Source organism: Somniosus microcephalus, chromosome 3, assembly GCF_052327205.1.
Source record: "Somniosus microcephalus isolate GS21.2 chromosome 3, FLI_Smic_1.0, whole genome shotgun sequence".
Classification (NCBI taxonomy): Eukaryota; Metazoa; Chordata; class Chondrichthyes; order Squaliformes; family Somniosidae; genus Somniosus; species Somniosus microcephalus.
Window position 1 is genome coordinate 300,577,063 of NC_140989.1, and position 72,089 is coordinate 300,649,151.

The following is a 72,089-nucleotide window of genomic DNA, read 5'->3' on the forward strand; positions in this document are numbered from 1 at the left end:
CTATCTCTGCAGCCAGGTCTTATAAAACCCTAAGATGTAGGCCATCAGGTATAGGGGATTTGTTGGCTTTTAGTCCCACTAATTTCTCCAGTACTACTTCTTTACTAATACTAATTTCTTTAAGTTCCTCTTTTTCACTAGACCCTTGGTTCCCTACTATTTCCAAAATGTTTTTGTGTCTTCTTCTGTGAAGGCAGATACAATGGGCTGGATTTTCCTAAGCCCCTGGAGTCGGGTTGGAGGCGTGCGGGCGATAAAAATCGGAGATCCGGGGGTCCCGACCCCATCCCGCCTCCAACCCGCCTCCATGTCAATTTCATAGGAGTCGGGTTCCCGACAAGTGCTGGAACCCGACTCCCAGAGGCGGGAAGGGATTAAAGGCAATTAAACTGCCTGTTAACAGGTAGTTAACAGGTAGTTTTTTGCCTATTCGCGATTTTTATTGCAGGTTTGTGGGCTTCCCGACAGCTCCAAACCACGAAAAGTTTTCGAGGCGGGACGTGGGTCTGAGGTCTTGGAGGGGTCGAGATGCCCAGTGTTCAGGTGAGTGAGGGGTGCAGGAGTGCAAAGGTAAGTGTTTTGCAAGTGTTTAAATAAGTTTAACTTACTTTTACTTACCTTTACAGGAGTCCTGCATTCCGGTGTCGGGAGTCGGCTGCAAGAACCACAGAAGCTCCGATTTTTAAAAAAAAATCAGCTTCTTTGTTTCTACAGCAAAATGATTTTAAAGTAATCCTGAGAAAGGACTGAGGCTGAATTAGCAGTTTTTCAGTGCTTGACAGCTTCAAACAGCTGTTAAACACTGATATTTCATCTGCCAAAAGCTTTTGACAGATGAAATGTCAATCTCTGATGTCACCTGTTGCCGGGTGGCCCTTAATTGGCCTGCTGAGCCCACAGGGCGGGCTCAACAAGGTCAATCAGAGGAAAATCCAGTGGGTTGGCCACATCTCCATGGAGGCGGGACAACAAGCCCGAATGTGGGTTTCCCACCTCCAACCCGCCCCTGTAGCAAAATCCAGCCCAATGTATTTGTTTATTGTCTCTGTCATTTCCTTATTCCCATTATAATTTCTCCTGTCTCTGCCTGTAAGGGACCCATGTTTACTTTCGCTTTTACAGTCTGTTTTTATGTCTCTTGCTAGTTTACTCTCATTCTATTTTCTCTCTCTTTATCAATTTCTTGGTCATCCTTTGCTGTATTCTAAAATTCTCCCAATCGTCAGTCTTACTATTCTTTTTGGCAACAAAGTCTCTTCCTTTAATCTAATACTATCTTTAACTTCTCTTGTTAGTCATAGTTGGACCAATTTTCCTGTGGGGTTTTTATTCCTTAAGGGAATGTTTATTTGTTGCGAATTATGAATTGTTTCTTTAAATATTTGCCATTGCTTATGTACCATTATATCTTTTAATCTCGTTTCCCAATCTACCTCAGCCAACTCACCCATCATACCTATGTAGTTTGCTTTGTTCAGATTTAAGACCCTAGTTTTGGCCTTAACTAAATCACTCTCAAACTTCCCCAGAGGCTCCTTTACTACAAGGTTATTGATTAACCCTGTCTCATTGCACAATACTAGATCTAAAATAGCCTGTTCCCTAGTTATTACTGCAAATTTGATAATAGATAAATGGATCATAGGATTTGTGTGCCATTGTGCAGTTTGGACTGCCAGGAGACTTTCCCAGCTTGCAGATCACTTCTCTGAGATCTTTTGCCTTACCCTCAATAAGTTCTATCTACTTATCATGGGTGCTATTATCACCAATTTAATTTGGCTGGAGGAAGAGGAGCAACAGCCCAGGAATCAGCACCAACGGAGCTGGGCCTATTAGAAGACAGCAGGTGATGGTAGGGGAGTGGGGGAGCTGCTCATAGGAGGCCATACCCAGCACACACGGGGTTACTGGCCAAGAGTGTCTTTCTTGGATCTATTCAAAGAGCAGTGCATTAGGAGGCTCTGCGGTTCCAACAGGACTTGCTGCCTGCTGGACCGGGGACCATGCTTTTCCAGTGGCTGTCAAAGTCACCGCAGCTCTTCACTTCTTGGCCACTAGTTCCTTCCAGTCTGCTACAGAGGACATCAGCTACACGGCTGCATTAAGCAGGTCACCAGTGCCATGGTCGCCAGGGCAAACTAATACATCACTTTCCCGATTGACCTTAATAGTCAACACGAGAAAACTCAGAGATCTGCAGCAGTGGTTGGCTTCCCTCATGTCCAGGGCATCATTGACTACACACGTGTTGCCATTCGGGCACCAGAACATCAGCCAGCAGCATTTGTGAATACAAAGGTCTACCACTCCATTAATGCTCAGCTAATCTCCGATCACAGCTGACTTGCTGACACCATGGAGGGTTGTGGTTGAGGGGATGGCAAGGAAGCAGACATGCTGTCATCCTGAGCGACGGCAGCACGTGCTGCTCCCATCGCGCTACTGCCACTCCCGCTGCGCTGGGCCCATCGCTTCCATTCATTTGCGGGAGAGCACAGAAGATGAGTGACTCCTTGAAAGCCCCTAGCTATTCAGTCCACCAAATGGCCAGAGTGTCACCTGTCTTTCCAATGTGGAGCCTCGAGCCTGTGTGGCAGCTGTTTAAGCTTCCACCAAAGCTGAAAAGGCTGGTGACACTGACTTCCTTTGCTGCAGGATCCTTGGAGGTGGCCACACTCTCCAGGGTAGACTCCAGAGTGCTGATACCATGCAAGATGACACCACACAGGCTGCAAGCAGACTCCTCCATATTTTCTGCCATAGTGCTGATAACCTTGGCATGCTTTCCAATACCTGATATGATACCAGATACCTGCTTGTGAGAGGCTGGACTCCCTCATCCCTGTCTTGCTTAGCAGAGCTGGGAGAAACCTTACCCACCAGCGAATTGTCTCCTGGGCTGTCCCTGCTACGAGTACCTGCTGCTGCTCACTCATGTTGGGTGGTTCACCATATGCAGACCCCTCTGGCTCACTATCTAACCCACACAGAGTCCCAATGCCACAAGCTCAATAAAAGTTAATCCAAGCAAGTTGTTCACTCTGGCAAAGTGTTGAAATGCCAGGGGGTTCTAGATAAAAATGGCTAAGTTAGAGTAAAAAGGAAAGTCAGTCATTGTTTTTTACACGGGACAATAGGCTTGTGGAATATGTTACGAGGGAAAGGGACTGAGGCAGACAATAGAGATCAAGAGGGAATTTGATGTGTTTCTATAGAGAGAATTGAGAGATACGGCAAGTAGTTGGAGAGATAGATTTGATGATAAAAAAGGGATGAGCTTGTTGGGCCTATGCCCATTCCTGTTCCTAAAAATTGTGATGTTTTTATGTTACAAATTTCAATATAAAACTACTCAGGTGTTGCATTCTTACATGTCGTGGGGACCTACTCCTTACAATTTCCTCTCTATGGAAGACTAGAAATTATCAGAAAAAAATAGAATAATTTTTTTAAAGTTTAGTTCCATAAACTGCCACATTACTGAAATTAACAGTCGGTATTACCTCCACCACAGTGCAAATCTTCTAGCAGTCGATAGAACGGCTGTAGAATGGCTTTTTGGAGCAAGTAGGTCCCAGCTGTTTCAGGAACTAAGTCTATCTGAAAACTCCTTGAAAGGGAAATAATGAGCTCCTCTGAAGGCCTAGTGCGTAAGTGAGCCATTCAGATGAAGAAAGCCAGGTTTCAGTCCCTGGTCTGTGCTGATTTAGTCAATCCCAGTAGAGGCACAGTCCCATAATCTCGGCTGGAAATAACCATCTATGGATGGCAGGTGAGGATTAGCTAGGGCCTGGCTGTGATGCTGCCTCTCAGATGAATAGCCTGTCAGCAATCATTGCCCAGGCTCACATGTGAGGAGTGAGCAGCTGGGCAAGGCACTGCAGAGGAGCTAGAATGATATCCCAGCATGACTCAGGGTCTTCAGGAGAGAAGGTTAGAAGACTGGAGAGAAAAATTAATTAGCTGCTTAGGAACTGAACTAAACACTGTATCATAACATCAATGACAACTATCTCCTCTCTGCCAAAAATCACATCTGACATTCGCCCTGGAAAGGAGAAAAAGCAAACTGCAGAAAAGCAAGAGGAACACCCTGAACCGGGAAAATACTGGCCCATATATTGATAAAAATGAAACTCAATTGATCAAGCAATATGAATTAGCTCACGATAATATATCTTTATGTGGAAATATCAGCAATCTTCATTATTTCCACTGGGAATTTTCAGTTGTGTTGGATTGAGGAAAGGTTAGGAAATTCCACATGTGTGGCTGTGACAGCACTGATAGCAATGCAATGAGAAAACCAACACCACCAAAGAATATCCTATGAACTAACAAGGTGACAACTGTTTGATCCTCCACAATATCCAGTGACCAAAGACAACGACCACCAGCTGCAAAAAAATGTATACAACATGGCGTCACACTGGGATTCAAGTCTGATCTTCAGGACTGTGGCAATAATACCTAACTTATGCTGAAACCTTCAACAGGCGCTTCACAGGCCCACCCCCTTGTTTGCCAAAGAGTGTCATTTACACCGTAGGGTGATTTTGTTGACAAGACGAATAAAGAAAGAATGGTTGTGGCTACCTTGTTTGCTTCCCTTGAGCTGTTTTTCTCTCGCTTACCTAGGCTGCAATGTCTGCTTAAATTATCTCAAATTTAAGATAAAATGGGAGAGCAGAGTTCCCATTATCTTCCTTCTCCTAATGGCATGGACTCATGTTGTCAAACTTCACAAGTCATTTGCAACTCTAGTACCTCACTTAAGAGACCATTCTTCTTGTATGAGTCTAAATAGCAATGTTCATTGGCTAGTCGACCATGAAGGGCTTTACCGCTGAACCTAATTCTATCCGTACCTAACATTTGCACACATGGCACTTTATAGCGGGGAATCACTAGGTAGCAGTCAGGAACTGAAAGCTAGCTAATATTCCCCTCTCATAGCCCAGTAACAATGTGATGAATTGTAGTGTTGTCAGTGTTGTGACCAGAGATTGAGTCCAGGATCTTCCTGATTTATATGGCTCAATACCTCACTAGGCATTTCATTTATCCACTGAATCATTGGTGGAGCAAAGTGGATTCAGCGCATGGACCTGCACATTGTGTGCAATGCAGCACATGGCACAGCATTTAAACTGGAGGTGCTCAAATACTCAACCTGGGGAAACGTGCCTTGGGAGTGATCCCTGCTGTCGGAGGTTTGAATTATGAGGAAAGACGACAGAGACCTGGGCTCTTCAACTTTGAAGTAAATCCAGAAACCTTGACAGTAGAATGGATTCTAACTGAAGAAGAGCAAATTTAGGACTGATGTCAGAAAGGTCTTCTTCACTTAAAGATTTATCAGTGTTAGAATCGACTTCCAGGAAGTAAAAACCTGGTTAGTTAACCAGACAGTTGGAAGCTGTGATGGGGGAAGAGTAGGATTTCCGAGATTGATGAGCTAAGATGGGCCGAATGATATCCCTCATTCATATTTATCTTGTGATCCGGAGAAGTATGAGGCAAGCTATCTTTCACAGGCTACATTATCTACAATAATTTATAGCATCTACAATCATTTAAAACTGACACAAAGCTTGACTTTTATTTATTCTGGTTTTTCTTTTTGCTCTTTGGACCTGGGTAACACTGGCACAGCAATAGTAATCACCCTTCATTACATACCCCGAGAGCATTAAGAGTCAACCACACGGTGTGGGACTGGAGTCACATCTAGGCCAGACCAGGTAGGGAGGCAGGTTCCTTTCCCTGAAGGACATTAGTGAACCAGTTGCGTTGCCCAATTTGCTATAGTGGGATTTAAACTCAGAGAGGTAGAAAGTGGTGCTGCACGAGCAGCGGGAGCCCAAACCAGGAGGCCCGAGGATCAGTAGAAATTGGTTGTCGGGCCTCATCTACATATTCAGGGCGAGCTGCCAACGCTGGTAATTTAGATTGTGCAATGGGTGGGGCCGATTGCTAGGACTGCGGAGTCGGAGGTGGGGGGAGCACTCCTGCTCCGCCTGACTCTACAGAAAGATTTAAAAAAATAATAACTTACCTGTAGTCGGCTGCCACAGGGGACACTGAAGAATCCTGAGCAAAGCAGACCTGGCACTTGCCCCGCTCATCAGTACAGTAAACTCTTGTTTAAATGGCACTTCATCATCCGGAATTCTTTAATAACCGGCAAAATAGATAACCGGTAATCTTGCCGAATCCATCCATTTTTCGTTTTTCCGAGTCCGAGTTTCCCGCGGTGGCCGAGTTAGTCACTGGTTCTTATTTTTTTGTGTTAAAAATTGCCTACCTCTCTGTTACCCGGAATTTTTCATCAACCGGCATCATCCCGGTCCCGTAGGTGCCGGATACAAAAGAGTTTACTGTAACTAATTCTTTTAAAGGTGTCTTTCAACAGCCATTAGGCCCCCCATTCAAGAGGCCTAACACTTGCTTTATGCTTAAAAACTGGGCCCCAGGAATTTAGCAGTGGGACCAATGCCTACGCAGAGTGGGCGCAGGCCGTCCCACTACTAAATTGGTATGTTTTGCACCTGTTTTGTGTCTGAAAAAACGGGTGCAACGCACATTAATATTTATAGCACAACCTATGGGTTGATAATTCCGTACCCTAACCACAAGTTACATTACTTTATATTCAATTCATTATAGGGACGATATTAACTATCGGATGGACGGATGGCAGAGCGCATGGGCCGGCCGGCCGATCTCCCCCAATGGCTCTGTCCATTTTGAGGGCTGGACCTCATTAACATGCCATCTCACTGCAGCTCACCAGCTCCAGGCCAACACAATATCCAGCGGCCTGGAGGCTGATCGGGGTGGGGGGTGGGAAACGACTGATTGTGGGGGGAGGGGGAACTGATCGTGGGGGTTGGGGGAGGGGTGTGACTGATCATGGGTGGGGGAGGGGAGCCCAAGGCTGCAGCAGCCCACATTATTCTTGTGAACCTCAGAGAAGCATTCCTGCTCCTCCTGGCCCCAAAAAACCATTTCACACTTACCATTTTGGAGCTTCTTCAGCTTGATGGCCAGGTTTTACTGAGCAGAGCACCCATGAAACCATCGGACCTTTATTTGCATAAAGTAATGAGGCCCCCTGCCTGATTCAGGTGGGCGACCGGGATGCCCAGCCGAAGGCCTGGAAAAATGGTCGTGGAGCATGAACGGACTGGTAAGTTGACCACCTCGATTTTAATTCCGGTACCGCTCTGTTTCCGCTGGGCAGAGGGGGTTAAAATTGCCCCTTATGTTTTGAGTTTTAAACAAGAGTCAAATTTACTGGAAACAAAAATCTGCAGATGCTGAAAATCTGAAACAGAAGCAGAAAATTCTGGAACTCCTCAGCAGGTCAGGCAGGTGCTGTGACGAAGGATCCACACCCAAAATGTTAACTCCTCTATCCTGTCTACAGGTGCTGTTTTTTGTCAAATTAACTGGTCTTTGCACTGAGTCAGTTCCATTTAACTTTCCAAATGAAGTACAGTTAGCTCTGTTTATAAATTGGCCCCTGTAGCAGTTCCTGTTCAGTCTGACTCAGTTACCAACTGGGTCGCCCAATAATCCAATAATCCTGCAGCTTTAATGCACAATGGCCCAGTAATTCGGGTCCCAACGTGTGAGTACGGACGGGGTACTCACGCATGGGCCCGTTGGAAGTGCCGGATTTCAGCATGCACAGCGCATGCGCGGAAAACCGGCATTTCCTCTCCTCTGAACCAAGGGGTTAAGAGGCAGTTCCCGTGCGACGTTTCAGGCAGCGCGTACGCGTTGAACTTCGGTTTTTTTGGACAGGTTTGTCCGTGTGTGAAGGCCTCCACTTTTTACAAATGAAAAAAGCAGATGTAAGGACTTAGTTTTAAAAGGTAAGTGGTCTAATAATTAAAGTTAGAAATTTTTTTCCACAGGTTTATTATTTTTAAAGAATTTACAGTAAGGTAAGTGTATTTTTGGACCCGAATTCTTGAAAAAAAAAATTTGGCAGAAATTTGAATAATTGTTTAAAATAGTTTTTTTTACAGTTATTAATAGTTAATTTAATTAGTGTGATTGTTTTTTTAACTTTTATTTAAAGTTTAAGTACTGTTTTGGGCCCCCGGATTTTCCATGAGTTTGACAGGTCTTATGTCTAACTCATGAATGGACTTTTGCAAACTCCCATTGGTTGCCCAGTGCTCACGTGATCCCAGCCGGCTCATCGCACTAAGTACGCCGCTGGATCACGCACACACAGCGCGCCGGGAGCTGAACCGGGCCACAGACCGGAAATCCACGCAGGCCCAGTCTTCAAATGTCAGCGCGATATGTAAGTGTAGGTCGGGGGCTTGCACCCGCGGAAGCCCCCGACCCGAATTTCTGGGCCAATAGCTATTTGTTTCAAATTACCATTTCCTCAGTAACAACTCATCTGCGTTACTAGGATACTGAGAATAATATATTTTTAAAAATAATAATCTAATGGCAGGCAAGAGACTTCAAGCATTGTTTTAGGGTTACATCCAGGCCTCTATTCATAACTACAACATCTAAAAGTATGTTTTAAATGTTTATACTCGAGGGGTGGGGGGTCAGCAGCAGGAGAGTCCTGGATCTTTCGCAATAAACAGTGGCAGTGACAATCCGAGGCAAAGTTGCTGAAGAATTGGCAAAAGCAACGGCCCAAACCTCCTACTCTTTAAAAAACAATCTAGTACCTCTTCATGAAAAAAACACTTTAACCATTGGGCAAGAATAAGATCAAAGAGGGAGAAGTAGACATAACAGCAGAGAGAGTAAGCAGAGAGCGCGAGGATGGACCAAAATAATAATAAAAGTGACATTTTTATAGCCTTTACTTTCCTGTCTGTTTGGTGGTAGTATTTATCTTGGTTTGTTCTGTTATAGTCTGTGGAGCATTGAATTGGCCACTGCATCTATCTTTTTCTCCCTCCTGTTAGTGAAACTTCACATAATTTAACATAAATTGGGGGGATCATGAACTGGAGGTCCCCAGGGCCTCAGAATTGCTATCCAATGTGGCATAAATGAGATATCAGAGGATTACAATACAATAGTGAGGTTACAACGGCGAATACTGTGGGGTGAATATTGTGTGGTGAATACTGTGGGGTGAATATTGTGGGGCGAATATTGTGGGGTGAATACTGTGGGGTGAATATTCTGGGGTGAATACTGTGGGGTGAATATTCTGGGGTGAATATTCTGGGGTGAATATTGTGAAGTGAATATTGTGTGGTGAATATTGTGGGGTGAATACTGTGGGGTGAATTTTGCGGGGTGAATACAGTGGGGTGAATATCAAGGGGTGAATACTGTGGGTGAATAGTGTGGGGTGAATATTGTGGGATGAATATTGTGGGATGAATATTGTGGGGTGAATGCTGTGAGGGGAATATTGTGCGGTGAATATTGTTGGGTGAATATTTTGGGGTGAACACTGGGGTGAATATTGTCGAGTGAATAATGTGGGGTGAATATTGTGGGGTGAATACTGTGGGGTGAATATTGTGGGGTGAATATTGTGGGGTAAATATTGTCGGGTGAATATTGTCGAGTGAATATTGTGGGGTAAATATTGTGAGGTGAATACTGTGGGTGAATATTGTGGGGTGAATATTGTCGGGTAAATATTGTCGAGTGAATATTGTGGGGTGAATATTGTGGGGTGAATACTGTGGGGTGAATAATGTGGGGTGAATATTGTGGGGTGAATATTGTCGGGTGAATATTGTCGAGTGAATATTGTGGGGTGAATATTGTGGGGTGAATACTGTGGGGTGAATATTGTGGGGTGAATACTGTGGGGTGAATACTGTGGGGTGAATACTGTGGGGTGAATATTGTGGGGTGAATATTGTGAGATGAATATTGTGGGGTGAATATGCTGGGGTGAATACTGTGGGGTGAATACTGTGGGGTGAATATTGTGAGGTGAATATTGTGGGGTGAATATTGTGGGGTGAATATTGTGGGGTGAATACTGTGGGGTGAATATTGTGGGGTGAATATTGTGGGGTAAATAATGTGGAGTGAATACTGTGGGGTGAATATTGTCGGGTGAATATTGTCGAATGAATATTGTGGGTTGAATATTGTGGGGTGAATATTGTGTGGTGAATACTGTCGGGTGAATATTGTGGGGTGAATATTGTGGGTGAATATTGTGGGGTGAATATTGTGGGGTGAATATTGTGGGGTGAATATTGTGGAGTGAATATTGTGGGGTGAATATTGTGGGGTGAATACTGTGGGGTGAATATTGTGGGGTGAATAATTTAGGGTGAATATTGTGGGGTGATTACTGTGGGGTGAATATTGTGGGGTGAATAATTTAGGGTGAATATTGTGGGGTGAATATTGTGGGGTGAATACTGTGGGTGAATATTGTGAGGTGAATATTGTGGGGTGAATATTGTGAGGTGAATATTGTGGGGCGAATATTGTGGGGTGAATATTGTGGGTTGAATACTGTGGGGTGAATATTGTGGGGTGAATACTGTGGGGTGAATATTGTGGGGTGAATATTGTGGGGTGAATACTGTGGGGCGATTATTGTGGGGTGAATACTGTGGGGTGAAATTTGTGGGGTGAATATTGTGGAGTGAATATTGTGGGGTGAATATTGTGGGGTGAATACTGTGGGGCGATTATTGTGGGGTGAATACTGTGGGGTGAATATTGTGGGGTGAATATTGTGGGGTGAATACTGTGGGGTGAATATTGTGGGGTGAATACTGTGGGGTGAATATTGTGGGGTGAATATTGTGGGGTGAATATTGTGAGGTAAATATTGTGGGGTGAATATTGTGAGGTGAATATTGTGGGGTGAATACTGTGGCGTGAATATTGTGGGGTGAATATTGTGGGGTGAATACTGTGGGGTGAATATTGTGGGGTGAATACTGTGGGGTGAATATTGTGGGGTGAATATTGTGGGGTGAATATTGTGAGGTGAATATTGTGAGGTGAATATTGTGGGGTGAATATTGTGGGGTGAATATTGTGGGCTGAATACTGTGGGGTGAATATTGTGGGGTGAATACTGTGGGGTGAATATTGTGGGGTGAATATTGTGGGGTGAATACGGTGGGGCGATGATTGTGGGGTGAATACTGTGGGGTGAATATTGTGGGGTGAATATTGTGGGGTGAATACTGTGGGGTGAATATTCTGGGGTGAATATTGTGAAGTGAATATTGTGTGGTGAATATTATGGGGTGAATACTGTTGGGTGAATATTCTGGGGTGAATGATGTAAGCCCCCAAAGTGTGGACTAAGTGATATACAAAGTCGACTACACTGGCTTGTTGTAAGAAAGACAGACCCAATAATTGAAGTAAAAACGGTTTATTCAGGCCTGGGGAGCTATGGCTCTTGCGTCCCAACACAAGGCTCCAACTCCACCGAATCTCTTGAGGTTTACACAGTTATACACATATTCCGAGACCTCCTACTCCAGAGGTCCAATCGATTTAAAAGTCTATACATTAATCACTAACTAGGTGTGTCTAACTTCTACAAGGTAACCAATAACATAAGTTTCACTTTTCACTGTATGGGCCTGTGGCCCCTCTGATTTCTTGGAAATGAGTCATCAGGTCATGTGATTTCTGAGAAACGAGACCCTCTCTCTCTTGACCACTACTAAGTTTCGTTTTTCCAGAAAAGGGTTATGCCATTGTCTCTTTTTGTAAGTTTCATCTCTCTAAACTGGTATGGTCATTTCTGCAATTAAACATACGAGTAATTAGTACATTTCATCTTTAAACATTTTGCTGCGCAATTGCGTTCTACTAAACGTGCCCTGTTACGCTCATTTTTAAATCTTACTTCAGTCCCTCCTTTTGACCTTTTGGACAATTGTTCCAAAACAGGTCAACATGTATGTCCACTGCCTGGTGTCTGCCAGAGCGTGCACTCCCTGGCCTTCTACCAGTCTAGGTTATACATGTATATATCCTATCAATTTGGAGGCCGACTTCCCCCCTCTGTGGTATGGTGGTCTTTCCTCTACGGTGGGCTTTCCTTTAGGGTGGTCTTTCCTTTATGCACTCCTTCTGGTGTAACCATTCCCGGGGCCCCTTAGACCCTGCACTAATGGTTGAGGCTTTTCTGCTCAAGCCTGTCCCTCATTCCCACGTGGGGTGTGTGACGTGCCAATTCGAGACTGTCATCACACACCAGTCCTCATTCACCACCCTCCTTCTGCCACCCTCCTTCTGCCACCTCCATCTTACGGTTGGCCGGCCCGGTCTTTAATTACCATGCCCAATTAATCCCATATAATTTCAGGGCTTCCCATCGCGTCTTACACCATTTGCCTTGGAGAGGCGGGGGAGTTGTCCATTCTTAACATCACTACCTGCCCCTCCTCAGGCTCTACTTCTTTCACCGCACCACTTTCGGCCTTACTCATTCTGGCACAAAGGCACTGGAGAAATAAAAATACACAATATATCAGAATGACAATCAAGAGGAATATCATTATGCCTTGTACCACCGAGGCGCCCACAGTCCCCGACCATCCTGGTCCCCAATTATCAAAATATGAGGAAGTGGGTGAGTTTCCTCTAATGTTGTACTAATGTCTTTTTGTTGTTTCTTTAAGCCTTCTTCTATTTTATGATAGTACTTTAAAATTTCCTTCGTTTCCTGCCGTAACTTCTGCCAAGCTTCCTCTAACTTAGGAATTGCCTTGGGCTCTGGTATGACATAAGTTTCAACCCTTTTTAGTAAGTCCCATATTATCAAATGACCAGGTTTTCCTATCTGTGTAGGTATCTTTAGACCAAAACAACGGTTTGGTTGGGGAATGGTATAAGCCATATCTTGATATTCACATTTCTGTTCAATTGTGGTGACACAACAGGTCCCATTGTTCCTTGATGCTACCCAGGTCCAGTGTATCCCCTTGGGTGAACCTCGAGGGTGCAATTGGTAATTTTCATAAATCCGTACTCGGATGTGTCTCCCTCAGTGGGGGGATGTGTGCACACCCATGTCCTTCCCTTGTGGTGGCACCCGTCCACTACCACCCCCCTGTAGGTTTCATTCTTCTGTTTATTATCTTCATCCCTTTCCCAAAGCACCTTGGTAGGGACATCATGATATTTAACCCACCTTCCCTTTGTACTTCTCCTATATTAATCACATCGTATCGGGGTTGTCCCGTGTATCCTGTTCTCGATCCCGTATAATCTGTTGGTCTTTGGCCTCATGTCTCTAACTATCTGTCCAGATTTATCTTTGGGTAACCGGACAGCCTCCCCAGCAGTCTCCCGGCCGTTTGAGACGGTGCTGCAATTAGTTTATAAGATAACTTCCATTTATCAAATCCTAATTTTCCTTCTATCACTGTGGGGAAATATCAGCTTAACATTATCCTTCTATCACTGTGGGGAAATATCAGCTTAACATTAAGAAACTTAAATTTAATAATGTCCAATATCTTTAAGTTCTATTCAGTAATACTGAAGTTGTTGCTTGGTGAACTCAAACAGCTGTCAGTGGAAAGGGTTAACTCCTTCGCAGGCTTTTGAAGGTGGAGCTGAGCTAAACATTATTGCGTCACTCCACGCAACCCAAAAAACATCCCTGACTGAAAGACAGTTGTGGTTTCACACTTTGATTCAACATGAACATTTGGGCTTCATTGGTCAGATTCCCTCTCTCAGTTGATCGTTTAGCTGCCCATCCTCTTGTGTGCTTTAATTTATTATTACGGACTCTTTGGGTAGGAGAGAGGTTCCTACTAATTCTTTGATTATATTCTTGTCTCTTACGGGTCTTCTCCTGGTGTCATATATCCCTGCCTACTCCCGCTATCATGTAATCAGACACCACCCCAAAGGCATTCCGACTATCTATATAGGTTTACACATTTTCCTTTGGCTACCCCCCTTTGATCAAATCCTGTATAGGCTGGGCCATTTCTACTTTGTTTCCTGGGCCTGCCTGTTTGTTTGACTTATAATCTGGGGGCCAGTACACTTCATTCGCTTTAGGGTCGATTAAAGCTCCTACTTCTCGCAGTATATCTATCCCTAGGATCGTTCCTTCGGTGTTCTCGCATACCCACAACTGTGTAGGTATTATTATACAGCCAATTTCTAGTAAGACTGTTTCGCTCTTATAAGCCCTGATTCTTCGTCCACCGATTCCTGCTATACTAACTGAAAGTTTCGTTCGGGGCAAGGGTAAGTCTGTCAATGAGATTGTGGCTCCTGTGTCTATTAACATTTTGCCCTGTCGGCCCCCTACCAATGCATCAACAAACATCCTCGGATCCCCCTCCCCTCTCTGGCGCGGTCCCTTCCTGCTGCCATCCCTAGAAGCTTGCGAGCAATCAAAGCACGCAGCCAGTCCTAATGCCCCTCCCATCTGTTTTTGGGCATTTGTCTCTTCCCTTGTGTCACTATGTATCCTAGGTCGACTACTTCATCCTTCCCTACCTATACCTTTCTAAGGTTTAACTCTAGTCCCGCCTTCTATAAGGCTTCCAGTACCATAGTCAATTAAATATTGTAAAGGGACCTGCCGCTATCAGATATTCTTGCGGAGTGGAGTTATCTTATTCAATTCGGACTACACCAATTTACATCAACCAGAATTTCACTGTGGCCACAATGAAAGTCTGGTTTTAATAGGTTAATTTACCTCATAACTTCAAGGTTAGATCTTAGACTGAAACTTAATCTTTCATTAAACAAACTTTTTGTTGCTCTTCTCAGTTTTTACACTCCAGCTTAACTTAAATTGTAATAGGTTTTTTTTTTCATTCTGAGGGCACAATCTTATTTGCACATTCTTAAACTTCCAAAATCCCCGACAAGACAAAGGGGTTAAATGCTTTTACTTTAACACAGAGAAGTGGGTGGAGCTACAACACACAGCAGACATTTCTTTTTCTTAACGGACAGATTTTCAGACAAAGGAATATTGAATCCTCTTAAACATTCCTAATCAGGAAAACATCCACACTCACACATTTTTATACAAACTGTAATTTCAGCATATGTCTAAGGTTCCTTTCACTCAGCAAATCTCGTGTTTTACTTGTCTTGGTACAGATGCTAATAACTTCCATGTTGGTAAAGCTTTAAGTTTATCTTTTCCTTCCTTTTTAAATCTGACTCAACAGCTTTCCCTAGTTTCCAAATCCCTGTTTGTTTGTTTTTTTTTTTTTTTGCTGGGGTTTCAAATTGGTTCGCCTGCAAATTAGATCTTTTTCCTACTTTATCTCTCCCTTCTGTTTCAATTCCTTACATTATCTGTTGCCTCTTTATCTTTAGCTCCTCCCCACCAAGCCTTTGGCTCTCTGCACTGTTTCTTTTTATTTTCCAGGAGTCGGGTTATAGAATCCAGGTCCCTTGAGGATTCTTCTTCCACCCTCTTAGTCATAACTAACTGCTATGTTTAATGCTTAATTCACGGTATTGGTGAATTAGGTTTGTACGCTACGTTGTTCGCCCCTATAGCGTCACCTTCATTAGTTTCTTGCTTTCTATTAGTCACTTCGTTTTGTTAGACACACACCAACCCTTTAGTCCCGAGGTTTCGGTACTGTGGGGTCTGTAGCTCCCGGCGTCCTACTTGATCCTGGCCGTCACGTGGGACTACTGTCCTCTTAATTCAGGCTCAGGCTAGGTGCTTGGGGACAGACCTCACCCTTGTCCGTTCTAACCTCTTTAGGACCGTCGGGTTTTATCTCATTCACTCACCACGGTGCACCCATTCATTCAATTGTTGAGATTTCACCGTCTCACGGATTTTAGGGAACTACCTGCCCCTAACTGAGGTATCACCACCTCCCGGTCCTTAGGGAACTATCTGCCCCAAAGGTTGGTAGGGAACTACCTGCCCCTACCGAGGTTTTCCCGCCTCACGGTCCTTCGGGAACTACCTGTCCCAAAGGTTGGTAGGGAACTACCTGTCCCTACCCCTACTGCAGTTTACTTTTTAACCGCCTTCAATTAAAGGTGTCTTTCTTTTTATAGTTCTTTTATACGTCGATTCTGACTCAACGTCTCGCCAGCAGTTAACCCCTAATTTTACAGGTGGTAATTAAAACATACTCACCCGTCTTAGGTTAACGCTGTCCGAGAGTCAGGTTCAGAACGCGCATCCCATCCTCGTCGCCAATTGATGTAAGCCCCCAAAGTGTGGACTAAGTGATATACAAAGTCGACTACACTGGCTTGTTGTAAGAAAGACAGACCCAATAATTGAAGTAAAAACGGTTTATTCAGGCCTGGGGAGCTATGGCTCTTGCGTCCCAACACAAGGCTCCAACTCCACCGAATCTCTTGAGGTTTACACAGTTATACACATATTCCGAGACCTCCTACTCCAGAGGTCCAATCGATTTAAAAGTCTATACATTAATCACTAACTAGGTGTGTCTAACTTCTACAAGGTAACCAATAACATAAGTTTCACTTTTCACTGTATGGGCCTGTGGCCCCTCTGATTTCTTGGAAATGAGTCATCAGGTCATGTGATTTCTGAGAAACGAGACCCTCTCTCTCTTGACCACTACTAAGTTTCGTTTTTCCAGAAAAGGGTTATGCCATTGTCTCTTTTTGTAAGTTTCATCTCTCTAAACTGGTATGGTCATTTCTGCAATTAAACATACGAGTAATTAGTACATTTCATCTTTAAACATTTTGCTGCGCAATTGCGTTCTACTAAACGTGCCCTGTTACGCTCATTTTTAAATCTTACTTCAGTGAATATTGTGAAGTGAATATTGTGTGGTGAATATTGTGGGGTGAATACTGTGGGGTGAACACTGTGGGGTGAATATTGTCGAGTGAATATTATTGGGTGAATATTGTGAGGTGAATAGTGGGTTGAATATTGTGGGGTGAATATTGTTGAGTGAATATTGTGGGGTGAATATTGTGGGGTGAACACTGTGGGGTGAATATTGTCGAGTGAATATTATGGGGTGAATATTGTGAGGTGAATAGTGGGTTGAATATTGTGGGGTGAATATTGTTGAGTGAATATTGTGGGGTGAATATTGTGTGGTGAATACTGTCGGGTGAATATTGTGGGGTGAATATTGTGGGTGAATATTGTGTGGTGAATACTGTGGGGTGAATATTGTCGATGAATATTGTGGGGTGAATATTGTGGGGTGAATATTGTGGGGTGAATATTGTGGAGTGAATATTGTGGGGTGAATATTGTGGGGTGAATACTGTGGGGTGAACATTGTCGGGTGAATATTGTGGAGTGAATACTGTGGGGTGAATATTGTGGGGTGAATAATTTAGGGTGAATATTGTGGGGTGAATACTGTGGGTGAATATTGTGAGGTGAATATTGTGGGGTGAATATTGTGAGGTGAATATTGTGGGGTGAATATTGTGGGTTGAATACTGTGGGGTGAATATTGTGGGGTGACTACTGTGGGGTGAATATTGTGGGGTTAATATTGTGGGGTGAATACTGTGGGGCGATTATTGTGGGGTGAATACTGTGGAGTGAAATTTGTGGGGTGAATATTGTGGGGTGAATATTGTGGAGTGAATATTGTGGGGTGAATATTGTGGGGTGATTACTGTGGGGCGATTATTGTGGGGTGAATACTGTGGGGTGAATATTGTGGGGTGAATATTGTGGGGTGAATACTGTGGGGTGAATATTGTGGGGTGAATACTGTGGGGTGAATACTGTGGGGTGAATACTGTGGGGTGAATATTGTGGGGTGAATATTGTGGGGTGAATATTGTGAGGTGAATATTGTGGGGTGAATATTGTGAGGTGAATATTGTTAGGTGAATACTGTGGGGTGAATATTGTGGGGTGAATATTGTGGGGTGAATACTGTGGGGTGAATATTGTGGGGTGAATACTGTGGGGTGAATATTGTGAGGTGAATATTGTGAGGTGAATATTGTGGGGTGAATATTGTGGGGTGAATATTGTGGGGTGAATATTGTGGGGTGAATACTGTGGGGTGAATATTGTGGGGTGAATATTGTGGGGTGAATACGGTGGGGCGATGATTGTGGGGTGAATACTGTGGGGTGAATTTTGGGGGGTGAATATTGTGGGGTGAATATTGTGGGGTGAATATTGTGGGGTGAATATTGTGGGGTGAATATTGTGGGGTGAATATTCTGGGGTGAATATTGTGAAGTGAATATTGTGTGGTGAATATTATGGGGTGAATACTGTTGGGTGAATATTCTGGGGTGAATATTGTGAAGTGAATATTGTGTGGTGAATATTGTGGGGTGAATACTGTGGGGTGAATATGGCGGGGTGAATATTGTGGGGTGAATATTGTGGGGTGAACACTGTGGGGTGAATATTGTCGAGTGAATATTGTGGGGTGAATATTGTGAGGTGAATAGTGGGTTGAATATTGTGGGGTGAATATTGTTGAGTGAATATTGTGGGGTGAATATTGTGGGGTGAATACTGTGGGGTGAATATTGTGGGGTGAATATTGTCGAATGAATATTGTGGGGTGAATATTGTGGGGTGAATATTGTGGTGTGCATACTGTGGGGTGAATACTGTGGGGTGAATATTGTTGGGTGAATATTGTCGAATGAATATTGTGGGGTGAATACTGTGGAGTGAATATTGTGGGGTGAATACTGTAGTGTGAATATTGTATAGCGAATATTGTGGGGTGAATATTGTGGGGTGAATATTGTCGGGTAAATATTGTGGGGTGAATATTGTGGGGTGAATATTGTGAGATGAATATTGTGTGGTGAATATTGTGGGATGAATACTGTGGGGTGAATATTGTGGAGTGAATATTGTGAGGTGAATATTGTGGGGTGAATATTGTGGGGTGAATATTGTCGGGTGAATATTGTGGGGTGAATATTGTGTGGTGAATACTCTGGGGTGAATATTGTGCAGTAAATATTGTGGGGTGAATAATGTGGTGTGAATACTGTGGGGTGAATACTGTGGGGTGAATATTGTTGGGTGAATATTGTGGGGTGAATATTGTGTGGTGAATACTGTGGGGTGAATATTGTCGATGAATATTGTGGGGTGAATATTGTGGGGTGAATATTGTGGGGTGAATATTGTGGAGTGAATATTGTGGGGTGAATATTGTGGGGTGAATACTGTGGGGTGAACATTGTCGGGTGAATATTGTGGAGTGAATACTGTGGGGTGAATATTGTGGGGTGAATAATTTAGGGTGAATATTGTGGGGTGAATATTGTGGGGTGAATACTGTGGGTGAATATTGTGAGGTGAATATTGTGGGGTGAATATTGTGAGGTGAATATTGTGGGGTGAATATTGTGGGTTGAATACTGTGGGGTGAATATTGTGGGGTGAATACTGTGGGGTGAATATTGTGGGGTTAATATTGTGGGGTGAATACTGTGGGGCGATTATTGTGGGGTGAATACTGTGGAGTGAAATTTGTGGGGTGAATATTGTGGGGTGAATATTGTGGAGTGAATATTGTGGGGTGAATATTGTGGGGTGAATACTGTGGGGCGATTATTGTGGGGTGAATACTGTGGGGTGAATATTGTGGGGTGAATATTGTGGGGTGAATACTGTGGGGTGAATATTGTGGGGTGAATACGGTGGGGTGAATATTGTGGGGTGAATATTGTGGGGTGAATATTGTGAGGTGAATATTGTGGGGTGAATATTGTGAGGTGAATATTGTTAGGTGAATACTGTGGGGTGAATATTGTGGGGTGAATATTGTGGGGTGAATACTGTGGGGTGAATATTGTGGGGTGAATATTGTGGGGTGAATACGGTGGGGCGATGATTGTGGGGTGAATACTGTGGGGTGAATTTTGGGGGGTGAATATTGTGGGGTGAATATTGTGGGGTGAATACTGTGGGGTGAATATTGTGGGGTGAATATTGTGGGGTGAATACGGTGGGGCGATAATTGTGGGGTGAATACTGTGGGGTGAATTTTGGGGGGTGAATATTGTGGGGTGAATATTGTGGGGTGAATATTGTGGGGTGAATATTGTGAGGTGAATAGTGGGTTGAATATTGTGGGGTGAATATTGTGGGGTGAATACTGTGGGGTGAATATTGTGGGGTGCATATTGTGGGGTGAATACTGTGGGGTGAATACTGTGGGGTGAATATTGTTGGGTGAATATTGTCGAATGAATATTGTGGGGTGAATATTGTGGGGTGAATATTGTGGGGTGCATACTGTGGGGTGAATATTGTGGGGTGCATATTGTGGGGTGAATATTGTGGGGTGCATATTGTGGGGTGAATATTGTGGGGTGAATACTGTAGTGTGAATATTGTATAGCGAATATTGTGGGGTGAATATTGTGGGGTGAATATTGTGGGGTGAATACTGTGGAGTGAATATTGTGGGGTGAATACTGTAGTGTGAATATTGTATAGCGAATATTGTGGGGTGAATATTGTGGGGTGAATATTGTCGGGTAAATATTGTGGGGTGAATATTGTGGGGTGAATATTGTGAGATGAATATTGTGTGGTGAATATTGTGGGATGAATACTGTGGGGTGAATATTGTGGGGTGAATATTGTGGAGTGAATATTGTGAGGTGAATATTGTGGGGTGAATATTGTGGGGTGAATATTGTGGGGTGAATATTGTGTGGTGAATACTGTGAGGTGAATATTGTGGGGTGAATACTGTGGGGTGAATATTGTGGGGTGAATATTGTGGGGTGAATACGGTGGGGCGATGATTGTGGGGTGAATACTGTGGGGTGAATTTTGGGGGGTGAATATTGTGGGGTGAATATTGTGGGGTGAATATTGTGGGGTGAATATTGTGGGGTGAATACTGTGGGGTGAATATTCTGGGGTGAATATTCTGGGGTGAATATTGTGAAGTGAATATTGTGTGGTGAATATTATGGGGTGAATACTGTTGGGTGAATATTCTGGGGTGAATATTGTGAAGTGAATATTGTGTGGTGAATATTGTGGGGTGAATACTGTGGGGTGAACACTGTGGGGTGAATATTGTCGAGTGAATATTATGGGGTGAATATTGTGAGGTGAATCGTGGGTTGAATATTGTGGGGTGAATATTGTTGAGTGAATATTGTGGGGTGAATATTGTGGGGTGAACACTGTGGGGTGAATATTGTCGAGTGAATATTATGGGGTGAATATTGTGAGGTGAATAGTGGGTTGAATATTGTGGGGTGAATATTGTTGAGTGAATATTGTGGGGTGAATATTGTGTGGTGAATACTGTCGGGTGAATATTGTGGGGTGAATATTGTGGGTGAATATTGTGTGGTGAATACTGTGGGGTGAATATTGTCGATGAATATTGTGGGGTGAATATTGTGGGGTGAATATTGTGGGGTGAATATTGTGGAGTGAATATTGTGGGGTGAATATTGTGGGGTGAATACTGTGGGGTGAACATTGTCGGGTGAATATTGTGGAGTGAATACTGTGGGGTGAATATTGTGGGGTGAATAATTTAGGGTGAATATTGTGGGGTGAATATTGTGGGGTGAATACTGTGGGTGAATATTGTGAGGTGAATATTGTGGGGTGAATATTGTGAGGTGAATATTGTGGGGTGAATATGGTGGGGTGAATATTGTGGGTTGAACACTGTGGGGTGAATATTGTGGGGTGAATACTGTGGGGTGAATATGGTGGGGTGAATATTGTGGGGTGAATACTGTGGGGTGAATATTGTGGGGTGAATACTGTGGGGTGAATATTGTGGGGTGAATATTGTGGGGTGAATATTGTGAGGTGAATATTGTGGGGTGAATATTGTGAGGTGAATATTGTTAGGTGAATACTGTGGGGTGAATATTGTGGGGTGAATATTGTGGGGTGAATACTGTGGGGTGAATATTGTGGGGTGAATACTGTGGGGTGAATATTGTGAGGTGAATATTGTGGGGTGAATATTGTGGGGTGAATATTGTGGGGTGAATATTGTGGGGTGAATACTGTGGGGTGAATATTGTGGGGTGAATATTGTGGGGTGAATACGGTGGGGCGATGATTGTGGGGTGAATACTGTGGGGTGAATTTTGGGGAGTGAATATTGTGGGGTGAATATTGTGGGGTGAATATTGTGGGGTGAATATTGTGGGGTGAATACTGTGGGGTGAATATTCTGGGGTGAATATTCTGGGGTGAATATTGTGAAGTGAATATTGTGTGGTGAATATTATGGGGTGAATACTGTTGGGTGAATATGGCGGGGTGAATATTGTGAAGTGAATATTGTGTGGTGAATATTGTGGGGTGAATACTGTGGGGTGAATATGGCGGGGTGAATATTGTGGGGTGAATATTGTGGGGTGAACACTGTGGGGTGAATATTGTCGAGTGAATATTGTGGGGTGAATATTGTGAGGTGAATAGTGGGTTGAATATTGTGGGGTGAATATTGTTGAGTGAATATTGTGGGGTGAATATTGTGGGGTGAATACTGTGGGGTGAATATTGTGGGGTGCATATTGTGGGGTGAATACTGTGGGGTGAATACTTTGGGGTGAATATTGTTGGGTGAATATTGTCGAATGAATATTGTGGGGTGAATATTGTGGGGTGAATATTGTGGGGTGCATACTGTGGGGTGAATACTGTGGGGTGAATATTGTTGGGTGAATATTGTCGAATGAATATTGTGGGGTGAATACTGTGGAGTGAATATTGTGGGGTGAATACTGTAGTGTGAATATTGTATAGCGAATATTGTGGGGTGAATATTGTGGGGTGAATATTGTCGGCTAAATATTGTGGGGTGAATATTGTGGGGTGAATATTGTGAGATGAATATTGTGTGGTGAATATTGTGGGATGAATACTGTGGGGTGAATATTGTGGGGTGAATATTGTGGAGTGAATATTGTGAGGTGAATATTGTGGGGTGAATATTGTGGGGTGAATATTGTCGGGTGAATATTGTGGGGTGAATATTGTGTAGTGAATACTCTGGGGTGAATATTGTGCAGTAAATATTGTGGGGTGAATACTGTGGTGTGAATACTGTGGGGTGAATACTGTGGGGTGAATATTGTTGGGTGAATATTGTGGGGTGAATATTGTGTGGTGAATACTGTGGGGTGAATATTGTCGATGAATATTGTGGGGTGAATATTGTGGGGTGAATATTGTGGGGTGAATATTGTGGAGTGAATATTGTGGGGTGAATATTGTGGGGTGAATACTGTGGGGTGAACATTGTCGGGTGAATATTGTGGAGTGAATACTGTGGGGTGAATATTGTGGGGTGAATAATTTAGGGTGAATATTGTGGGGTGAATATTGTGGGGTGAATACTGTGGGTGAATATTGTGAGGTGAATATTGTGGGGTGAATATTGTGAGGTGAATATTGTGGGGTGAATATTGTGGGGTGAATATTGTGGGTTGAATACTGTGGGGTGAATATTGTGGGGTGAATACTGTGGGGTGAATATTGTGGGGTTAATATTGTGGGGTGAATACTGTGGGGCGATTATTGTGGGGTGAATACTGTGGAGTGAAATTTGTGGGGTGAATATTGTGGGGTGAATATTGTGGGGTGAATATTGTGGAGTGAATATTGTGGGGTGAATATTGTGGGGTGAATATTGTGGGGTGAATACTGTGGGGCGATTATTGTGGGGTGAATACTGTGGGGTGAATATTGTGGGGTGAATATTGTGGGGTGAATACTGTGGGGTGAATATTGTGGGGTGAATACGGTGGGGTGAATATTGTGGGGTGAATATTGTGGGGTGAATATTGTGAGGTGAATATTGTGGGGTGAATATTGTGAGGTGAATATTGTTAGGTGAATATTCTGGGGTGAATATTGTGGGGTGAATATTGTGGGGTGAATACTGTGGGGTGAATATTGTGGGGTGAATATTGTGGGGTGAATACGGTGGGGCGATGATTGTGGGGTGAATACTGTGGGGTGAATTTTGGGGGGTGACTATTGTGGGGTGAATATTGTGGGGTGAATACTGTGGGGTGAATATTGTGGGGTGAATATTGTGGGGTGAATACGGTGGGGCGATAATTGTGGGGTGAATACTGTGGGGTGAATTTTGGGGGGTGAATATTGTGGGGTGAATATTGTGGGGTGAATATTGTGGGGTGAATATTGTGAGGTGAATAGTGGGTTGAATATTGTGGGGTGAATATTGTGGGGTGAATACTGTGGGGTGAATATTGTGGGGTGCATATTGTGGGGTGAATACTGTGGGGTGAATACTGTGGGGTGAATATTGTTGGGTGAATATTGTCGAATGAATATTGTGGGGTGAATATTGTGGGGTGAATATTGTGGGGTGCATACTGTGGGGTGAATATTGTGGGGTGCATATTGTGGGGTGAATATTGTGGGGTGCATATTGTGGGGTGAATATTGTGGGGTGAATACTGTAGTGTGAATATTGTATAGCGAATATTGTGGGGTGAATATTGTGGGGTGAATATTGTGGGGTGAATACTGTGGAGTGAATATTGTGGGGTGAATACTGTAGTGTGAATATTGTATAGCGAATATTGTGGGGTGAATATTGTGGGGTGAATATTGTCGGGTAAATATTGTGGGGTGAATATTGTGGGGTGAATATTGTGAGATGAATATTGTGTGGTGAATATTGTGGGATGAATACTGTGGGGTGAATATTGTGGGGTGAATATTGTGGAGTGAATATTGTGAGGTGAATATTGTGGGGTGAATATTGTGGGGTGAATATTGTGGGGTGAATATTGTGGGGTGAATATTGTGTGGTGAATACTGTGAGGTGAATATTGTGGGGTGAATACTGTGGGGTGAATATTGTGGGGTGAATATTGTGGGGTGAATACGGTGGGGCGATGATTGTGGGGTGAATACTGTGGGGTGAATTTTGGGGGGTGAATATTGTGGGGTGAATATTGTGGGGTGAATATTGTGGGGTGAATATTGTGGGGTGAATACTGTGGGGTGAATATTCTGGGGTGAATATTCTGGGGTGAATATTGTGAAGTGAATATTGTGTGGTGAATATTATGGGGTGAATACTGTTGGGTGAATATTCTGGGGTGAATATTGTGAAGTGAATATTGTGTGGTGAATATTGTGGGGTGAATACTGTGGGGTGAACACTGTGGGGTGAATATTGTCGAGTGAATATTATGGGGTGAATATTGTGAGGTGAATCGTGGGTTGAATATTGTGGGGTGAATATTGTTGAGTGAATATTGTGGGGTGAATATTGTGGGGTGAACACTGTGGGGTGAATATTGTCGAGTGAATATTATGGGGTGAATATTGTGAGGTGAATAGTGGGTTGAATATTGTGGGGTGAATATTGTTGAGTGAATATTGTGGGGTGAATATTGTGTGGTGAATACTGTCGGGTGAATATTGTGGGGTGAATATTGTGGGTGAATATTGTGTGGTGAATACTGTGGGGTGAATATTGTCGATGAATATTGTGGGGTGAATATTGTGGGGTGAATATTGTGGGGTGAATATTGTGGAGTGAATATTGTGGGGTGAATATTGTGGGGTGAATACTGTGGGGTGAACATTGTCGGGTGAATATTGTGGAGTGAATACTGTGGGGTGAATATTGTGGGGTGAATAATTTAGGGTGAATATTGTGGGGTGAATATTGTGGGGTGAATACTGTGGGTGAATATTGTGAGGTGAATATTGTGGGGTGAATATTGTGAGGTGAATATTGTGGGGTGAATATGGTGGGGTGAATATTGTGGGTTGAATACTGTGGGGTGAATATTGTGGGGTGAATACTGTGGGGTGAATATTGTGGGGTGAATATTGTGGGGTGAATACTGTGGGGTGAATATTGTGGGGTGAATACTGTGGGGTGAATATTGTGGGGTGAATATTGTGGGGTGAATATTGTGAGGTGAATATTGTGGGGTGAATATTGTGAGGTGAATATTGTTAGGTGAATACTGTGGGGTGAATATTGTGGGGTGAATATTGTGGGGTGAATACTGTGGGGTGAATATTGTGGGGTGAATACTGTGGGGTGAATATTGTGAGGTGAATATTGTGGGGTGAATATTGTGGGGTGAATATTGTGGGGTGAATATTGTGGGGTGAATACTGTGGGGTGAATATTGTGGGGTGAATATTGTGGGGTGAATACGGTGGGGCGATGATTGTGGGGTGAATACTGTGGGGTGAATTTTGGGGGGTGAATATTGTGGGGTGAATATTGTGGGGTGAATATTGTGGGGTGAATATTGTGGGGTGAATACTGTGGGGTGAATATTCTGGGGTGAATATTCTGGGGTGAATATTGTGAAGTGAATATTGTGTGGTGAATATTATGGGGTGAATACTGTTGGGTGAATATGGCGGGGTGAATATTGTGAAGTGAATATTGTGTGGTGAATATTGTGGGGTGAATACTGTGGGGTGAATATGGCGGGGTGAATATTGTGGGGTGAATATTGTGGGGTGAACACTGTGGGGTGAATATTGTCGAGTGAATATTGTGGGGTGAATATTGTGAGGTGAATAGTGGGTTGAATATTGTGGGGTGAATATTGTTGAGTCAATATTGTGGGGTGAATATTGTGGGGTGAATACTGTGGGGTGAATATTGTGGGGTGCATATTGTGGGGTGAATACTGTGGGGTGAATACTTTGGGGTGAATATTGTTGGGTGAATATTGTCGAATGAATATTGTGGGGTGAATATTGTGGGGTGAATATTGTGGGGTGCATACTGTGGGGTGAATACTGTGGGGTGAATATTGTTGGGTGAATATTGTCGAATGAATATTGTGGGGTGAATACTGTGGAGTGAATATTGTGGGGTGAATACTGTAGTGTGAATATTGTATAGCGAATATTGTGGGGTGAATATTGTGGGGTGAATATTGTCGGCTAAATATTGTGGGGTGAATATTGTGGGGTGAATATTGTGAGATGAATATTGTGTGGTGAATATTGTGGGATGAATACTGTGGGGTGAATATTGTGGGGTGAATATTGTGGAGTGAATATTGTGAGGTGAATATTGTGGGGTGAATATTGTGGGGTGAATATTGTCGGGTGAATATTGTGGGGTGAATATTGTGTAGTGAATACTCTGGGGTGAATATTGTGCAGTAAATATTGTGGGGTGAATACTGTGGTGTGAATACTGTGGGGTGAATACTGTGGGGTGAATATTGTTGGGTGAATATTGTGGGGTGAATATTGTGTGGTGAATACTGTGGGGTGAATATTGTCGATGAATATTGTGGGGTGAATATTGTGGGGTGAATATTGTGGGGTGAATATTGTGGAGTGAATATTGTGGGGTGAATATTGTGGGGTGAATACTGTGGGGTGAACATTGTCGGGTGAATATTGTGGAGTGAATACTGTGGGGTGAATATTGTGGGGTGAATAATTTAGGGTGAATATTGTGAGGTGAATATTGTGGGGTGAATATTGTGAGGTGAATATTGTGGGGTGAATATTGTGGGGTGAATATTGTGGGTTGAATACTGTGGGGTGAATATTGTGGGGTGAATACTGTGGGGTGAATATTGTGGGGTTAATATTGTGGGGTGAATACTGTGGGGCGATTATTGTGGGGTGAATACTGTGGAGTGAAATTTGTGGGGTGAATATTGTGGGGTGAATATTGTGGGGTGAATATTGTGGAGTGAATATTGTGGGGTGAATATTGTGGGGTGAATATTGTGGGGTGAATACTGTGGGGCGATTATTGTGGGGTGAATACTGTGGGGTGAATATTGTGGGGTGAATATTGTGGGGTGAATACTGTGGGGTGAATATTGTGGGGTGAATACGGTGGGGTGAATATTGTGGGGTGAATATTGTGGGGTGAATATTGTGAGGTGAATATTGTGGGGTGAATATTGTGAGGTGAATATTGTTAGGTGAATACTCTGGGGTGAATATTGTGGGGTGAATATTGTGGGGTGAATACTGTGGGGTGAATATTGTGGGGTTAATATTGTGGGGTGAATACTGTGGGGCGATTATTGTGGGGTGAATACTGTGGAGTGAAATTTGTGGGGTGAATATTGTGGGGTGAATATTGTGGGGTGAATATTGTGGAGTGAATATTGTGGGGTGAATATTGTGGGGTGAATATTGTGGGGTGAATACTGTGGGGCGATTATTGTGGGGTGAATACTGTGGGGTGAATATTGTGGGGTGAATATTGTGGGGTGAATACTGTGGGGTGAATATTGTGGGGTGAATACGGTGGGGTGAATATTGTGGGGTGAATATTGTGGGGTGAATATTGTGAGGTGAATATTGTGGGGTGAATATTGTGAGGTGAATATTGTTAGGTGAATACTCTGGGGTGAATATTGTGGGGTGAATATTGTGGGGTGAATACTGTGGGGTGAATATTGTGGGGTGAATATTGTGGGGTGAATACGGTGGGGCGATGATTGTGGGGTGAATACTGTGGGGTGAATTTTGGGGGGTGACTATTGTGGGGTGAATATTGTGGGGTGAATACTGTGGGGTGAATATTGTGGGGTGAATATTGTGGGGTGAATACGGTGGGGCGATGATTGTGGGGTGAATACTGTGGGGTGAATTTTGGGGGGTGAATATTGTGGGGTGAATATTGTGGGGTGAATATTGTGGGGTGAATATTGTGAGGTGAATAGTGGGTTGAATATTGTGGGGTGAATATTGTGGGGTGAATACTGTGGGGTGAATATTGTGTGGTGCATATTGTGGGGTGAATACTGTGGGGTGAATATTGTTGGGTGAATATTGTCGAATGAATATTGTGGGGTGAATATTGTGGGGTGAATATTGTGGGGTGCATACTGTGGGGTGAATATTGTGGGGTGCATATTGTGTGGTGAATATTGTGGGGTGAATACTGTGGAGTGAATATTGTGGGGTGAATACTGTGGTGTGAATATTGTATAGCGAATATTGTGGGGTGAATATTGTGGGGTGAATATTGTCAGGTAAATATTGTGGGGTGAATATTGTGAGATGAATATTGTGAGATGAATATTGTGTGGTGAATATTGTGGGATGAATACTGTGGGGTGAATATTGTGGGGTGAATATTGTGGAGTGAATATTGTGAGGTGAATATTGTGGGGTGAATATTGTGGGGTGAATATTGTCGGGTGGATATTGTGGGGTGAATATTGTGTGGTGAATACTGTGGGGTGAATATTGTGCAGTAAATATTGTGGGGTGAATATTGTGGTGTGAATACTGTGGGGTGAATACTGTGGGGTGAATATTGTTGGGTGAATATTGTGGGGTGAATATTGTGGTGTGAATATTGTGGGGTGAATATTGTGTGGTGAATATTGTGGGGTGAATATTGTGTGGTGAATACTGTGGGGTGAATATTGTTGGGTGAATATTGTGGGGTGAATACTGTGGTGTGAATATTGTTGGGTGAATATTGTGGGGTGAATATTGTGGGCTGAATATTGTGGGGTGAAAATTGTGGGGTGAATATTGTGGGTGAATATTGTGTGGTGAATACTGTCGGGTGAATATGGTGTGGTGAATATTGTGCGGTGAATAGTGTGTGGTGAATATTGTGGGGTGACTATTGTGGGGTGAATACTGTTGGGTGAATACTGTCGGTTGAATACTGTGGGGTGAATATTGTGAGGTGATTATTGCGGGGTGAATGTTGTGTGGTGAATACTGTGGGGTGAATATTGTCGATGAATATTTTGTGGTGAATATTGTGGTGTGAATATTGTGGGGTGAATATTGTGGTGTGAATATTGTGGGGTGAATATTGTGGTGTGAATATTGTGGGGGGAATATTGTGAGGGGAGTATTGTGGGGGCAATATTGTGGAGTGAATATTGTGGGGTGAATATTGAGGGGTGAATATTGTGGGGTCAATATTGTGGTGTGAATAGTGAGGGGTGAATACTGTGGGTGAATATAGTGGGGTGAATATTGTGAGGTGAATACTGTGTGGTGAATAATTTGGGGTGAATATTGTGGGGTGAATTTGTGGGGTGAATATTGTGGGGTGAATATTGTGGGGTGAATACTGTGGGTGAATATTTTGGGGTGAATATTGTGGGGTGAATATTGTGGGGTGAATATTGTGAGGTGAATATTGTGGGGTGAATATTTTGAGGTGAATATTGTGGGGTGAATATTGTGGGGTGAATATTGTGGGGTGACTACTGTGGGGTGAATAATGTGGAGTGTATATTGTGAGGTGAATACTGTGGGGTGACTACTGTGGGGTCAATATTGTGGAGTGAATATTGTGATGTGAATATTGTGGGGTGAATATTGTGGGGTGAATATTTTCAGGTGAATATTGTGGGGTGACTACTGTGGGGTGAATAATGTGGAGTGTATATTGTGGAGTGAATATTGTGAGGTGAATATAGTGGGGTGAATATTGTGGGGTGAATATTGTGGGGTGAATACTGTCGGGTGAATATTGTGGGGTGAATTTGTGGGGTGAATATTGTGGGGTGATACAGTGGGGTGAATATTGTGGGGTCAATATTGTGGGGTCAATATTGTGGGGTGAATAGTGTGGGGTGAATACTGTGGGTGAATTTAGTGGGGTGAATATTGTGGGGTAAATACTGTGGGGTGAATATTGTGGCTTGAATACTGTGGGGTGAATACTGTGGGGTGAATATTGTGGGGTGAAAACTGGGGTGAATATTGTAGGGTGAATATTGTGGGGAGAATTTTGAGGGGTGAATACTGTGGGTGAATATTGTGGTGTGAATTCTGTGGGGTGACTATTGTGGAGTGAATATTGTAAGGTGAATGCTGTGGGTGATTATTGTGAGGTGAATATTGTGAGGTGAATACCGAGGGGTGAATATTGTGAGGTGAATACTGTGGGTTGAATATTGAGGGGTGAATACTGTGGGGTGAATATCATCAGGTGAATACTGTGGGGTGAATATTGTGGGGTGAATACTGCGGGGTGAATATTGTGGGGTGAATACTGTGGGGTGAATACTGTGGGGTGAATATTGTGGGGTGAATACTGCGGGGTGAATACTGTGGGGTGAATATTGTGGGGTGAATACTGTGGGGTGAATATTGTGGGGTGAATATTGTGGGGTGAATATTGTGGGATGAATATTGTGGGGTGAATACTGTGGGATGAATATTGTGGGGTGAATACTGCGGGGTGAATACTGCGGGGTGAATATTGTGGGGTGAATACTGCGGGGTGAATACTGCGGGGTGAATACTGTGGGGTGAATATTGTGGGGTGAATACTGCGGGGTGAATATTGTGGGGTGAATACTGCGGGGTGAATACTGTGGGGTGAATACTGCGGGGTGAATACTGTGGGGTGAATATTGTGGGGTGAATACTGTGGGGTGAATATTGTGGGGTGAATACTGCGGGGTGAATACTGTGGGGTGAATATTGTGGGGTGAATACTGCGGGGTGAATACTTTGGGGTAAATATTGTGGTGTGAATACTGTGGGATGAATATTGTGGGGTAAATACTGTGGGGTCAATATTATCAGGTGAATACTGTGGGCTGAATATTGTGGGGTGAATATTGTGGGGTGAATACTGCGGGGTGAATACTGCGGGGTGAATACTGTGGGGTGAATATTGTGGGGTGAATACTGCGGGGTGAATACTTTGGGGTAAATATTGTGGTGTGAATACTGTGGGATGAATATTGTGGGGTAAATACTGTGGGGTCAATATTATCAGGTGAATATTGTGGGGTGAATATTGTGGGGTGAATATTGTGGGGTGAATACTGCGGGGTGAATACTTTGGGGTAAATATTGTGGTGTGAATACTGTGGGATGAATATTGTGGGGTAAATACTGTGGGGTCAATATTATCAGGTGAATACTGTGGGGTGAATATTGTGGGGTGAAAACTGGGGTGAATATTGTAGGGTGAATATTGTGGGGAGAATTTTGAGGGGTGAATACTGTGGGTGAATATTGTGGTGTGAATTCTGTGGGGTGACTATTGTGGAGTGAATATTGTAACGTGAATATTGTAAGGTGAATATTGTGAGGTGAATGCTGTGGGTGATTATTGTGAGGTGAATATTGTGAGGTGAATACCGAGGGGTGAATATTGTGAGGTGAATGCTGTGGGTGATTATTGTGAGGTGAATATTGTGAGGTGAATACCGAGGGGTGAATATTGTGAGGTGAATACTGTGGGTTGAATATTGAGGGGTGAATACTGTGGGGTGAATATCATCAGGTGAATACTGTGGGGTGAATATTGTGGAGTGAATATTGTGGGGTGAATACTGTGGGGTGAATATTATCGGGTGAATACTGTGGGGTGAATATTGTGGGGTGAATACTGCGGGGTGAGTACTGTGGGGTGAATACTGTGGGGTGAATATTGTGGGGTGAATATTGTGGGGTGAATACTGCGGGGTGAATACTGTGGGGTGAATATTGTGGGGTGAATATTGTGGGGTGAATACTGTGGGGTGAATATTGTGGGGTGAATACTGTGGGGTGAATATTGTGGGGTGAATACTGCGGGGTGAATACTGTGGGGTGAATATTGTGGGGTGAATACTGTGGGGTGAATATTGTGGGGTGAATACTGCGGGGTGAATACTGTGGGGTGAATATTGTGGGGTGAATACTGTGGGATGAATATTGTGGGGTGAATATTGTGGGGTGAATACTGTGGGATGAATATTGTGGGGTGAATACTGCGGGGTGAATACTGCGGGGTGAATATTGTGGGGTGAATACTGCGGGCTGAATACTGCGGGGTGAATACTGTGGGGTGAATATTGTGGGGTGAATACTGCGGGGTGAATACTGTGGGGTGAATATTGTGGGGTGAATACTGTGGGGTGAATATTGTGGGGTGAATACTGCGGGGTGAATACTGTGGGGTGAATACTGCGGGGTGAATACTGCGGGGTGAATATTGTGGGGTGAATACTGCGGGGTGAATACTGCGGGGTGAATACTGTGGGGTGAATATTGTGGGGTGAATACTGCGGGGTGAATACTTTGGGGTAAATATTGTGGTGTGAATACTGTGGGATGAATATTGTGGGGTAAATACTGTGGGGTCAATATTATCAGGTGAATACTGTGGGGTGAATATTGTGGGGTGAATATTGTGGGGTGAATATTGTGTGGTGAATATTGTGAGGTGAATACAGTGCGGTGAATATTGTGGGGTGAATATTGTGGGGTATATACTGTGATGTGAATATTATCAGGTGAATACTGTGGGGTGAATATTGTGTGGTTAATGCTGTGGGGTGAATATTGTGGGGTGAATATTATCAGGTGAATATTGTGGGGTTAATATTGTGGAGTAAATACTGTGGGGTGAATATTATCAGGTGAATACTGTGGGGTGAATATTGTGGGATGAATATTGTGGGGTGAATACTGTGGGGTGAATATTATCGGGTGAATACTGTGGGGTGAATATTGTGGGGTGAATATTACCTGGTGAATACTGTGGGGTTAACATTGTGGGTAAATACTGTGGGGTGAATATTATTGGGTGAATACTATGGGGTGAATATTGTGGGGTGAATATTGTGGAGTAAATACTGTGGGGTGAATATTATTGGGTGAATACTTTGGGGTGAATACTGTGGGGTGAATATTGTGGGGTGACTATTATCAGGTGAATACTGTGGGATGAATATTGTGAGGTGAATACTGTGGGGTGAATATTATCAGGTGAATACTGTGGGGTGAATATTGTGGGGTAAATACTGTGGGGTGAATATTATCAGGTAAATACTGTGGGGTGAATACTGTGGGGTGAATACTGCGGGGTGAATATTATCGGGTGAATACTGTGGGGTGAATATTGTGGGGTGAATATTGTGGGGTAAATACTGTGGGGTGAATGTTATCAGGTGAATACTGTGGGGTGAATATTGTGGAGTGAATACTGCGGGGTGAATATTATCAGGTGAATACTGCGGGGTGAATACTGTGGGGGTTCTTCCGATTGTCCCCTGTAACTTTGGCCATGGAAGCCCCGGGAAAAATGGCGTAAACGGCGGATGGGCGTGAAAACCCCCCGCAGAAATTCATCCTCTGCTTGTGGCCAACTCCTTTTATACAATGGCAGGGTAATAGTGCCAGTGTGTTAGCACTTTTTGAATGAACTACCTTATTTTTGTGGTTACCCTCTCCTTTCCTTTAGGCACTGACTCGTGCTGGAGCACAGCTTCCCCGTGCCTTCGGGACATCACTGGCGTTGTCATTTTTCATGTCTGTAAGCCTAGACAGTGAGTGTATGCAGGCTAATCATCACTGTGAGGTATCAAAGCCTTCCTGATCCTGTCCTTATCTGATATCCATGCACACACATTCTCCAGCATTAGACATCAATTAGGGGTCAGATCGCTTGATAATTTCACCCCCACCTCCTCAGCCCAGGGACACTGACATCAGTTGTTGTGCTGCCCAGCCTGAGATCAGAACATCTGCGCCAGGAATTGAACCTTTCCTTATTTTTGTGGGTCAGTATTGTGCTGGGCATTTAACCAGCCTGACATCGGGAGAATCTCAATGAACAACCTTTATACTGCAAATGCAGCATGAGACCATCATTAGTTTTCAGTGCTCCCCATTGCACCAAAAACCATAGGGACATATGAAAAAGAGGGACAAAACAAAAACAACTGGTCCATCCAGCCTGTCCCATCCAGGCTATGTGAACCAGCAACACACCGTGTAGTCCCGCGATCTCCTGGGAGAGGCAATTAAGTAGCGAATACAGACAACAAACCTTAGGTCAATTTAGATAAAAACTGGAAAATTCCTCTATGATCCCCAAAGGCAATCAAGCAAGTTCCAGGAGACTGCAGTAACTGATATGTTAATCACTGTTGGCCTCACCTACCTTTCCATAACTCGAGATGTCTTCTACTTGCAGAAACCCGTCCAGCTTCATTTTGAAGGCTTGAATTGAATCCACACTCACTCGCATGTTCTGGTAAACTGCTGCAAAGGTAGGTGATCCTCTGGTGAACTTCGTGGCAACTAATGTGGCTCTATAGGCCCGATTTTAATCATGACCACTTAACAGAAACTGGATGGGTGGGAAATAAAAAGACCATAATGACTTAGAGGAGGATGGTGTGTCAATCTTGTCAAAGGCTGCAGAGAAGAGAAGGACAAGAAAGGGGAGTGCAGTACGGTCACAGTCACATAGGATGTCATTTATGACTTTGATTCGGGCTGTTTCAATGTTGTGATAGGACTAGAAACCTGACAAACAAAAAACAGTTGGACATTTTATCAACAGTATCATAGGATCTTAGAAATTTATGGCACAGAAGAAGGCCATTCGGCCCATCATGTCTGTGCTGGCCAGGAAAGAGCTATCCAGCCTAATCTCACTTTCCAGCACTTCGTTCATAGCCCTGTGGGTTACGGCACTTCAAGTGCATATCTAAGTACTTTTTAAATACGTTGAGGGTTTCTGCCTCTAGCACCCTTTCAAGCAGTGAGTTCCAGACACCCACCACCCGCTGGATGAAAAATAGTTCTCCTCAACTCCTCTCTAATCCTTCTACCAATTACTTTAAATCTACGCCATCTGGTTATTGACCTCTCTGCCGAGGGAAATAGATCCTTCCTTCATAATTTTTTACTCCTCAATTAAGTCTTCCCTCAGCCTCCTCTGTTCCAAAGAAAACAACCCCAGCCTATCCAATCTTTCTGCATAGCTAAAGTTCTCCAGTCCTGGCAACATCCGCATAAAGCTCCTCTGTACCCTTTCTAGTGCAATAACAACTTTCCTGTAATGTAGTGACCAGAACTGTACACAGTACTCTAGCTGCGGCCTAACTAGTGTTTTATACAGTTCAAGCATAACCTCCCGCTCTTATATTCTATACCTCGGCTAATAGAGGAATGCATCCTGTATGCCTTCTTAACGATCTTATCTACCTGTCCTGCTACCTTCAGGGATTTGTGTGCATGCACTCCAAGGTCCCTCTGCTCCTCTACACTTCTCAGTATCCTACCATTTATTGTGTATTCCCTTGTCTTGTTAGCCCTCCCCAAATGCATTACCTCACACTTCTCCAGATTGGATTCCATTTTGCCACTTTTCTGCACACCTGACCAGTCCATTGATATCTTCCTGCAGTCCACAGTTTTCTTCCTCACTAATAACCACACGGCCAATTTTTGTATCATCTGCAAACTTCTTAATCATGCCCCCTACATAGAAGTCTAAATCATTGATATATACCACAAAAACCAGGGGACCTGGTACTGAGCCCTGCGGAACCCCACTGGAAACAGTCTTCCTGTCACAAAAACACCCGTCGACCATTACCCTTTGCTTTCTGCTACTGAGCCAATTTTGGATCCAACTTGCCACTTTCCCTCAGATCCCAGGGGCTTTTACTTTTCTGACAAGTCTGCCATATGGGACCTTGTTAAAAGCCTTGCTAAAATCCATGTAGACTACATCAAACACACTACCCTCAACAACCCTCCTTGTTCCCTCCTCAAAAAATTAATTCAAGTTAGTCAAACATCACCTTCCCTTAACAAATCCATGTTGACTGTCCTTGATTAATCCGTGTCTTTCTAAATGATGATTAATACTGTCCCTCCGAATTTTTTCCAATAATTTGCCCACCACCGAGGTTAGGCTGACTTGCCTGTAATTAATTAGTCTATCCCTTTCTCCCTTTTTAAAAAATGGTACAACATTAGCAGTCCTCCAGTCCTCCTGCCCATACCTGTAGCCAGGGAGGATTGGAAAATGATGGTCAGAGCCTCTGTTATTTCTTCCCTTGCTTCTCCTAACAGTCTGGGATACATTTCATCCGGGCCTGGTGATTTATCTAATTTCAAAGATGCTAAACCCTTTAATATTTCCTCTCTCACTATGTTTATCTCATCTAATATCTCACACTCCTCCTCCTTAACTACAATGTCTGCATTGTCCCTCTCTTTTTTGAAGACAGACACAAAATATTCATTAAGAACTACACCCATATCTTCTGCCTCCACACACAGGTTACCTTTTTGGTCTCCAATAGGCCCTACTCTTTCTTTAGTTGCTCTTTACATATTTATAAAACATCTTTGGGTTTTCCTTTATATTAATTGCCAATATTTTTTCATGCCCTCTATTTGCTTTCCTAATTTCCTTTTTAATTTCACCCCTGTACTTTCTATACTCCTCTAGGCTTTCTGCAGTATTTAGCTCTCGGTATCTGACATAAGCTTCCCTTTTTTGCCTTATCCTACCCTGTATACCCCTTGAAATCCAGGGGGCTCTAGATTTGGGAGTCCCACCCTTTTTCTTTGTGGGAACATATTTGCTCTGAACCCTCACTATCTCCTCCTTGAATACCTTCCACTGCTCTGACACTGATTTACTTTCAAGTAGCTGTTTCCAGTCCAATTCTGCTAAATCACATCTCAGCTTAGTAAAATTGGCCTTTCCCCAATTGAGAACTTTTACTCCTGGTCTATCTTTGTCCTTTTCCATAACTACGTTAAATCTAACTGAATTATGATCACTACCACCAAAATGCTCTCCCACTAATACCTGTTCCACTTGCCCACCTTCATTCCCTAAAACCAAGTCCAGAACCGCCCCCTCTCTTGTTGGGCTTGCTATGTACTGGCTAAAAAAGTTTTTCCTGAATGTATTTTAAGAATTCTGCACCCTCTATACCTTTTACACTGATTCTATCCCAGTTAATATTAGGGTAGCTGAAATCCCCGACTATTACTGCCCTATTGTTTTTGCACTTCTCAGAAATTTGCCTGTATATTTGCTCTTCTATCGCCCTCTGACTATTTGGGGGTCTATAGTACAGTCCCAGCAGTGTGATTGCCCCTCTTTTGTTCTTCAGTTCAACCCATATGGCCTCATTTGAGATCCTTCTAACATATCATCCCTCCTCACAGCTGTAATTGTTTCTTTAACCAATATTGTAACCCCTTTCTTTTTTATCCCCCTCTCTATCTTGCCTGAAAATCATGTAACCAGGAATGTTGAGCTGCCATTCCTTCCTTTTTTTCAGCCATGTTTCAGTAATAGCTATGATATCATACTTCCACGTGTTTATCTGTTCCCTCAGCTAATTTGCCTTATTTACTAGACTCCTTCCATTGAAGTATATACCATTAAGCACTGCCAACCCCCCTTGGTGCCTATTTTGTAGCTTATATTTCCTCTGCTTTCCAAACTCAGTTACCAATTTTCTGCCTTTCATTTCCAGCTTTGCTTCTCTCCCTTCTGAATCTACGCTTAGGTTCCCAACCCCTGCCAAGCTAGTTTAAGCCCTCCCCAACAGCACTAGAAAACCCCTCCATGATGATATTGGTCCCAGCCCTGTTGAGGTGCAACCTGTCCTGCTTGTACAGGTCCCACTTCCCCCAGAACCGGTCCCAATGCCTCAGGAATCTAAAGCCCTCCCTCCTGCACCATCTCTCTAGCCATGCATTCATCTGCTCTATCCTCCTATTTCTGTACTCACTAGCGTGTGGATTCAGGAGAAATCCGGAGATTACTACCTTTGAGGCCTTGCTTCTTATTCTCTTTCTTAGCTCCCTAAAATCTGCCAGCAGGACCTCATCCCTCTTTCTACCTATGTCATTGGCACTGATATGGACCATGACCTCTGGCTGTTCAACTTCCCCACCCAGAGTGTCCTGCAGCCGCTCAGTGACATCCTTGACCATGGTGCCAGGGAGGCTACATACCATCCTGGAGTCATGTCTGCAGTCGCAGAAACACCTGTCTGTTCCCCTAACTATTGAATCCCCTATCACTAATGTTTTCCTGACCTTCCTCCCTTCCTCCTCCCCTCCTGTACAGCTGAGCCACCCATGGTGCCATGGCCTTGGCTCTGGTTGTACTCCCCAGAGGAACCATCGCCCTCACCAGTTAGAGAGCGAGATGCACTCAGGGGACTCCTGCACTACCTGCCTGGTCCTCCTTGTCTGTCTGGTGGTCACCCATTCCCTCTCTGCCTACAAACTTTTAAGCTGTGGGGTGTGCACCGCCTGAAACATGCTATCCACATAGCTCTCAGCTTCACGGATGCACTGCAGTGATGTCAGCCTCTGTTCAAGATCCGAAACCTGGAGCTCGAGCTCCTCCAGCTGACGACACTTCCTGCAAATGTGGTTGTCCAAGACATGAGAAGCATCCTGGATTTCTGACATGGCATAGGATGTGCATTTGACAGGACTGAGGTGCCCTGCCATGTTTCTATTTATTCGACTACTAACTAAACTCCTAAACTGTCCTAACTTAGGGAGAAAAAAGTCAAAATTACACACTCAAGTTTGACAAGAACCACTGAGATACTAAACACAAAGGCCTAGAAATTCGGTTGGTAGCGCCAGCGATTAGCGCCTAAAGAGCCCGAGAATTGGGGCGTTACCCAATTTTCGGGTGGGCGCTGTGAATATAGTGCCACCTCCCATATTGAGTATGATTTTAGCGCTGGCGCTAACTCTTTGCGCGCGCCCGCGGGCGCAGGCAGATCATGACGTCATTTCAGTGTGCAACGGCATTTTTGCGCCCCGGACCGGATAGTCGGTGGCGCCCGCAACCTTTCCGCCTGGCGCTATTAGTGACAGTTGGATGGAGCGTTCCCAGGCCCTTCTCGAACTCGGGGGGCGCTATTTAAAGGGGACAGCACTAGTATAAAAGCTGCAGCCATTTGGGCTGGCCATCCTGATCGTTGCTGGAGAGAGTTGCTGACCTTCTGTTGGACAGTAATTTTCTCATTGAGCCTTCGGAGGCACTGGCACTGGCAGCTTGAGGGCCCGGCTCCCGAGCTGGTGATGCAGCATCTGAAAGCAGGGAGGTGGCAGAGTGGCTTTAGCAAAAGGACAGGTTCGCAGCAAGGGATGCCAGATTGCGGCAAGGCTATGACATGGGTCCACAGTAAGAAAGCATGCTGGCGGGGGGAACAAGTAGAAGGAGACAGTTGTAAGAGGTGAGAACCTTACCATCGCTGTCGACAATGGGGTCGGTAGCTGCAGTGGTTACAGGACCATTCAGACGTCCTCCAAGAATTTGGAGGAGTCTCTCCTCAAGATCCGTGAGAGTGACCACTTGTGGAGGTCCTCCACCGGTGCGAAGCTGGTCTTTGCCAATCCTCGCGAGCATGGACTGCAGGGGAAAGGAGGGGAAGTTATGTTACCTGATGCCCTGAGTGATCATCTCATGCCCCCCATGGTGCAAGAGCCCTTACATGACGCCCTGAGTCAAATGTGCATGTGTGTGCCCAGAAAGGGCCATGGGTGCTTGCTGGCAGATGGCCAATGGGGCACAGGCCACCCTGTAGCCATAAAGTCAGGTGCAAATGAAGGAATGCAAAAGTTTGCAGGAACAACACCCACCCTCACGTCCCGAGTGAGGTCGTTGAATTTCTTTCTGCATTGGACAGGGCTCCTGGTCACCATGCTGCTGGAGTTGACCTTCTGGCATACATCCCTCCAAGCTCGTCGGTAGTCCTTATGATTCGGCCTCCTGCCATTGTCTGGGTAGAGAACATCTCGCTGGCGCTCCACTGCGGCCACCAATTGCTCCAGAGCCTCATTGATGAAGCGCTCTGCTCTCTGTCTTACCTTCTCCATCTGGTCCAAGTTTTTATCGCCAAAGAAGGGCCTGCGCCGATTCTGAGGCCTGCAAGGCGCAGAGTGCGGATGCTGAAGCAGACTGACCCACCCCTTTAAGAGCTAGCCGGCGCCTGGAAGTCTCGTGGTCATCGGTAATTGAGAGCACCTGCGCTGAGCCCGTCCGCTCCGATATTGGGTTGCGCCGGAAGTTTAGCGCCTTAGGAGTCCCGTGTAACGCCTGAATTCACGCCTCAATCACCTTTAGGGGTGATGCAACCCAATGTCGCGCCAGGCGGCGATAAGTTTCGTCTGGCTATAAACTTTGCGCAACGCCAGTTCTAACGCCTCAAGCCGGGCTATACCCAATTTCTAGGCCAAAGAACTTAAATATTAGATATCTAGGGCTAGATTTTCAGTATAGACAGTTTTGGGGCGCTAACCTTAGCGCCCGCCCGAAGTTAGCGCCCGCCACAAAGTAGCGCCCCGTTGCCGGAAATTCAGTGGCTTCGCCCTAAGAGGTTGGTGGAGCGCTAAAAGAGGCGTTCCACTACTATCTTTAGGCGCTAAGCCGGCGGTGCAGAGCGCAACACCCGAGCTCGGGCGCAGCGCACGGCAGACACTCTGGTGCCAGTGAGCTCTTAAAGGGGAAGGGTGCATGTGTTTTTTTCAAAGGCAGAGTCTGGGGGGGAAACAGCAGGAGGAGGAGGAGGAGGAGGAGGAGGAGGAGGAGGAGGAGGAGGAGGAGGTGGTGGTGGTGGTGGTGGCTGGAAACATAAATACACCGTTCACAACAACACACTGGATCCTTCCACACAACACATGCAGACTGCCTTTTATAGTGCAGGAGGAGTGCCCTTTAATTTGCGCTCCCCAGGGTGTGTTGCATTCCATTTTACAAACGCTCTGGACGCCAGCCGCACAATGGGGCGGTCCGACTGAAGTTTGGATTCGGGGCGGCCAAAGGGCGTTGCACGAGGATGTGACGTCATTTTCTGCGTGCGCATCCGGGCGGCCGCTAAACTTTGCGCCGGCGCTAACGGGCAACTTAATTTGGGGCGGGGCGCAAACTGCGCTGCGCCCGGGCGCTACACGCATAGCGCCCGAAAATCACTTCTCTTAAGGCGCTAACTGCTGGCGCAAGCAACTGAAAATCTAGCCCCTAGATACTTAACTTAGAGTCCTTAGGTTCTGTGACTCCACTCCTCCTTTTGAGTTGGACGTGAGAAACCACCTTCCTCCTCTCCACCAAATTCCTACTATCACATTATTCCACTCGGCTTGCGATTATCTTCAATTGCAATTCACCCAGCTCTGTCTCCAAGCTCTGTGCCTCATTATGGGGCTCCAAAAGCCGTACCTACAAAATAAACAACAAACAGACGGAGGAAATAAAGGAAAAACATATAAATGTCAGGATTATTATTTTGGTACATTCTTTTCTCTCTGAGTTTACTCTGTCCTACAAAATCTGTTTCCTTTCCCATTCTCCAAGCTCTACGATGTTTTACTATCTACAGTTTATTCAGTCTGATTCATACCTATTCTAATTTTTATTTTCCTCCACATCTCATCCACTTACCGGATATGGCGAGTTCGCTACTCTCTCTGTCCTCCATATCTTTCCGTTGACCACCACTTAACAACACTGTGACACTGTCACAGGATTTCACCAACAGGTCTATTCTCCACAGCAGAACTAATTAAAGCTTGCCAGAAATTCATAAGAACACATTTTAGTTTTTTATTTTGCAGCTGTACCTAATATTAAAAAAGTAACCGTTTTAATAATAGAAACCTGCTTGGATCCTGCTGTAATGCAGCATTTATATAAAACACATGGACCTGATGAGACACAGCTCACATCTACAAATTGTGGATGTATATTGGAAAATTGAAAGAAAATGAATAACTCAAACAGTTCTTGGCCTTTCTCTGAAGAAGGCATTCTCTCAGTCATTCAGTTTAACAGAAGAGGACCATATACTAAAAATAAAAATATAAAGCACTTTTACATAAAATTAATGTTCCATTGCTGATGATTCACAATTGGCACAGCAGAGGTGTGAAGAAGAGTGCTCAGTTTATCAAGTGTTTCACCCAGCAACAGCTTCATAAACAAGTGGAAATTTAACATCATAAGTATAACGCAAACAAATGGAATTGCATGTCAGCCATTACCAGGCCTGGGAGCTTTTTTTTTGTGTTTGGCTGACTCTCAGATTTGGTGGGCCAGGGTTTGCGTAGGCATGCAAAAAACAGAAGTTCTTTACACTGAGAAGAATTACAGTGTTTTGGTGAGTCAAGCACAGGCGTGATGGGTTAATTGGCGTAGGCTCCTCCAATATATGTCACTAAACATATTCGTTTTCATTTAGAGGAGGAGGATGTGAATGTCCCTAAGTTTCTTTTCAAAGAATTGTGAACAAAACGCGGAAAACTGCTAGGTGGGGGCAATTACTTCATAAAGATTCTATTTATTTAAAAAAAATTAGTTTCAAAACCCAGATGTAAAATACTGATTACTATTTGGGTGAGATATTCTGACTTCTGTTGTCAACAAAATCACTGAAGGGATAAAAACTAAAACCACGGGTCTGGGAAAATAGACTTTTATTTAAGGCCACTGAAGAGATAGTTAACATCAGCCCTGATTTTAGGAGATTTTTCTTTATTGCTTTAGAGTCTAAATAGTCCCTCCAAGATTATTCTTTGTTCTCGTCCTTTGGATCCTCTTGGAAGGAGAAAATGGGAATCATGATTCCTAAGTTTAAGGAACTGAACAGCTAACGCTAAAACTTGACTGACTTCTCTGCGAAGATCCTGGAAGAAGATGTGTCAGACTGCAATCACACTGTGAACTGTTTCATATGGGGAGCCTTTTGTTTTTGTGTCAGGCCCATAGGCAGTTGCTATGTATGTGCCCTCCACCCCGGACACAATCCAAGCCCAAGTTGCTCTACAGACAGATAGAAACATTCTGTTTGAGTCTCTTTCACAAGGTCTTTGAAACTCTTTGGTTTTGCCAGGCTAAATAACTAAAGAGGCAAGATGAGATACCGTGTGCAGTTCTGGTCATCAAATCGTAGATAGGATAATATTTCCCTTATAAGGTTTGAGGTGAGGATCCAAAAGAATCAGAAATATAAGCGATCAGGAAAAATGAAAGAAGTTGAGTTTATTTTATTTGGAAAAAACTTTGAGGTGAAATAATTGAGATTTTTAAAATTAATGTCAAAGCTGATTTAGGCAAACTGTTCGCTGTGGTTAAAAGTCCAAATAGCCTCAATATCTCTCCATGACCACAACCTCCAGTATTCTCACAGTGAAATGGCAGAATCACTATAGCTAGAACTTTTCATCTTTCCTTGGAGCAGAGAAGGCTGAGGGGGGACCTGATTGAGGTGTACAAAATAATGAGGGGCATAGATAGGGTAGATAAAGAGGAACTTTTCCCCTTAGTGGGGGGGTCAATAACAAGGGGGCATAGATTCAGGGTAAGGGGCAGGAGATTTAGAGGGGATTTGAGGAGGAACTTTTTCACCCAGAGGGTGGTTGGAATGTGGAACTCAATGCCTGAAAGGGTGGTGGAGGCAGGAACCCTCACAACATTCAAGAAGCATTTGGATGAGCACTTGAAATGCCATTGCATACAAGGCTATGGACCAAATGCTGGAAAATGGGATTAGACTGGACAGGGATGGATGGGCGGCGCAGACACGATGGGCCGAAGGGCCTCTTTCTGTGCTGTAAAACTCTATGGGCTAGATTTTCAGTTGCTTGCGCCAGCAGTTAGCGCCTTAAGAGAAGTGATTTCCGGGCGCTATGCGTGTAGCGCCCGGGCGCAGCGCAGTTTGCGCCCCGCCCCAAATTAAGTTGCCCGTTAGCGCCGGCGCAAAGTTTAGCGCCCGCCCGGATGCGCGCGCAGAAAATGACGTCACATCCTCGTGCAACGCCCTTTGGCCGCCCCGATTGCAAACTTCAGTCGGACCGCCCCATTGTGCGGCGGGCGGCCGGAGCGTTTGGAAAAAGGAACGCAACACAACCAGCGCGGGCCCCGGGGGGCGCTAATTAAAGGGAACGTCCTCTCCAGTATAAAGGCCATCCTTTTTTCAGAAAACAGTCTTGTGCAACGCATTTCTGGAGACACAACAAGGAGGATAGCTAACTGGTTTCAAGCAGCAAGAGGCAGGTATTTTTGGACTCAGGCAATAGCGCTGCAAGTGGCCATTTGGAAATTAGACTGTTTGCCAGGATTTGATGGGGGCTGCATGGGGTGCCAACGCGCAGCTGCAGCGCCATATCCGTAGGGCTCGCAGACGCATTGTGAGAGGGGCAGCCTTGGCTAGAGGCAGAGGGGGCTACAGGCGTCGGCCACGTAGGCCTTACCCAGTCAGGCTATACCGCCAGCAGCGCTCCTACCTAAACATGAGTGCCGCGCGATGTGTTAGAAGGCTCCGATTCCGAAAGGAGGTGATTGCAGAGATCTGCCACCTGCTTCGCCGAGATCTGCGGCCAAAGCTCAGGTGCAGGACGTCTCTGTCGGTGGAAGTGAAGGTGATGGTGGCATTGAACTTCTATGCCACCGGCTCCTTCCAATACGCTGCTGGGGACATAGCAAACATCTCCCAGTACGGCGCGCATCGCTGCATCCGCCAGGTGACCGAAGCACTGTTCAGAAGGAGAAGCCAATTCATCTCCTTCCCCATGGCCCTGGAGAGCCAGCATCAGCGCGCATTGGGATTTTCCAGACTCGGGGAATTCCCCTTGGTGCAGGGCGCCATTGACTGTACGCATGTGGCTTTGCGGGCCCCTCTGGAGCATGGCGAGCAGTATCGCAACAGGAAGGGCTACCATTCTCTGAATGTGCAGCTGGTCTGTGACCACAAGCAGCGCATCATGGCAGTCAATGCCAGCTTCCCAGGCAGCAGCCACGATGCCTTTATCCTGCGGCAGAGTACTGTGCATGACATGTTCCAGGCACAGCCTCCCCCAAGAGGATGGCTACTCGGGGACAAAGGCTATCCTTTGTGCACCTGGCTCATGACCCCGCTCCGCGCGCCCAGGACCGCTGCTGAAGAGGCCTACAACGAGAGCCATCAAACCACCCGCAACATCATCGAGCTAACTATTGGGGTCCTCAAGCAGCGGTTCCGCTGCCTTGATCGCTCCGGAGGAGCTCTCCAGTATTCGCCGGACCGGGTCTCCCAATTTGTGGTGGTTTGCTGCATGCTACACAACCTGGCTATCCGCAGGACTCAGGCACTGCCACCTGACGTTGGACCAGCACCTCAGGAGGAGGAGCAGGAGGAGCATGAGGAGGAGGAGGAGGAGGAGGAGGAGGAGCAGGAGTACGTTCCCAGGAGGGAGCGACCAGGGCCAAGGGCCGCACGACGCCACCTTATTACACGGTACTTCTAAGCCCCCTGTCAGGGAATGGCCAGGGGCCATGAGGGAAGATGAATGCAGCCGCTCCACAAGCCCTCAGCCGGCGAAGCCAACAAACACTAAGAAGAACAACCATGGAGACTGCATGAATAAAGATAATTTTTTATTACACAAAAATGAAAAGCCCTTCCCACATGAATCCCCAAAAACAATAAACGGGCCCCACAAAAAGCCCAACAAACGACTCACTCCCACAAACTGGGGAGGAGCCACTCCACCTTTATTGAAACCGGGCCTCAACGTCGGCCTAACGCAAAAAAAAAGCCCTCCAAAAGCACAACCATGGGCAAAATAAAGATGGCCACCGCCATATTAAAGGAAAGCTGGCCACACCCTCTACTGAGTGGCCCGCGAGGGCGAGACCTTGGCCAGCATTTTGCCTCCCCTGCCCTGCCTGCTGCTCCTTCGCAAGCTCTGCCCAGTGGCTGCTGTGAGGCTGGGGGAAGGCGCCTGAGGCTCAGATGCCCTTCCGCCAGATGCCGCTGGGGGGCGGCCTACACGGCGTTTGGGCCTCGAGGGGCCGTCTCCTGAGTGGCGCACCTGAGCCTGGCCACCATCAGCTGCAGCCGCTTGCCCTTGACGCCCCAGAGGGGGAATGGCGGCGACGGATGGCGCAATGTGGGCCAGCTGGCGTCTGGGATGCGCTGGCTGGTGCTGTGGCGCGGTGGCACTCGGCCGGGCCCGCACTGCAGGATCCGCAGCAATCAGCCGACGGCCGGCTTGCTGGGATGGTCCAGCGCGGCGCCTGCCCTGGCGATGCCTGCCTGAGACAGCGCGTGTGGCAGCAGTGAGTGGCCCTGTGGTCCTGGTGTGCGCGCGCATCACATCCGCCAGGGTCTTGACGGCATCAGTTAGCATGCGGCCAGTCGCGGCAGTTGCTGCCCCGAACTCGCACACACTGGTCGCCAGCGACTCGATGGCCTCAGGCATGCGCCCCACCACGCTCATGAGCTCCGTGTGGCGCCGGTCCGAGTCGTCGGCCATCTGATCGAGCTTCCGCACCTCCTCCGAAGTGAAGGTGTCCGGACTGGAGTCGCGACTCTCCCGCTGGGGAGGAGGGGGCCGAACTAGGGGACCCTTGCCGCGTTGGTGACGGCGAGTGTGCCGAGCAGCAGCACTCCCCTCTGATCCTTCCCCCCTTTGGGGGGAAGGCCGCGGGCCACGCGCACGGCTGCTGGGTGGCTGGACGCCACTGGTCCCAGAAGCTGCATTGCCCTGCGACAGTTCCTCCAGGCACTCGTCCAGTGAGGAGGTGTCGAGCATTTCCTCCTCTCCTGCGGGACGTGACTGTTCCCCCGAAGGTCCGGCTTGCTCCTCCTCCTCCTCCTGGTTGGAGGTGCTGTCACTGGCAGCCTCAGGGTCCTGGTCGTCACCAGCTGAAAGCAGGAATGCACAAGAGTAGCTTCAGAGTGAGGAGACGGCGTCAGCGAGGGAGTTAGGACTGGTGGGATTCAGCGCATTGGTGGGACAGTGGCAAAGGAGGTAGCTCGGATGGGCCAGTGCGACGCGAGAGGGCCAAAAGGCGAGGTCCTTACCATTGCCGGGCAGTGGAGGGTCGGATACACCGCACGCTGTGGGGACAATCACACGGGCTCCCATGAGCACACACACGCGCTCCTCCAGCCGAGTGAGCTTCTGCAGCTTGGCGCGGCCACCCCTGGCACGGGCCTGGCGATTAAACGCTACTTTAGCCTGCAAGAGAAAGGACGGGCTGTAAGTGCGCAGTGAAGCCCTGATGTAGTGTGCACTGCCTCCCATGGTGGAATAGCTTGGACAGAGTGAAGCCCTGATGTAGTGTGCACTGCCTCCCATGGTGGAATAGCTTGGACAGAGTGAAGCCCTGATGTACTGTCCACTGCCTCCCATGGTGGAATAGCTGGGCCAAAGTGTAGAGTGCCGAATGGCCATTTGATGCTCATGACTGTCCCAATGCTGCTGGCTGAGGGCTGGCCAAAAGGACTTTCAGGTCCCTTTGCCCATCATGTCAGGTGTACATGCAAGAATGAGGAGGAGACTGGAAAGGCTACTCACCCTCACAATCCTGGTCAGATCGTTGTATTTCTTACGGCATTGTGTGTGGGTCCTGGGGGCCTCGCCGGTGAACGTCACCCTCTGGGCGATCTGCTTCCAGGCTTTGGTGTAGTCGTGGTGGGTTGGATTCCTCCCACTCTCTGGAAACAAGATCTTGCGCCTCACCTCCAGAGCTGTGACCATTATGTCCAGATCACCCTCTGAGAAGCGCAGGGCACGCTGACGGGCCTTCTCTGGCGTTGCCATGACTCCCTGGGGCTGAGCAGTAGTGTTGAGGCCTCTTTGCAAGGCTGCAGTGTGCAGGGCGTGGCAGCAGACCAATTCGTCCCTTCCCCCTTTAAGAGCTGGTCGGCACCACGGGGTCTGCTGTCAGTGCAAAAATGACCGCACCCGTGCTGCGCCCCGCCTGGGCGCTATCCCTCTGGACCGCCGGCTTAGCGCCTAAAGAGAGTAGTGGAATGCCTCTTTTAGCGCTCCACCAACCTCTTAGGGCGAAGCCACTGAATTCCCGGCAACGGGGCGCTACTTTGGGGCGGGCGCTAACTTCGGGCGGGCGCTAAGGTTAGCGCCCCAAAACTGCCTATACTGAAAATCTAGCCCTATGACTCTATGACTCTCCTTCCAAGATGTAGTGATTTAGTCATTTTTAAAAAAGGGAGAAAGCTGGAAGATAAAATTCTTAACTCGCTATTAAGACCGATCTGCCAAAGACTTGAATTGTGCTTCCATACCTGGGAGACTCTTTCAACTGGTCTTTTGCACTGCTACAGAGAAAAGAATTAAAATTTGATATCTGACAGCTGATTCTTCTGTCACCTCATATGTCCAACCTCTTTCTCCATCAGACATTTTTGTTTTTATTTAATCAATAGTATGATGGCCAGTGTCCCTCTCTTTTTCTCTCTAAGCCCAAATATGACATCCTAAATGTTCTTCCTTCTTCCTATAACCTCACTTTGTAGCAACAATGAAACTGAAATCCGTGGAACTCCTCACATCCCTCATCCTGTTCTCCCTATTACAATTTCCAAGCTTGATGTCACCTAAACACTACTTCTCCTTAACTCTATTCACTCTTGGTGGTGTCCTGCACTATGGGCCTTGGCCCTTCAGCTTGGTTTCTCAATTAAAAAATAGAATAAATGGAAGGCCATTCAGCCCCTCGAGCCTGTTCTGCCATTCAATTAGATCACAGCTGCTTTATACCTCAGCCCTATTTACCAACCTTTTGCGGGAGGGAATTCCAGATTTCTACTACACTTTGTGTGAAGAAGTGCTTCCTAATTTCACTCTTGAATGGCTTAGCTGTAATTTTAAGATTATGCTCCCTTCCATCAGAGAAAATAGTTTCTCCTTATTTACCCTATTGATTCCTTTTATTGTTTTAAACACTTTGATTACATCATCCCTCAATCAGCTATACTGCTGTTTGAATAGCCTTATCATTGTGATGTTAATATTTATTTTATCAATCCCTCATTGTATGAGCTGAAACAATTTATCCTCCAATTCTGGCCTCTAGCACATCCCTGATTTTCTTCGCCCCACCATTGGCGGCCATGCCTTAAGCTGCCTCGGCCCTAAGCTCTTGAATTCCCTGCCTAAACCTCTTCACCTCTCATAGAATGATAGAAAGTTACAGCACAGAAGGAGGCCATTCGGCCCATATTGTCCGTGCCGGCCGACAAAGAGCTAGCCACCCTAATCCCCCTTTTCAGCACTTGGTCCATAGCCCTGTAGGTTATGGCACTACAAGTGCATATCCAAGTACTTTTTAAATGTGATGAGGGACTCTGCCTCTACCACCCTTTCAGGCAGTGAGTTCCAGACCCCCACCACCCTCTGGGTGAAAAAGTTTCTCCTCAAATCCCCTCTAAACTTCCGACTAATTACTTTAAATCTATGCCCCCTGGTTATTGACCCTTCTGCTAAGGGAAATAGATCCATCCTAGACACCTCATAATTTTATACACCTCAATTAAATCTCCCCTCAGCCTCCTCTGTTCCAAAGAAAACAACCCCAGCCTATCCAATCTTTCCTCATAGCTAAAATTCCCCACCCCTTCTAGTGCAATCACATCCTTCCTGTAACCAGAACTGCATGCAGTATTCTAGTTGCAGCCTAACTAGTGTTTTATACAGCTCAAGCATAACTTCCCTGCTCTTATATTCTATGCCTCGGCTAATAAAGGCAAGTATCCAGTATTCCTTCTAAACCACCTTATCTACTTGTCCTGCTACCTTCAGGGATCTGTGGACATGCACTCCAAAGTCCCTCTGATCTTCTGCACTTCTCAGTGTCCTACCATTTATAGTGTATTCCCTTGCCTTGTTAGCCCTCCCCAAATGCATTACCTCACACTTCTCCAGATTGAATTCCATTTGCCACTGTTCTGCCCAGCTGACCAGTCCATTGATATCTTCCTGCAGTCTGCAGCTTTCTTCTTCATTATCAACCACGCGGCCAATTTTTGTATCATCTGCAAACTTCTTAATCATACTTCCTATATTCAACTCCAAATCATTGATATATACCACAAAAAGCAAAGGACCCAGTACTGAGCCCTGCGGAACCCCACTGGAAACAGCCTTCCAGTCACAAAAACACCCTTCAACCATTACCATTTGTTTCCTGCCTCTGAACCAATTTTGGATCCAACTTGCCATTTTGCCTTGGATCCCATGGGCTTTCACTTTCATGAACAGTCTGCCATGCAGGACCTTATCAAAAGCCTTGCTAAAATCCATATAGACTAAATCAAATGCACTACCCTCATCAACCTTCCTTGTTACCTCCTCAAAAAATTCAATCAAGTTAGTCAAACACAACCTTCTCTCAACAAATCCATGCTGACTGTTCCTGATTTATCCTGTCCCTCAGAATTTTTTCCAATAATTTTCCCACCAGCAAAGTTAGGCTGACTGGCCTGTAATTACTCGGTCTATCCCTTTATCCCTTTTTAAACAATGGTACCACGTTAGCAGTCCTCCAGTCTTCTGGCACTACACCTGTAGCCAGAGAGGATTGGAAAATGATGGCCAGAGCCTCTGCTATTTCCTCTCTTACTTCTCTTAACAGTCTGGGATACATTTCATCTGGGCCTGGGGATTTATCCACTTTCAAAGATGCTAAATCCCTTAATACTTCCTCTTTCACACTCCTCCTCCCTGATTGCAATGTCTGCTTCGTCCCTCTCTTTTGTGGAAACAGATGCAAAATATTCATTAAGAACCATACCCATGTCTTCCGCTTCCACACACAGGTTACCTTTGTGGTCCCTAATAGGCCCTACTCTTACGTTCGTTATCCTCTTGCTCTAAATGTATTTATAAAACATCTTTGGTTTTTCTTTGATTTTACTTGCCAATATTTTTTCATGCCCTCTCTTTGCTTTCCTAATTTCCTTTTTGATTTCACCCCTGCACTTTCGATACTCTCGGCTTTCTGCAGTATTGAGTCCTCAGTACCTGTCATAAGCTTCTCTTTTTTTATTTATCCTACCCTGTATGCCCCTTGACATCCAGGGAGCTCTAGATTTGTTAGTCCCACCCTTTTTCTTATAATTTCCCATACTTGCTCTGAACCCTCACTATCTATTCCTTGAATGCCTCCCACTGCTCTGACACTGATTTACTTTCAAGTTTCTGGCCTAGAAATTCAGTGGGTTGCGCCAGCCGCTAACGCCATAAAAGGGCTATATTTCCGGCGCTAGACACATAGGGCTAGATTTTCAGTATAGACAGTTTTGGGGCGCTAAGCTTAGCGCCCGCCCGAAGTTATCGCCCGCCCCAAAGTAGCGCCCCGTTGCCGGAAATTCAGTGGCTTCGCCCTAAGAGGTTGGTGGAGCGCTAAAAGAGGCGTTCCACTAGTATCTTTAGGCGCTAAGCCGGCGGTGGAGAGCGCAACACCCGAGCTCGGGCGCAGCACACGGCAGACACTCTGGTGCCAGTGAGCTCTTAAAGGGGAAGGGTGCATGTATTTTTTTCAAATGCAAAGTCTGGGGGGAAACGGGATGATGATGATGATGATGATGATGATGATGATGAGGAGGAGGAGGAGGAGGAGGAGGAGGAGGTGGTGGTGGTGGTGGTGGTGGTGCCCGGAAACATAAATAGACCGTTCACAACAACACACTGCTTACTTCCACACAACACATGCAGAGTGCCTTTTGTACGAGTGCCCTTTAATTTGCGCTCCCCAGGGTGTGTTGCGTTCCATTTTACAAACGCTCTGGACGCCAGCCGCACAATGGGGCGGTCCGACTGAAGTTTGGATTCGGGGCGGCCAAAGGGCGTTGCACGAGGATGTGACGTCATTTTCTGCGCGCGCATCCGGGCGGCCGCTAAACTTTGCGCCGGCGCTAACGGGCAACTTAATTTGGGGCGGGGCGCAAACTGCGCTGCGCCCAGGCGCTACACGCATAGCGCCCGAAAATCACTTCTCTTAAGGCGCTAACTGCTGGCGCAAGCAACTGAAAATCTAGCCCTTAGCGCCTGAACGCAGTCCGATCTGCGCCGACGCCCAAATTCAGTTGACATTTAGCGCCGGCGAAAAGTGTTTGCGCCCGCTCAGGTGCGCGCGCAGCTTATGACGTCATATCGTCGCGCAACGCTGTTTGTGCGCCCCAAACCGGAAATTCAGTGGCGCCCGCCCGATGTGGGCGTGGCGCTGCTAAGAACTGTGAGGTGGAACGCAAAAGAGGCCCTGTGGGCCTCGGGGAGTGCAAATTAAAGGGCACTTACACTGACCTATAAAGCCCAGCCATTTTGCTGCAATAACTTTACTGCTTTGGATTTCTGGACAGAGACCAAGGGACAGAGCTTACTGATTTGGGACAACATAGGAGAGGTATTTTTGGCTTCTGGCCAGTGCTTTGACATTTGATTCATTGTGATTTATCTGTTCTCAACTTTATTATGGGGGCTGTATGGGGGGCCAACCCTCAGTTGCAGCATTATGTGCGAAGGGCTCGCAGATGCTGTGAGAGAGGGCCAGCCATGCCTAGACGCAGAGGGGCCATCAGGTGTCGGCAACGTAGGCCTTACCCACTCAGGCAATACCGGCAGCAGGTGTCCTATCTCACCATGACTGCGGCGCATTGTGTGAAGAGGCTGCGCTTCAGAAGGGAGGTGGTTGCAGAGCTCTGCCAGCTGCTTCACACAGATCTGCGTCCACAGCTGATGTGCAGGACGTCTCTCTCGGTGGAAGTGAAGGTCACGGTGGCTCTGAACTTTTATGCAAGCGGCTCCTTCCAAGCCGCTGCTGCGGACATAGCGAACATCTCCCAGTTCGCCGCGCATCGCTGCATCCGGCAGGTCACCGATGCCCTTTACGCGAGGAGACACCAATTCATCTCCTTCCCCATGACCCGACAGAGGCAGGAGCAGCGTGCAGTCGGATTTGGCAGGATCGCGGGCTTCCCCATGGTGCAGGGCGCCATTGACTGCACGCATGTGGCTATGCGGGCACCTATCCACAATGCCGAGGATTACCGCAACCGGAAGGGCTACCATTCCCTAAATGTACAGCTGGTGTGTGACCACAGGAAGCGCATCCTAGCTGTCAATGCCCGCTTCCCAGGAAGCAGCCACGATGCATTTATCCTGCGCCAGACTACTGTGGCTGACATGTTCGAGGCACAGCCTCCACCAAGGGGATGGCTTATCGGGGACAAGGGCTACCCTTTGTGTACATGGCTCATGACCCCGCTCCGCGCGCCCAGGACCCCAGCGGAGGAGGCATACAACGAAAGCCATCAAGCCACAAGGAACATCATCGAGCAAACGATAGGCGTCCTCAAGCAACGGTTCCGCTGCCTGGATCGTTCCGGAGGATCTCTTCAGTATTCGCCGGATAGAGTCTCCCAGTTCGTCGTCGTGTGCTGCATGCTGCACAACCTGGCTATCCGCAGGACTCAGGCACTGCCGCCTGGCATTGCACCACCACCTCAGGAGGACGAGCAGGAGGAGGAGGAGGAGGAGGAGGAGGACCAGCCCAGGAGGGAGCGACAAGGGCCAAGGGCCGTCCGCCGGGGGCTTATTGATCGACACTTCTAGGCCCCCTGTCAGGGAATGGCCTGTGGCAATGAACGCACCTGAGGAAGCCGCTCCGCAAGCCCTCAGCCGGTTAACGCAACAACCACTTCAAACATGACACCTGGACATGCTGAATAAATCAAAAGCTTTATTTCACAAACTCAGGGCCCTTCCCACATGAAACAGGAAAACAGACAAGACCCCCAAAAAACAGTCAAAAACATCTGTCACTCCCAAAACCTGGGGAGGACTAACAAAACTTGCCCATCCAAAAGGCCTTCAACAACGGCCTTACAAAAATAAGCTCCCCGCCCACAACAGAGACAACCCCATGAAAACAAAAAATGCCTTGATCCTCGGCCTTAACAAAATAATGCCCCCCACAACACAAGCCCCCCAATATAAAACAAACCGCTCTCACCACACTCTAATGGGTGTGCCGAGAGGGCGAGTCCTTAGACAGGCTTCTCCGGCCCCTGGCCGACCTGCTGCTCCGCCTCAACCTGGGCCCTGCGGGTGTGGCGAGGCTGGGGGAAGGCTCATGAGGGCCACAAAGCGTGTCGGCAGATGCCCTTGGGGGTCGGCCTAGACGAGGCCTGGCCCGGGAGGGGCCGCCTGCTGACTGCTGCAGCTGTGGCTGGGCAGCATCAGTCTTAGCTGCAGCTCGTCGCACCTTGGCTGGGGGAGTGGCAGTGTCGGTAGCACCATTGGGGGAAAGCTGGCTGATGGCAGGTGCGCGCTGCTCGCCAGAGACACTGGCACTCGGCCGGGCTGGCAGTGTAGCAAGCGCAGCAATCTGGGGGAGGCCAGACCGCTGTGCTGCAGCAGGGCGGCGGGTGCCATGGCGATGCCTCCGTGCCACAGCGAGTGTGGCAGAAGTGAGTGCCCGAACTGCCCTGGTATGTGCCCGCATCAGCTCTGCCAGTGTCTGGACAGCACCACTCATCTCGCGAGTCGCGTCCTGCGCTGCCGCCAGTTGCTGCACACCCGCGTCCTGCGCTGCCGCGAGTTGCTGCACACCCCTGTCGTGCGCTGCGGCCAGTTGCTGGACACCCCTGTCGTGCGCTGCCGTGAGTTGTTCGAACCCCCTGGCCTGTGATTCCCCGAAAGCCACCACACTCTGAGCCAGGGACTCAATGTCATGAGGCATCTGTTCGACCACCCCCATGAACTCTTGGTGGCGCCGCTCAGACGCCGCCGACATCTCATCGAGGACGCGCACCTCCTGGGCGAGGACCGTGTCCGGACTGGAGGGCGGACTCTCCCTCCGGGGAGAAGGCCGCCGTGCTGGCCGACCCTTCCCGCGTGCGTCGACCCCACTTGGGCCAGGTTCTGCCCTCCCCTCCAACACCTCCCCCCTCTGGGCAGAAGGCCGGCGTGCTGCCGGAGCCTTCCCGCGTGCGTCCACCCTACTGGGACCAGCTTCGGCCCTCCCCTCCAACACCTCCCCCTGGCTCTCCTGCAGGCCAGACGTCTCCCCTCCATTGCCATCCCCTGGCGCGGAGGAGGGTTCCCCCGATGTGCCGTCTTCCTCCTGGTCCTCGACGTCCTCCTCCTCCAAGGGCCTGGCTCTCTGCGCTTCAGGGACCACCTCCTCCTCACCAGCTGAAAGCAGGAAGGCACAAGAGTAGCTTTAGAGTGAGGACAGGCCGTCAGCGAGGGAGGCCTGAGTGGTGCATTATGCGCATTTGTCGGTCAGTGGGAAAGGATGTAGATCTGAAGCGCGAGGGCAACGAGAGAGGTGCAACCGGTCATGTCCTTACCAGTGGGTACCAGTACAGGGTCCGCCTCGCCGATCGCGACAGGGCCAGTCACCCGGCCACGCATGAGTCGTGCCACGCTCTCCTCCAGATCAGTGAGCGCCTGGTACTCGGGACGGCCTCCACCAGTGACAGCCTGGCTCCTTACATTGCTCGCCAGCTTGGCCTGCAAGAGAAAGGACGGCCTCTAAGTACAGTGTGGTGCCCTGTCGCTGTGTGCACTGCCTCCCATGGTGGAATAGCTTGGCCAGTGTGGTGCCCTGTTGCTTTGTGCACTGCCTCCCATGGTGGAATAGCTTGGCCAGTGTGGTGCTCTGTTGCTGGGTGCACTGCCTCCCATGGTCGAATAGCTTGGCCAGTGTGGTGCCCTGTTGCTGGGTGCACTGCCTCCCATGGTGGAATAGCTTGGCCAGTGTGGTGCCCTGTCGCTGTGTGCACTGCCTCCCATGGTGGAATAGCTTGGCCAGTGTAGTGCCCTGTTGCTGGGTGCACTGCCTCCCATGGTCGAATAGCTTGGCCAGTGTGTTAAGTGCAGAAAGTGCTATTGATGAACACGCAAGTGCCATTGCTGCGGGAGGAGGGCTGCCCATTAGGCCTTTGAGGTCCCTTTGCCCATAATGTGAGGTGCACATGCAAGGATGAGGGGGACACTGGAAAGGGTACTCACCTTCACCATCCGAGTGAGGTCGTTGAACTTCTTGCGGCATTGGTCCGCACTCCTGGGGACATCACAGGTGGATGACACCCTGCGGGCGATTTTGCCCCAGGCTCTCCTGTACTGGCTCCTGGGAGCCTTCCTGCCACTGTCCGGGCACAGGATCTCTCTTCTCTTCTCCACACCATGAATGAGCACACTCAGAGCATGCTCTGAGAAGCGCTGCGCTCGCTCACGGGCCCTCTCCATTGCTCCAGGCGCTATTTTGGCACACCAGTAGTGCTGAGGCCTAGCTGCAGGACTCCAGTATGCAGGGCGTGGCAGCAGTCAAAGTTGACCCTTCCCCCTTTAAGGGCTGGCCGGCGTCAGGGTGTCTGCTGTCAATCAAAACATGACCGCACCTGCGCTGCGCCCGGCTTCGGCGTTATTAGGCCGCATCGCCGGCTTAGCGCCGGAACACAGCATTTCAACGCCAGTTTCAGCGCTCGGCCAAACTTAGGGCCAACTCTACTGAATTTCGGCGATGTGGCCTACACTTTCCGGCGGGCACTAACTTTAGCGAGCGCCCGACTTTAGCGCCCCAAAAGTGTCCAGACTGAATTTCTAGGCCTCTGTCTCCAGTCCACTTTGGTTAAATCACCTCTCAGCTTAGTAAAATTTGCTTTTCCCCAATTGAGAACTTTTATTCCCGGTCCATCCTTGTCCTTTTCCATAACTACCCTAAATCTAACTGAATTATGATCACTACCACCAATATGCTCTCCCACTGATACCCTTTCCACTGGCTCAGCTTCATTCCCTTAAACTAGGTCCAGAACCGCCCCTCTCTTGTTGGGCTTGCTCTGTACTGACTAAAAAAATTCTCCTGAAGGCATTTTAAGAATTCTGCGCCCTCTATGCCTTTCTCACTAATTTTATCCCAGTTAATATTAGGGAAGTTGAAATCCCTTACTATTACTGCCCTATTTTTGCATGTCTCAGAAATTTGCCTGTATATTTGCTCTTCTATCTCCCTCTGACTGTTCGGAGGTCTAGAGTACACTCCCAGCAATGTGATTGCTCCTTTTTTGTTTTTCAGTTCAACCTATATGGCCTCATTTGATGATCCTTCTAAGATATCCTCGCTCCTCACAGCTGTAATTGATTCTTTAATCAATATTGCGACCCCCCTCCTTTGTTAACCCCCTCTTTATCTCGTCTGAAAACCTGGTAACCAGGAATGTTGAGCTGCCATTCCTGCCCTTCTTTCAGCCATGTCTCAATAATAGCTATAATATCATACTCCCACATGTCTATCTGTGCCCTCAGCTCATCTGCTTTATTCCCTAGAATTATTGCGTTGAAGTATATACCATTTAGCACTGCCAAACTCCCTTGTTGTCTATTTTCTAGCCTTTGTTTCCTCTGTCTACTAAACTCGCTTACTAATTTTCTGCCTTCCATTTCCAGCTTTGCTTCTCTCCCTTCTGAATCCACTCTCAGGTTCCCATCCCCCTGCCAAGCCAGTTTAAACTCTCCCCAACAGCACTAGCAAACCTCGCCACGAGGATATTGGTTCCAGTCCTGTTGAGGTGCAACCCATCCGGCTTGTACAGGTCCCACCTTCCCCAGAAACAGTCCCAATGCCTCAGGAATCAAAAGCCCTCTCCCCTGCACCATCTCTCCAGCCACGCATTCATCTGCTCTGTCCTCCTGTTTCTGTACTCCCTAGCATGTGGCACCGGGAACAATCCGGAGATTACTACCTTTGAGGTCCTGCTTTTTAATTTCTTTCCTAGCGCCCTAAAATCTGTCTGCAAGACCTCATCCCTCGCTCTACCTATGTCGTTGGTACTGATGTGGACCACAACCTCTGGCTGTTCTCTTTCTTCTCCTTTAAGATGCTCCTTAAAACCTACCTCTTTCATCAAGCTTTTGATCACCTGTCCTAATATCTCTTTATGTGGCTCATGTCAAATTTTGTTTGATAATCGCTCCTGTGAAGAGCTTGGGGACGTTTTAGTGTCAGCTGTGGCTCAGTTGGTAGCACCCTCGCCTCTAAGTCATAAGGTTGTGGGTTCAAGTCCCACTCCCGGGATTTGAGCACTTAAAGCTAGGCTGACACTCCAGTGCAGTGCTGAGGGAGTGCTGCACTGTCGGAGGTGCCATCTTTTGGATGAGACGTTAAACCGAGGCCCTGTCTGCTCTCTCAGGTGGAGGTAAAAGATCCCATGGCACTATTTCAAAGAAGAGCAGGGGAGTTAACCAACATAACAAAAACAGATTATCTGGTCATTATCACATTGCTGTTTGTGGGACCTTGCTTTGCGCAAATTGGCTGCTGCGTTTCCCACATTACAACAGTGACTCCATTTCAAAAGTACTTCATTGGCTGTAAAGCACTTTGAGACGTCCGGTGGACGTGAAAGGTGCTATATAAATGAAAGTCCTTCTTTATTTTTTATTTTTTTACTACATTAAAGATGCAAGTGGTTGTTCTTGTAAAATGAATCATACTGGGGTTGACTTTCCAAAAGTTCTGCTCCTCTACTCAAAGTGAGGCATCCATCCATCTGCCTTCGCATTTATTCTGTCCCAATCCCCAGGGATAGGATCATTGAATACTCTAAATTTCAGAGAGTTTAGGCCCAATCTATTCAATCTCTCCTCATAGGACAGCTCTCTCATCCCAGGAATCAATCTAGTGAACCTTCATTGCACCGCCTCCAAGGCAAGTATATCCTTCCTTAGATAACGAGACCAAAACTGTGCAGTGCTCCAGGTGTGATCTTGCCAAAGCCCTGTACAATTGTATCAAGACTTCCTTACTCTTGTACTTGAGGGGAGATTGAGTAGATTGGGCCTATACTCTCTGAAGTTTAGAAGACTGAGAGGTGATCTCATTGAAACATATAAGATGCTGAGGGGGATTGACAGGGTAGATGCTGAGAGGCTGTTTCCCCTGGCTGGAGAGTCTAGAACTAGGGGACATAGTCTCAGGATAAGGGGTGGCCATTTAAGAATGAGATGAGGAGGAATTTCTTCATTCAGAGGGTTGTGAAACTTCCTCCAAGGTTCCCCCCTGCCCTGGCCCTGAATTCATATCTTTCTCCAGTTTCTCTCTGATCTCCCCTCATGACTTCTCCGCGCTCATCTTGTCCATGAGACCCACTTCCTGCTTCCTCAACCCTATTCCCACCAAACTGCTGACTACCCAACTTCCTTTTCTGGCTCCCATGTTAGCTGACAATGTTGATGGTTCTCTCTCCTCGGGTACTGTCCCCCTCTCCCTCAAATCTGCTGTTATCACCCCTCTCCTCAAAAATTAACCCTTGACCCCTCCGTCCTTGCAAACTACCACCTCTTCTCCAACATCGCTTTCCTCTCCAAAGTCCTTGAACATGTTGTCTTCTCCTAAATCCATATCCAAATCCTTTCCCGCAATTCCATGTTTGAATCCCTCCAATCAGGTTTCTGCCACTGCCACAGTACCGAAACGGCTCTCATCAAAGTCACAAATGACATCCTTTGTGACTGTGACAAAGGTAAACTATCCCTCCTCGTCCTTCTTGACTTGTCTGCAGCCTTTGGCACAGTTGACCACTCCGTCCTTCTCCAACGCCTCTCCACCGTCGTCCAGCTGGGTGGGACTGCACTCACCTGGTTCCATTCTTATCTATCTAATTGTAGCCAGAGAATCACCGACAATAGCTTCTCTTCCCGCTCCTGCATCGTACCTCTGGTGTCTCCCAAGTATCTATGCTTGACCCCCTCCTATTTCTCATCTACCTGCTGCCCCAATTCGAAAACACAGCGTCAGCTTCCACATGTACGCTGATGACACCCAGCTCGACCTCACCACCACTTCTCCTGACCCCTCCACGGTCTCTAAATTGTCAGATTGCTTGTCCGACATCCAGTTCTGGATGAGCAGAAATTTTCTCCAATTAAATATTGTGAGGACCAAAGCCATTGGGCTCGATTTTGCCATTGGGGGCAGGCTGGGGTGTGTCAGGTGGTTTTCGTGTCAGGTGGTTTTCGTGTCAGGATCCCGACTCCAATGTGAAGTGGGAAAAAAGTGCGATTTTCCCCTAATTGGGCACTTGATTTCCAGCGTGGAGAATCCCATGGCCCAATGAGTCTTTTCATACGGAAAGCCGCCTCTGATGACGTCATCAATGCTGTTGGATTTAAGGCCTGCAAGCAGCCTTGCTTCTTCTGGAGACTGGAAACTTTATGCCCATTATTGTAAGCCCTTCATTCATCCACTATGTCTACCAGTAGGCCAAAGTGTGCTCCACGCTTCGATGAGGCCTCCCTCCAAGCTCTGGTGGAGGGAGCAAGATCCAATAAGGAGGTGCTCTTCCCTTCCTCAGGGAGGAAAAAGCCACCCCAGCAGACTAAAGCTGTGTGGCTGCAAGTGGCCCAGGAGGTCAACACCATCTCTAGGAGCTACAGAACGTGGCTGCAGTGCAGGAAGGGGTTTCATGACCTTCTCTGCACAGGAAAAGTGAGCATGACTTTCCCATCACCCTCAATCTGATCCCCATTGCCTCTCCTCACCAGCACTCTGCTTTGCCAACCTCTTCCTCCACATCCCACTTGACACTTACATCCCTGCACGCTTACCCATTCCCTCTCTCTCTATGGTCAACATTCACTTAACTCTTCGACCATGCAGCTCTCACACTCTCTATCACTGTGATGCAACGACAACAACAACACACAGGGAGGGCCCTTTGTCTCCTTCTAAGCATCTATGCTATGGATTCTCTACACTCACTCCTTCATTCTCACTCAAACTCCACTTGTGTCCCTCATTGCAGGAAAAGAGAGCCCACAATAAGAGGGAAAGAACGAGGACAGGAGGAGAGCCACCCTCAGTAGCCCAGCTCACTGCCTGGGAGGAGGCAGCCCTGGAAATCGCCGGTGCCGAGGACGATTCCCAAGTGGGGGACGGACAGACGGGTGCATCACAGCAAGCTGGTGACAGAATAGTATGGCATCTCTCTCATTGACATTGCATGAGCTACTGATAATGATTCTGATGCTCTAACAGATTGACTTATGATCATCTGCAGTATTCAATGTGCATGTAACCTTGACCTCACATCTCTAACTCTTACCTTTACTCCCCCACAGGACCATCGAGAGCCCCCATCCCCACTGTCCAGGAGGAACAGCCTGAGCCTCAAGACTCCTCAGAGGAAGCTGCAAGCTCTGAGGATGCAGTGTCAGCAGAATTCAGCGCACCCAGCACCAGCGCAGACACTCACACCTCGGTGGGACCTTCGCAAGATAGTGTACTGTTGTCACCTGGAGTATCACAGCTCACAAGTGAGCATCAGCAGATGGTGGAGAGAGGGACAGCAGTGGAGAGTCCTCGTCGGAGGGCGCAGGACTCTGCCAGCTCAGCTCAGCTGCATGTCAACCCTGTGCCTCCGGGTCCATCCAGACGGAGAGCAGTGCTGGAACTCCAGGAACAGGTGCAGGAGTCTCTGGCTGGTTTTGTATCTAGGGTCACTGCGAGTGTGGAGTGAATGGAGGAGCCATCGCGAACATGAGCAGAGCCTTTATGGAGGCATTGGCGCATGAACGCATCATGACGGAAAGGATGGCGACCTCCGTGGAAAGGATGGCTACGGTAGAGGAGAGGATGGCTACGACCATGGAGGAGCTAAGTCACCAGAGTGTAGAAAACATGGTCATTGTTCAGAATAGACTGGCATCTCTTGAGGAGCAATGGTCAACTATTGAGCATAGAAATCAGACCTTCATGTAAGTTCTCTGCAGTAGGACTTCCAGTGCAGAAACGGGTCCTCATGGCCCCCCTGAAGTGCAGCAAGTTGCTGAAGTGGGGCTGACCCATGAGAGGGATGTTGATGGAAGACACAAGGAAGTGGGGACTCCTCTCCAAGCGCTCATTCGACCATGCCACTGCAAAGTCCTCGGTCAGAGCCCCACCAGAGTCCTCACCCAACTGAGATGGGCGTCTCATCCCCTGCACAGCCACAGGAGCAGCAGACTGTTGCCAAGCCCTCACAGGTTCGCAACCCCAGTGGACGGCCGCCAAAGGTGTCGAGACAGGAGCAGCAAGAAAGTGAGCAAGGGGCCTCTACCTCTGCTGAAGCCACAGGGGAAGCACCACGTAGGAGCACACGTAAGAGGAAGATAATGCACAATGAGTCACAAGGGTAGTCACTTGGGTGTTATGTTGTGTTTATTTTTGAAATGCCATCAGTCGTAGGTTCTTGTCCATTGCCGATGCTCTGGTAAGAAGGTGCGAGGCAAAAGTGTTTAATTGTGCAGGCTAAGCAAATCTGGCCAACATGAGTGCGTCCCTTGCATTCCGGGCAGCAATGTGGTCGCACACTGGTGCCTTCTGGCCTGTGCAGCTTCAGGTGGGTGAGCAGCAGCTTGGCGCTCCTGTTGTTGCCACTGCTGTTGGTGCTGCTGTTGTTCATGGTTCTGCTGCTGCCGCGGCTGGTCTTCATCCGAATCCGATGTCCAGGAGGAAAGGAAATAAATGGTCGCCATGCTTCTGCTATATGCCTCAGTTGAGGAAGCGCTCAGTCAAGGTGGGGAGAGGGGTTTCCCAGCAGGTCACACTGGAAATCGGTGTCAGGTTCCAAACTTCCACAACAATGAGTACGCCTGCTAAAAGTTCCCCCAGACCTGAGACAACAAAGTTCTGCCACCTGCAAGTGATCATTGGTGAAAACTGCTTTTTAATGGTGGAGTTGTAGTTGTTAGTAAGCAATGCACTTGTGAGGCTGCCAGGATTAACTGGCGTGTTCCAGAGGAGGCATGTAGGATGGGGGAAATGTGTTAAAATCAGAAAGGCCTCTCAAAATGGAATTATAGAGGCAATTAAGTGGTTCTTAAGGGCCTTAAGGGCCTATCCTGCCTCTTGGAGGCGGGATGGAAATGGGGTCTGAAACCACGAATGTGGGAAAATTGCTCGGAGGCGGGATGGAGGCGGGATCGGAGCCGCCCGCCATTTTTTGCGATCTTAACACCTCCTTGGGCCTGGCAAAATCGAGCCCAGTGTCTTCGGTCCTGCCGAAAAATCCATTCCTTAGCCATTGACTCCATCCCTCACCCTAACATCTGTCTGAGGCTGAACCACACTGTTCACAACCTTGGTGTCATATTTGACCCTGAAATGAGCTTCCGACCACATAACAAAGACTGCCTATTTCCACCTCCATAACATTGCCCATCTCCGTCCTTGCCTCAGCTCATCCGCTGCTGAAACCCTCATCCATGCCTTTGTTACCTCTAGACTTGACTATTCCAATGCACTCCTAGCTGGTCTCCCATGTTCTACCCTACGTAAACTAATACTCCTGTGAAACGCCTTGGGATGTTTTACTACGTTAAAGGTGCTATATAAATACAAGTTGTTGTTGTTGTTGTTGTACTTTCCCAGCTAGCTTTGTATCATCAGCAAATTTGGATACATTACACTCGGCCCCTTCATTTAAGTCATTAATATAAATTGTAAATAGCTGAGGCCCAAGCACTGATCCTTGTGGCACCCCACTAGTTACAGCCTGCCGACCTGAAAATGACCCGTTTATCCCTACTCTTTGTTTTCTGTCCGTTAACCAATCCTCTATCTATGCTATAATATCACCTTCAACCCCATGAGCCCTTATCTTGTATAACAACCTTTTTGTGTGGCACCTTATCGAATGCCTTTTGGAAATCCAAATATACTACATCTACTGTCCCCCTTTATCTACCCTACTAGTTACATCCTCAAAAAACACCAATAAATTTGTTAAACACGATTTCCCTTTCATAAATCCATGTTGACTCTGCCTATTTTCTAAATGCCCTGTTGCCACTTCCTTAATAATGGATTCCAGCATTTTCCCGATGACTGATATCAGGCTAAATGACCTGTAGTTCCCTGTTTTCTCTCTCCTTCCTTTCTTAAACAGCGGGGTTACATTTTCTACCTTCCAATCTGTTGGGACCATTCTAGAATCTAGGGAATTTTGGAAGATCACAACCAATGTATCCACTATCTCTACAGCCACCTCTTTTAGAACCCTAGGGCGTAGGCTATCAGGTCCAGGGGATTTGTCAGCTTCTAGTCCCATTAGTTTCTCAAGTACTTTTTCTCTACTGATCTTAATTACGTTAAATTCCTCACCCTCATTAGCCCCTTGGTTCCCCACTATTTTGCTTTTTTTGTCTTCTACTGTAAAGACAGATACAAAATATTTGTTTAAAGTCTCTGCCATTTCCTTATTCCCCATTATAATTTCTCCTGTCCCAGCCTCTAAGGGACCAATGCTTACTTTTGCTACTCTCTTCCTTTTTACATACTTGTAGAAGCTCTTACAATCTGTTTTTATATTTCTTGGACTTGGAAATATATCGCCGTTCCTTTATCATCGCTGGGTCAAAATCCTGGAACTCCTTACCTAACAGCATTGTGGGAGTACCTTCACTACATTGACCTCAGCGGTTCAAGAAGACAGCTCACCACCACCTTCTGAAGGGTAATTAGGGATGGGCAATAATTGCTGGCCTTGCCAGGAATGCCCACAAACCATGAATTAATCTTTTTCTAATTGCCATCTGGGCAGCCACGTGTGTGGCAGGTACACCTGCTTCACGATGGCATGCTCTATGCCAGCTGCACGATTGGTGAAACTGGCAGGATTTCTGGGGGAGCCGCCAGCCAGCAGTCTCCTCTCAAAAAATGACATCACGATAGGGGAGGGTGGAATGCGATGAAGAAGCACCCATCCCCACATCAGAATTTCTCACCACTGTGGAAAAAGGACAGAAACCTAATTGAAATGGGTTCTGCCCCAAATGCCTGTCTCCACTTGCATTGTGATGAATTTACAACCCCTCCCCCCCGAAATCCTGGGATTTCAGGACTATTACCCGCACTTGTTCTGTTGACCCACTTTTCATCTGTTATTTTTCATCCCTATTCTCTGTCTATCCTGAAGGTGGGCCCTTTCCCTGCAACATGGCAGCTGCACCACCTGTCCATTTTCCTCTTCTGTTGTCGGAACTTCAAAGACTCTTTTCATGCAAGGCAGCAACATGTCTATACCTCGACCAATCTGGTACATCGTATTGAAAAACAGAAAATGCTGGAAGTGCGTGGCAGATCAGTCAGCATATGTAAAGCAAGGAGACAAATTATGGCATTTCAGGGGTGAACCCATCATCTGTCACAAGGTTTTAATCTCCTCCAATCAGTACTACACTTACTGCTCAGCAATCTCTCCACTGTTGGGAAGACCAAATATAGATTGTGTGATCACTTTGCTGAATATCTCTGTTCTCTCCATAAGTATGTCCCTGTCTTGTCTGTTACAAAGTATTACAAAGTATTTACAGCACAGAAACAGGCCATTCGACCCAACAGGTCCATGCCGGTATTTATGTTCCTCACGAGCCTCCTCCCACCCCTCTTTATCTAACCCGACCAGCATATCCTTCTAGTCCTTTCTCTCTTATGCGCTTATCTAGTTTCTCCTTAAATGCATCTATACTATTCACCTCAACCACTCCCTGTGGTAGCGGGTTCCACATTCTAACCACTCTCTGGGTAAAGAAGTTTCTCCTGAATGTTGCTCACCATTTCATTTCCCACTCTATCTGACTATTCCATCTTTGTTTTTTTATACAGCTCCAAACAAACTCAACAGTCACTTAAAGAGCAGTATCTCATTATCATCCTGTGCCTTCTGGTCTGAAAATTGACTCCAACAGCTTCAGATCATAGCTGTCTCCCCAATTTTCCTGCTGGATTTTCCGATTGCCTTTTTACTGCTTCTGTTTCTATTTTGAAGACATGTTTAACTCACCTTTTGTCTTTTTAATAACTTTTCACATGCTTCATATGTAATGACCTTTGTGTGGGGTACATACAACCCTTTATACCTCTTTCTTGCACCTGTCTATTTACAGGCCACAGGAAACTCTTTTTTATCCGGCACCGACGGGACCGGCGTGGTGCCGGTTTATCAAAAAGTCCGGATTACAGAGAGGTATAGTAAAAGGTACGAGAGCCCCGTACACAGCTGATGTGCCTCAATTATTCCGAGACTCGAAGTTAGCAGAACAAAAGTAAGGCTTTTATTAACTTAGAACATAACACGTAAACTAGAGAGATGTCTTCCTTCAGGAGGCTGATGCCCGACTGAACTTAGATTACAAAGGAGCCAGGTATGGGCGGAGCCCTGCACACAACCAATTCCAGCACATTCCAATACATAATACATGAGGACTGGGGGAAGGGAAAAGACACAGAAAGCAGGCAGTTACAAGACACAGAAAACAGGCAGTGATGAATGGAATATATTTCATCACATTCACCCCTTCTATAGATTTAGTCTGTTCGGGGGTTTGATAGTCCTCTGCGACCGACGTGGCTGTTGTGGTGCCGCGGGTGTCGGCTGGGTGTCCCCGGTAGCCTCCTGGGTCTCTGCCGGGGGTGCCGCCGGGGTTGTTGAAGGGGTAGTTGGTGGGGGTGCCATTGGTCGATGTTCTTCCGGGGGTGATGAAAGAGTAGTGGGTGGGTAAGGGTTGCTGTGATCATCGCCGCTGCTATTGCCGTGGTTGTTGTCGATGCCGGCTGGGGCGACGTCTTTTATGGACACGGTGTCCTCCCTTCCGTCGGCGTGCCGGACATATGCGTATTGGGGGTTGGCGTGGAGTAGGTGTACTGGCTCCATGAGAGGGTCCGTCTTGTGGCCCCTCACATGCCTTCGCACGAGTACCGGACCTGGGGTGGAGAGCCATGACGGCATGGATACGCCTGAGGTGGATTTCCGAGGAAAGACAAACATTCGTTCATGAGGCGTGGCATTAGTGGCCGTACACAATAGCGACCATATCGAATGGAGCACATCCGAGAGGACTTCCTGCCAGCGGGAGATAGGGAGGCCCTTGGTCCTTAGAGCTAGGGTGACTGCTTTCCACACTGTCCCGTTCTCTCGCTCCACCTGGCCGTTACTCCGGGGGTTGTAGCTGGTGGTACGGCTCGTGGCGATCCCCTTGGACAGCATGTACTGGCGTAGCTCTTCACTCATGAAGGACGCCCCCCTATCCGTGTGGATATAGCTCGGCATACCGAACAGGCAGAACAGGCTGTTGAGGCATTTAATGACCGTGGCGCTGGTCATGTCTGGGCAGGGGAAGGCGAATGGGAAACGGGAGTATTCGTCCACAATGTTCAGGAAGTAAACATTGCGGTCGACGGACGGGAGGGGGCCCTTGAAATCTAAGCTGAGCCGCTCGAAGGGCCGTGTAGCTTTGATTAAGTGGGCTCTATCTGGGCGGTAGAACCGAGGCTTGCACTCAGCGCAAGTGCGGCAGTTCCTGGTCAGAGACCGAACTTCCTCAATCGAGTAGGGTAAGTTACGGGACTTTATGAAGTGGAACAGCCGCGTGACCCCTGGGTGGCAGAGGTCGTTGTGGAGGGTCTGTAGCCGATCCTCGGTGGCGCTGGCACACATCCCTCGTGAGAGGGCGTCAGGGGATTCGTTAAGGGCCCCTGGCCGGTAAATGATGTCGTACTCGAAAGTGGAGAGCTCGATCCGCCACCTAAGAATCTTATCATTTTTAATCTTCCCCCTCTGTTTATTGTTGAACATAAACGCTACCGACCGCTGGTCGGTAAGTAGGGTGAAGCGTTTGCCGGCTAGGTAGTGGCGCCAGTGGCGCACTGCCTCCACGATGGCTTGGGCCTCCTTTTCCACGGAGGAGTGTCTGATCTCGGGGCCTTGGAGGGTCCTTGAGAAGAAAACTACGGGCCGCCCCGCCTGGTTGAGGGTGGCCGCCAAGGCAAAGTCGGACGCATCACTTTCCACTTGAAATGGAGTGTTCTCGTCCACTGCCTGTAGCGTGGCCCGCTCAATATCCTGCTTAATGCTTTTGAAGGCGGCGTGGGCCTCAGCAGAGAGCGGAAAAGAGGATGCTTTCAAGAGGGGGCGGGCTTTGTCGGAGTAGTTGGGGACCCATTGGGAATAGTAAGAAAATAACCCCAGGCACCTTTTCAGGGCTTTGGGAGTGTTGGGCAGGGGCAGCTCCCGTAGGGGGCGCAATCGGTCGGGGTCTGGTCCGATTTCCCCATTCTCCACCACGCTGCCCAGTATGCAGAGGCGCGTGGTGTTGAAAACGCACTTGTCCTCGTTATAGGTGAGGTTGAGTTTTTGTGCGGTTTTCAGGAACCTCTCGAGGTTCGAGTCGTGATCCTGTTGGTTGTGACCGCAGATGGTGATGTTGTCGAGGTAGGGGAAGGTTGCCTGCAAGTGGTGGTCATCGACCATGCGATCCATCTCCCTCTGAAAGACCGAGACCCCGTTCGTCACCCCAAAGGGGACTCTGAGGAATTGGTAGAGGCGTCCGTTCGCCTCGAAGGCGGTGTACGGGCGGTCCTCTGGTCTGATAGGGAGCTGGTGGTACGCTGACTTGAGGTCGATGGTGGAGAACACCCGGTATTGGGCGATTTGGTTCACCATTTCTGATATGCGGGGTAGTGGGTAGGCGTCTAGTAGGGTGTACCTGTTGATCGTTTGACTATAGTCGATCACCATCCGTTTCTTCTCGCTACCCCTTACCACTACCACTTGGGCACGCCACGGGCTGTTGCTGTGTTCAATAATGCGCTCTTTCAGGAGCCTGTCTACCTCGGTCGCGATAAACCGCCTGTCCTCCCAGCTGTACCTCCTGCTTTTGGTCGCTATTGGCCGGCAGTTAGGGGTAAGGTTCGCGAATAGCGAAGGCGACTTTACCTTCAGGGTAGCCAGACCGCACACTGTGAGGGGCGGCTGGGACCCACCGTACTTGAGCGTGATGCTTTGGTGGTTGCACTGGAAATCCAAACCCAAGATCATGCTCGCACATAGATTCTTCATGATTAATACTTTAAAATTATCATACACAGTTCCGTTAACGCACAATTGTACCGTGCAGTAACCCAGAATGGTCGATGTCTGGGTTTTATCGGCCATAGAGATGGTACCCTGAGCAGGGACCACCTTTAGGGAGAGTTGTTGTGCCAGTTCAGGGTGGATAAAACTCTCCGTGCTTCCACTGTCAATTAAGCATTTAACCCGGCACCCGTTTACCTCGATGTCCACCATTGATTTGGATAGCGGATGCGGCCTGGTCTGGTCCACTGTGACCGATGCCACTGTAGGGCCCTGATCGAGACAAGATGGCGTCCACGCTGTCTGCTCATAAGATGGCGGACCCCACGGTCGGGCAAGATGGCGTCCAAGATGGCCGCTCCCACGGCGCACACGCGGCGGTGGCGGGTTTTCCGGCGGTTGGTTTTCCGGCGGGGTTCCCTCTGCACACCTTCCCGAAGTGCCCCTTCTTACCGCACTTAAAGCAGGTGGTGCCTTTCGCCGGGCACAGGTTTCTGGTGTGCTTTGGCTGCTCGCAGAAGTAGCAGTTGGGTCCTTGACGCGTCGCGGCTGTCGTAGGGCTTCTGGGGGGAGAGCTGGGCCCCGCCGGTGTCGGGCTGCCGGGCGGGGAAGATGCCTTCCAAGATGGCGGTGCCCTCGGCGCACACGTGGCGGCGTGGGCGGCGCGGGCTGAAGAGTAGGCGTCCGAGTTTCTCTGGGCCATCCCCAGGGACCGCGCGGTGTCCGCAGCCTGTTTCAGGTCCAACTCCGTTTTTTCCAGCAGTCTTTGCAGGATGTGAGTGGAGCTGAGGCCTGTGATAAAGGCATCGCGAACAAGCTCGTCGGTGTACACTGCGGCTTTTACATCTCGGCACTTACAGTCCTTGCCAAGCTTTTTCAGGATGCTTAGGAACTCCTCCACCGATTCCCCAGGTCGCTGTGCGCGAGTAGCGAGTAGATGCCTAGCATACACCTCATTCGTAGGCTGCTGGTAATGCGCCTTTAAGATGTTGCAGGCGGCCAGGTACGTATCGGCGTCTTGGATGAGGGGGTAAACCCGGTGGCTTACCCAATTCCGTAGCATTCCGAGTCTCATCTTCGCAGTGTCCGTAGCGTCTTTGACGGCTGCGGAATTGTCCAGGAAGAATTCCATACAGTCAAACCAGTGTCCGAAGCGTGCTGATGCGTCCGGAGCATGTTGATCCAAATCCAAACGTTCGGGTTTCAGGAGTTGATCCATAGTGTTGAAAATTAAGTTAATAAAATTGATGTGCCTCAATTATTCCGAGACTCGAAGTTAGCAGAACAAAAGTAAGGCTTTTATTAACTTAGAACATAACACGTAAACTAGAGAGATGTCTTCCTTCAGGAGGCTGATGCCCGACTGAACTTAGATTACAAAGGAGCCAGGTATGGGCGGAGCCCTGCACACAACCAATTCCAGCACATTCCAATACATAATACATGAGGACTGGGGGAAGGGAAAAGACACAGAAAGCAGGCAGTTACAAGACACAGAAAACAGGCAGTGATGAATGGAATATATTTAATCACAACAGCCACAGATCCAGGCGTCCCTGTTGCATAGCAGCAGGTGCAGGAACCCCGGTTACACGGCCACAGATCCAGGAACGGCCACTAATATGAAGTAAAACTTACCTGAACCTACTCCTGAATTTTGCCGGTTAACAGAGATTTCCGGTTATTTAGGTGCTGGTAAATCGAGAGTTTCCTGTATTAAGCTTTGTTGCTACCTCTTTATGAAAGTAGTTAACATGTACATCTGTACTCAGGACTTCCACCTGTTGCTCTCCGCACACCTCTTTATTTTGTTTAGCCCCATACAAGGGCTTTCCTCCTGACCATACCAGTTCCAATGAAAAGTCCCATCCATGATTTAGCTTGCCTTGTCTGTTAGATGCTGGCCAACCTGCCATGTAGTTCAAACACTTTTTTTAAATTTCATGGTTTCAGGATTCAAAGTTTACTTCTTATCTATATGTGAGTATAGTTTAGATTAGATTAGGTAAAAGAAAAGTACAATTAAAGTTAAAAAAAAGGACAGAAAGCAAGCAGGAAAATAAATGAGAATTGCAGGGAGTGATCAGTCCGTGTTTATACTGAATTGGTGAAATACCAGCATTACATTGGTATCCATTCACATTCCTGTTTCTGTGAATGGATAGCATGTGTACTTTGACACACATTCCACAGTATCAGTGAACTTGCAGTTATGTGCAGTGTTGCATGTAAAGGTTGGTGCTCCACTATAAATCTACACTGTAAACAAGCAAACACTTGATGGTATCTTTCTTTAACTCAACAGACTGGCATGAACTCAAGTCTCTAAGGTAAATAGGGCTTAGGTGTTTGTAATACTTAACTCAATATATATTATCCACTATAATTTAAGCTTGATGAGCCAATATGTAATTTACCAATGTATTTTGCACTTGTTTCATTGCTTCTACATAAGGGAGTGGATGGGAGTGGTACATTACAGATTCCACTGTATCTGTTCTCCTTATTGATTTTCTCACCCAGGTGTTTTCTCTCTTATTCTGAAGGTGGTGACCAATACTGAGGTGCAGCTCTACAGCTGCTGACAAGTCTCCAGCACTTTGCCCATCTGGCCATTACTTATGTGAAAGCCCATAGTTTTGGAAGGCTATTTGACTGTGGAGAGTACCACATTCATGCCTGATCCTGTTCTCACACAACATCAAGACAGCAGGAGTCACCAGATAGTGATCAAC

The 72,089-nt window shown here is 47.1% G+C and overlaps 1 long non-coding RNA gene across 1 annotated transcript; it reads right to left on the reverse strand.

Moving 5' to 3' along the window:
* Positions 1–11,352: 11,352 nt before the first annotated feature.
* LOC147122097 (uncharacterized) lies at positions 11,353–37,066 on the reverse strand. The gene is made up of 2 exons (XR_015077677.1): positions 34,824–37,066; positions 11,353–16,639 (listed from the first exon to the last, which is right to left on the reverse strand). It is a non-coding gene; the product is annotated as an uncharacterized LOC147122097 (long non-coding RNA).
* Positions 37,067–72,089: the final 35,023 nt, after the last annotated feature.